The following is a 72089-nucleotide window of genomic DNA, read 5'->3' on the forward strand; positions in this document are numbered from 1 at the left end:
AGAGAGAGAGAGTATGATTTACAAATATTATTCAATTTTTTTTTGAGAAAATGATAATTGAATAATATTTGTAAATCATACTCTCTCTCTCTCTCTCTCTCTCTCTCTCTCTCTCTCTCTCTCTCTCTCTCTCTCTCGTAATGTAACAACCTAAAGTTGTTGGGTAGAAATAGACAATATAAATAATAAGAAGATGGAGAGAGAGAAAGAGTGTGAGCAAGTAAGAGCTTAAGATAAGTGTAAAAAGGGAAAAGAAAAGAAGATAGAGAGAGCATGAGTGATTCATAGGGTAAGATAATGGAGAGTAAATAAGATGACATTTAGAATGTCTTGCTAATTGTCTATGAGGTCTATTGCCTCGCGGAGATAAGAGTCATCAAAGATGTAGTGTCTAGACCTATGGATATGGTCATCAAGCTTCTTGCTTTTGAGACTAATCATGAATCTCCATCAATGATAAATTCATCATAGAGATGGGCATCCAGCTTCTTGCTCTTAAGACCAATCATAAATCCATCAATGAGTGACAAGTCACCCTTGTTTTACAAGGGTGGGATCTCATATGGAGATACTTGGTTCTAGCAATGTAGTCCCATATTGTCTCTCCTTCCTCATGCTTTCGAGCCAACGCCCATTGTGAGTAGGGCAATTCCTCTCCGAAAATCCGTCGGGTATACAGAGTTTTTAGTGGGTGAGCCTGAGGGCAAGTCCCACAGTACTTGGACTCCTCCGCGAGTTCTTGGTCGCTGTCGTGCCCAATTCATGGGTCTTCCGGGGTCATGCCTTAAGGAAGTAGCGAAACTGTCTATGTTGATAGAGACAACGAAGCTAATGACAAAAGTGTTTCTCTGTTCGAGTCTTGGAACGAGCTTGCTCACTTCTAACCCCGGCTCGAAAAACAAAAAACCTCATGCTTGAGGTTATAAATCTATGCAATGGGTCTCCATCTAGCTCCACTGGGTGAGAATCCCACAATGAAGGTATGTCTCAAGACCTAATAGTTGGCCTTTGGGTTTGGAGAACTAAACCACTGGCATGCTTTGCCTGTCAAGGTAAAGTCCAAATGAGTAGACCTTGGTTGGATTATCAATCCTACCCGTGGCTTCACAAACCTTATCAAACTTCTCTAGGTATTGAATGGGATATCTAATTCAATCAAATTTGGCCATCATCCTTGAGATATGGATTGGCTTTGTTTTGGCTAATTTTGAGCCTCTACGTGTTATGTTTATAGCAACAAACCCTCTTTCCATTTCAAATACCATCCTAAACATTTCTTTTGCATATGCATTCGCATGGTGGTGGAACTTAAGGAAAAGGTTAGGTAAAAGCCTCTATTTTAGAGTTTGGATTTTCTTACCCCATGGGGTTGGACTGTGCGGCTTCCAAAGGTACTTGTTCCATGCTGACCTAGCTTTGTGGATGTAGATTAATTACGCCTGCTGAGGATAAGTTATGTGATTAGTCTTGTGGATCTCTTGGGTTTGAGGTAGTCCCAATCACTGGCTCTTTTACCTTCCATGTGTTCTCTTTTCTCATCCAAATGGAGAGGAACTGGGCTCTTGTAGAAAGTGGGACTCCTACTTGCATTCTCTTGGGTATTTTGTGAAATGCTTATCCTAAATGGTATAACAAAGGAGGCATCTCGATTGCCGTAATTGTGGTTGCTTACCCAACTCAAGATCAACATTAATAAATGTTTGAAACATTGTGGTGGCTTGACTCCACTCGACCCCGATCAAATTAAGAGCACAATGTGCACCCAAAAAACTAGCAATTAGTGTAATTGTAACTCCTCCATAAAAATTTCCAATTTTTACAATTGAAGGTTTTGAATTTTTTTTCTTTTTACATTAAAAAGTTTTCTCAATTTTAAGACGTTTTAACACTAGTCTTGTAAAGAAAAGCTTGGCTTTTAGAGGCTTTTATAAAAAAAGCTCTCTTTGTGTATTGTCACAAAGATGTTCCTACTATGGAACATATTAGTTGGAAAAGAAAAAATAAATGCTCCCAAAAAGCCTAAAGACAAAGCCTTTCATGACCATCATTCTACACTTTTTGAGAAAAAGATCAAATTTTATGATTCTAGTTTGAAAATAATAAAACATTCTGTTCTCTGCTATAAACATATGGTGTGAGCATTAAAATGCTCTCTTAATTGTTGGATTGATGATGCCTAGATCCCCTTTGTGGGGGGATTGGACAATATAAGATTGTCAATCTCAAAACTTTTGCTCAAATAAGGGTGTGTATTATGGAAAGAAAATAGGAGCAAAGTGAATATTTATTTTCATAATTGGTTATTTTGCAAAGTCATTTAATGGTCAATTATTCATTTCAAACAATGTTAATTGATATCACATGCATTAGTATTACACTATGTTGGCATTTACACAAGAGAGATGTCAAGTACGGTAGGAAATGTAAAAAGAAGAATCTCAGACTCTACATAAGGCTCAAAATTTTACAAGGAAAATTTTTTACTATTGAATAAACCAACTTTGCATTAGTTGCATCTCTAAATAGGGTTCTAACATAAGGCAGACCGAGTCCTATAAATCCATGTAGTAGAGTCATAGTCACCTAGTGTTCTAGGCAATAATGATTTCAAGATTCTACCCTTTTTGCCCAAATTGTGAATCTTTGCTTATAAGAATCTTACAAAATTCTTAGTGATTTCAAAAAGCTTGAAGGTATTTATAATTAACACTAGTCTCATAGTTGAGCCATAAAAGTTGTTAATTTACGAATTTTGAAGAAATGAAAAAGCAAATCAACTTAAAATTCCATGAAGCTTAACGTTCGGTTAGCATGCATCTTTTTATGGTAAAAGATTTTCTTAATAATGTATATAGTAAACTTTTAATTTTTAATATTATTAAAAATAGCATTAAAGTATTGCAATAACTCTTATCTTCAAGGAAAGTGTGACTGTAGTTGATAGAAGGTACATGCCAATGAACTGAATACATAAAAAATATTGTAAAATGAGACTTAAGTTGATAGAATGTACATGCCAATGAAACTAAATACAGATAGAAGAGTTTTTATAATATTTTTGTGGTGTGCTTAAAGTGTCTTTTTGGCAGAAAAATAGCTTTGTTTCAATGTTTTGTGACATGATTCTTTGGCAACAACTCCACCAAACATGCACCCAATGTGATGATACTATGTAAACCTTTGATGGGCATGTGAGATGTCTAATGTAACAGAAGAACTTTGCCACCTTTTCCACTTCTTTGGGATTCGAGAATGGCCTCGTTTATTTGGCTCAAAGGAAATTTCTGACCAACAAATGGAGTAAGGACTTGTTTCTCAAATAACATAGGCATAGCTTGCAGAAGGCCTTCTGTCTTTATCTTGTCTTTCAAAAACCTTGTCAGATTCCAATAGGTAACATTAACTTTCCGCATCAAGTCATGGGCACTCACGACAACATCGGGTGATGAAATCATCCCATACACATAAACATCACCAAAATCTCGTACACTTGCTGTTACAACCTGCCATGCTCCACAAGAAAAGCTGATAGTTTTCTATTTGTTTTGAAAAAGTTACTACAGTCGCCTTGATATATCTTTGAAAAGCTCTTGGTTTGAAATCAAGAAAGGTACAACCCTATCCTTGACACTCACAAAACACATGTTAACACATTCTCATCCATTTTCTCAAAGGGAGTTGAAACTGACTAAACTACATACAATAATATTCTATCTTACAGCTTGTCTCTCAAGGCAACCCAATAAACAACCATTTCAATGTTTGTAAGATGTGTGCGCTTAACTGCATTCAGCAATACTATCTTACAGTTTCTCTCAAGGGAGCTAAGGAGGGACCATTTTGATGTTTGTTAGATGTGTGTGCATGCACACACACACCCACACACACACACACACAGAAAAGGAGAGAGAGAGAGACCTTGGTTGACACTCCAGCTACTGAATCAATGCCAGCATACGCACCTCTTCCTTGTGTTATCTCCAAGACTTTGGCAGTAACATCTAGCACAACAACAAAAAACCACAAATGCATTGCAGTGACAACAAAACGAGTCCTCCTATTCCAGTCTTAATCAAGCATGAGTTCAAGATCGCAGACTTACACAACACATACAACTTTCTGTATTTCAACAATTCTTTTGGCTGACCTGGGGCTGCACAAGGGCACCACCCCTGCCCAAATCTGCCCCAAACATTTCAACATTTGAAGCCTTGTCTTCCAAATACATGCCCTCATCTCATGTGATTTCTCAAACTCAACACTCATCTCGCCTTGCCACATCAACTGCCCCCTCAAACCATTATGGTGATCCAAAACCTTGCCAGCAAAGATGAACGCCACCTCCCAAACATCAAAACCTCCACAACCTCGTAGGGAGGTCCCCAAGCAAGAATGGAAACCTGAGTAACCTGGCTATTGTGTGTACGGACACCTATACTTCTACATTTCGGGTTTGTACTTAGGGTACTTGTGGTTGTACACATCTTATCACTTCATTCTAGTGTATCCACACTTCCAAGCTCTCTATTGCTCCCTCCTCTATGTGCTTGCTGTTTTCTATGTATTTTTGTTGAACATTAGGGTTTCTCAGAACCCAACCCAAAAGTGACAATGAAGGCAACTGAATCAGTGCAACAGTTTTTTTTTTCTTCCGAGAAAAGATCCTTTCATTAGTTAAATAAAAACGCCCGTAGGGCTACAAAAGATCTCTCCTGCTCATGAGAGAAACAGAGCAGTGAAAACAACAAGGCAGCCCGGGAGACTCTCCCTAGGTGCTGCAAAATACAAGCATCAGTACAAAGGACTGAAGGCTAAATCATACAATAGGGGGGGGGGGGGGGGGGGGGGGGGGGAAGCCAAACAGGTGGCCTGTAATGCCAACGAGGGGATCCCGTATGTAAGGTGTAGAAGGGGCCTCTGCGCCACGTGGTGTGAAAAGCCTGGCGCCGCAAGATCGCCTCATCCGAGTCGCCCCGGATGCGGTCATACTGTCCTCGCAGGGTGTGGATCAACTCCTGCCAAATCCCCCGTACAGTCTCTGCAGGTGGCTCCAGTCTCCCCTCAAAGGCCGTGAAACACCGGGCCCTCCAGGTGAACCAGATGGTGAGGCTGCTGAGGAGCTCCCATCGTAAATCCCTCTCCTGTGTCCAGCTGGCGGACGAGAAATCCGGAAGCAGGCGAGCCTGGCCCCTAATGAATCTGATGGCCTGACTGTCCTGCTCCATCTCATAGCCCATAGCAGGCCCTGACGAAGTCGACCAAGCAGCGGCACCCCACGTAAACATACCCTCTGGAGAGAGGGGGGCCAGAATACGCAGCATCCGCAGCCAAATCTGCTGCGCCTGAGGGCAATCCCAAAGGCAATGTCTCTATGTCTCCATAGGGTGGCCGCATCGGACGCAGGCCGCCGGAAGACCGCTGTAAACAAGCCAGGTGCCAACTGCTGAGCCCCTGTGGGTGACCAGCCACTGGAAAGTCGAGATCCTACGAGCCTGTCGACTAGCCCAGAGCCGAGCCCAAAAATCCTCCAGGAACTCCTGTGAGAGTCCCTGTAGCCGCCAATGCCCCGCTGCAGCTGGAGAGACCAGCCTCCTCGCCGTCAAAATATGCCGCCCCAGCCGAACAGTATACTGGAAAAAGGTGATCTCTGTGGCCTCAAGGGATGCATAAGGATCATGCCACTCGTACTCCCCAGGGTCCCACTGTAGCCGGGCCAAGGGGCGCGCTGCATATGCCCATATGCGCTAATCCGGGAGCACATCAGCAGGGTCGGGGTCAATATGCCACTTCCGAGAAGCGACGGCCACTACCCGTATCCTCTAAAAGGTGCACTCGGCAACCAAAGGCGACTCCATCTCTACTCTCTGAAGTCTGCCCTCATCCTGAATCTCATAGTAGAGGCATCTGCCATCCTCAGTGCAAGCTCTGACAGCAATCAGGATCTCCAACTGTATAAAGGCGCCCATCCACTGTGGGGTCACTGGCTCGAAAGGCGTGAACCACTCCTATGTGAGTGCCTCCTGAATATCATCCCTCATAATCAACCCCCCTCTGAAGTGACTCAGCCTCTCCACCTGGATCTCCTTTGGGAGACTGCAGAAGGCCTGCCAATCTCCAAAACTACGTGCTGGGCCTGCCGCTAAAGGTCCCCAGGCTAGACGAGGCCGAGAACCCAGCATATGACCCTGCTCTGTGCGAACCACTGGGCTCCAGATGAGCGGCTGTCTGGCCTGCTCCTCAACACGAGAAGGGGGTCGCTGAGAGAGCCCCGGTCTCAGCAGCTCCCAAGCTCTCAGGATGCTTAAAGCAAATCTGTCCTCCCATCCTCTACTGAGGCCTGTCCTCCTCATCTCTACGAAGATCCAGCGAATCTCTGGTGCCCAAGTACCCCCTGCTGGGGGAGCCCAAGCCTGCAGCCGCTGCAAGAGAAGCTCTTTCCAAGGTTCAGCGCCTGGAAGCACCCCCCGAACAATAAGCTTCCCCAATAAGGCTCTACTCTGATCGACTGGATCGATAATGCCCAAACCTCCTTGAGCCAGCGGAAGTGTAATAACTGCCCATGCAACCTTTGCCCGGGCTGGCTGACCGTCCCGCCCAGACCAAAGAAAGTTCCTGATCAGCCTCTGTACCTGGCTGATGCAAGAGCTCAAGAAGATCCAGCAAGACGTAATGTACCACATGGTCGCTAACAGCACCTAATTTGCCACCACCACCCTCCCAACCAAGGATAGTCGAGCTGTACTCCAATACAAAAGCTTCTTCCGAATGCTCAGAAGAAGCGGGGCAATCTGCTGCTCAGGTGACAAATCTAGTCCAATCTGGCATCCCAAATACCGCACTGCTGTGCCAGGAGGAATCCATCTAAAACCGGGGTCCGGGCTCCATGCCAGAGACACTATTGATCCAAAAGGCCACTGTCTTGCGCCAATTGATCAATGCTCCCGAAGCTGCACTAAAAACCTGGAGCGACTGCTCTGCCCGAAGAAGATTGGCCTCTTGGCCATGCAAAAATAAGCCCGTGTCGTCTGCAAACTCAGCATCGAGCAGGTCCTCCCCCCGGACTGGGAGCTGGAGTCCTCTCAAACCAACCTCCTCTGCCGTCAAATACATGCTCATAGCCTCCGCAAAGAAGAGAAAAAGAAAAGGGGCGAGGGGACACCCCTGACGGACTGATCTGGTCAGCTCAAAACTCGGCCCCCGTCCTCCTGCAATCAAAACCTGGCTACGAGCTATGGAATACAGAGCCACCACCCCTCTGATCCATCTTGGCTCAAAGCCCAAGCGAAGCATAGTGCCCTCTAAGAAACCCCAATCAACTCTATCGTATGCCTTCTCAAAATCGAGAAGCATCACGACCAAGTCCTCGCCAAGAAATCTAGCTCGGGCCGTCGCCTCCCAGAAAGTAAAGATGTTGTCAAGGATGCTGCACTCCTGACGAATCCTGTCTGGGTAGCATGAATCAACTCCCCCAGGAAGGGCTGGATCCTCAAACTCAAGGCCTTTGCTAAGACCTTGTAGACAGTATTGAGGATCGTAATAGGCCTCCAATGCCGAATATCATCTGATACTCCCTCCCCCTTGGGGATAAGAAAGATCAAGCCCTCTGAAAAGCTCTGTGGCATCACCCCAGTGTCCAGAACATACTGAAAGTCCCTGCGGAGGCCTGGCCCCAAAAGATCCCAATAGCATATAAAAAGGGCCGGCGTCAGTCCGTCCTCCCCTGGGCAACTATGTCGCGGCAGGACCCTCAAGGCCTCGGTAAGCTCAATCTCTGAAAGAGGCGCACCAAGAACTGTACGCATACGATCTGTGACCCTCCTCTGCACATGGGCCCACACAGTCTGTCTGCAAGCATCTCGACCCTCAGTGGCTGGCTCCGCTGAAAGCAGGTCTCTATAGAATGCAGTGGCAATGGCTCTGATCTCCTCGGGCTCAATAGCTACCAATCCATCCGGTCTACCAAGCTGACGGACTCCTGCTCGAGCATGGCGGGGTCCAGTGATCTCAAAAAACTCCCCAGTCACTCTATCACCAAGCTGCATCCACTGAGAGGCCTGGCGACGATAGTAAAACTCATGTCTTTGCTCCTCTGCCTCTCTAACCTCCTGGCGTGCCTGGCTCAGCTGTGACGCCAGCCACTCACATGCAGGCTGCTGCTCCTGAAGGCGCTGTAGCGAAGCAAGGCTGCGTCTCAGCTGATGCTCCCGCTCGCGAATCTCTCCCAGCCGTGTCAAAGCTACAGCGTGCAGAAAAGAGCTAAGCTCGATGAGTCCCTGGGCACACTGGCCTGCTGCATCCTGGTCAGAGCACTGACTATCATGCCAGATCCTCTCAATGTCCTCAGCGAGACTGGGATCTGCAAGTACCCCCTCTGGGATCCTCAACTGCAAGCTGGGTTCCCGTGTCCTTTCCTCCAATGTCAAAATAACTCGCATGATCTGAAAATGAGGTGCCAACGAGAATGCCGACGGAGCCCCCTCGCTCCCCTAACCAGTCGCCCACATAAAAGCGATCAATCCGTGATAGATTAGTCCCTCCCTGCCGGCGATCCGACCGAGAGAAGCTAAGACTGTCCTGAGAGCGGGAGAAGGCCCCATGCTGCCATGCATCAGTGATCCTCAGTGACATGCAAAACCGGTCCCAAGCTGCAAGCTCCGTGCCGTGCACTGTAACATGACTGCCTCCCACCCTATCGGCCGGGTCCTCAAGCATGTTGAAGTCTCCCCCGACACACCAATGTGCGGCCTCTGGCAGTGCATCCGTAACCTGGGTCCAGAACTCTGCTCCGGCACTAGCATGATTAGGCGCATAGACGTTGAGCACGCCCAAGAGCTCATCATGCATCCTCAGAATGACATACTGTGCTCTACCAGGCACAATGATCCCTCGATCCACAATGGCTTGCCGCCATACATCTGCAATGACCATGCATACTCCTCCCTGTCCACCCAAAGGACCAAACCCTGCAGACCAAAAGGTGTCCCATCTACCAGGCATCACCGAACCATATCTCCGGATCCTGCTCTCACCCAAGTGGTACTCCTGCATCATCAAAATATCAATGCTGCCACCAACCAGGCATCTCTGAAGCTCCTGCCTCAAGCAACCACGATAGCGTATAAAATGTGCTCCGCCAAGGCCCTGTACATTCCATGAGATGATCCTCATGGATGACCTGCTGAGGTGGAGGCTGTCTCAGCCGTACGGCGGGCCTTCGCAAGCGGCTTGGATGGAGAGTAGTCCCCATCCGAGCGGCTGCGAATCTACCCACCCAGTGTACTGCAAGAATCACGGATCAGGCGCCAGTGGCTGTGGCCCATGGCGACTGCCTCCCGCTCTGACAGAGCAACTTCGTGTATACATACATATCCAGGGTCGCGTGCAAGGTCTGCCACTATGCGAACGACCAAATGACGAATCCCTGAGGCATCCACACTCCCGGGATCCAAGAAAAAATGAGCCAACTCCCATAGTCGGCCTATCACATCTGTCACCTCCAGATCGCTCACATGATGAGAAAACTGAACTGCCTGAGTCTTCAAAGTGCTAAGAGCGAGCTCTAGAGTCCACTCCCGGTCGCAAGGGCCACATAGAGGGAACGAGAAGGCCACCGCTGAATCAAGTGCCTCCTCCCCGCGGGCCGGAGGTATCACTACATGAACTCGGATGGGTGCTGGCTCATGGGGGCCCTCTGCTCCAAAAAGCCGTGTGAAGGCGTAATCAAAAGCCTCCGAGCGCTGTCTAATGCCGAGGCGACTCAGCCGACTGCGGATAGATGATATCCGTGAAGCCCGAATCGGCATGGTAGGTCTCCTTTGTGGTGCGCGAGCGAGGTCGGTGCTCAGCGCCCTCCGGACTGCAAGTGAGCGCCAGGGGATTGCCAGGGCCTCCCGGGAAGGTGAGGCGGGCGGGGGGGGGGGGGGGGGGGGGGGGAGGAGGGGGGGCGAGGGGGTGGAGAGGGAGCCGCTGCCGAAACCGGAGCGGGGATGGGAGGAGGCGAAGGTGGAAGCGAGTCGGTGGGAGGGGACGGGGGTGTGGGGGGTGAAGGAGGGGGTGTTGGCATCTCCTGGTCCTCAGTCGTCGCCGCAGGGGTCTCCTCCTGGAGAGGAGCAAAACTGTTCCTCACGGGAACCCAATGAGGCTGAGACTGTGGCTACTGCTGCAACGGTCTCTGGGCGTGCTGCTGTGGCTGTCTCCCTTGGCGGCGCCCCTGTCCAGGCTGCCACTCCGAGGTCTCTTTGGCCTGTGCAGGTGTCCCGGAGGCAGCCTGCCGAGCCGCATCTGTGGGCGGTCCATCTGGGGCCTGCTGCTGTGGTGAGGGTCGGGGTCTCCTGCGAGGGCAGGCCTTGGCCAGATGACCGACCTGCCTGCAAATGAAGCACTGGTTCGGGAGCCCCGAGAACTCCACTCTCTGATCAATCCATCCCCCCCCTATCCTAGGTAGCTGAATGACCTTAGGAAGGGAGGAGATGTCAGACACCAACACTCTCACCGAAGGTAGCCCAGCTGCTCTGGCCACCACTGAAGCTGCTGTGGGGCCAGTCTCTAGTACCGAGCCCACCAATGCTCCTAGCCTAGAGAGGAGCGGAAGATACTCCCGACGGAGTCCAGGGAAGCAAACTGTAACATGGAAAAGGCGATCTCCCTGCTTAGCCGCTGCTGGGTCAAAGCCATGCTGCCAAGGTCTGAAAAAAGCCCGAGCACCCCTGATGTCAAGGGGACTCATGGCAAGGACCTTGGCCACGCTCTGGGCGGTCTCGAACTCGATCTGGTAATGTCCACAGCCCAGAAGCTGTACGTCCAGGATCTTGCCCACATCTGCAAGAAGGCGGGCCTGGAGAAGATCCCGGATCTCCCCTCTGCTGGGGCGAGTGCCGACTATACGGCAGATGGTGGAATGTGCCTGCAGGCGTTCCACCTCTGCGGCGAGGCTCGCTTCCTCTTCCGGCGAAAGAGAAAGCCTGATGGGGGTGTCCTCTGGGGCGGGCGAGGGGGCTACGGATGAGTCTCTCTGAGGCGGGGCGGGAGGAACCTCCATCAGAGTCTGAAGCTGTGTCGAAGGCGGAGCGGAGACGGAGAACCTGCACGAACCGAGCTGCACACGAGGGTGGGGGAAGGCGAAAAGTAAAAAGGGGAAAAAAAATCCCTGGGGGCGGAGAAAAACAGAGAGAAGATGAGGGGGGGGGCTGAGGTGGCGAAGACGGATCCCAAGGGGGGGGGGGGGGGGGGGGGAAGCAGCACGAAAAGGGGCGAGAGAGGGGGAACGAGAGCTGGCGAGGGGGGGGGGGGGGGGGGCGAGGCGCTGAAGAGGAGGGGGGGTGGGCGCAATGGCGGGGAGCTACGGGGGGGGGGGGGGGGGGGGGGGCGACGGCGAAAAGCAGTGGAGGGGGGGGCGCTTCAGCGCAGGCAAGCCAAGCGAGGGGGGGGGGGGGCGCAAACTTGAGGGCAGGCGGAGGGAGGAAAACGCGATGGCGGGCAGGGAGATGGGAGTGCAGCCAGAAGCGCGAGCAGGGGGGGGAGCGCGGAGCTTCAGCGAGCCGTTTTTTTGTCTGTTCTACTCCAATGCGGAAGCAGTATTGCGTTAGTGAGAAAACGCTAAGGGAGCGAGAATCAGTGCAACAGTTTGTTGAGCACCTTTTCAGGTTGTATGGAATACCTTTTGATATAGTTAGTGACAAGGACTCAAAGTTCTCTGGGCACTTCTAGCAGCTAGTTTCCCAAAGATTGGAGACTACGCTAAGTATGAGTTCCTCTGATCATCCTCAATCTAATGGGCAAACAGAGAGGGCAATCGGGTTTTGGAGGATATGCTTCGTACATGCGTCTCCAAGAGACCATCAAATTGGGAGAAGTACATCCTGATGGTCGTGTTTGCCTATATATTATAGTGCTAAGCATGATGTTACATGCGGAAGCTCTGGGATGCTTCTTTCAGCCCTAAACACCATCTAGAACATGCTGATGCAAAAACACAAACACAAGGGAGAGAAGAGAGAGAGAGACAGAGAGCAAGAAATTGAGTGCCTCCTGAATGTCATCCCTCATAATCAACCCCCCTCTGAAGTGACCCAGCCTCTCCACCTGGATCTCCTCTGGGAGACTACAGAAGGCCTGCTAGTCTCCAAAACTGCGTGCTGGGCCTGCCGCCAATGGTCCCCAGGCTAGACAAGGCCGAGAACCCAGCATATGACCCTGCTCTGTGCGAACCGTTGGGCTCCAGATGAGCGGTTGTCTGGCCCGCTCCTCATCACAAGAAGGTCTGTGAGAGAGCCCCGGTCTCAGCAACTCCCAAGCTCTCAGGATGCTCAAGGCAAATCTGTCCTCCCATCCTCTACTAAGGCCTGTCCTCCTCATCTCTATGAAGATCCATCGTATCTCTGGTGCCCAAGTGCCCCCTGCTGAGGAAGCTCGAGCCTGCAACCGCTGCAAAAGAAGCTCTTTCCAAGGCTCTGCGCCTGAAAGTAGCCCCCGAACAATAAGCTTCCCCAATAAGGCTCTACTCTGATCAACTGGATCTATAATGCCCAAGCCTCCCTGGGCCAACGGAAGTGTAATAACTGCCCAAGCAACCTTTGTCCTGGCTGGCTGACCATCCCCCCCAGACCAAAGAAAGTTCCTGATCAGCCTATGTACCTGGATGATACAAGAGCTCGAGAAGATCCAGCAAGACGTAATGTACCACATGGTCGCTAAAAGCACCTGATTTGCCACCACCACCCTCCCAGCCAAGGATAGCCGAGCTGTACTCCAATACAAAAGCTTCTTTCGAATGCTCAGAAGAAGCGGGGTAATCTGCTGCTCAGGTGACAAATCTAGTCCAATCTGGCATCCCAAATATCGCACTGCTGTGCCAGGAGGAATCCATCTAAAACCCGGGTCTGGGCTCCATGCCGGAGTGGGAGCGCTACTGATCCAAAAGGCCACTGTCTTGCGCCAATTGATCAATGCTCCCGAAGCTGCACTAAAAACCTGGAGCGACTGCTCTGCCAGCTGAAGATTGGCCTCCTGGCCATGCAAAAATAAACCCGTGTCATCAGCAAACTCAGCATCGAGCAAGTCCTCCCCCGTGAGACTGGGAGCTGGAGTCCTCTCAAACCAACCTCCTCTGCCGTCAGATACATGCTCATAGCCTCCGCAAAGAAGAGAAAAAGAAACGGGGCGAGAGGACACCCCTGACGGACTAATCTGGTCAACTCAAAACTCGGCCCCTTCCTCCTGCAATCAGCACTTGGCTACGAGCTGTGGAATATAGAGCCGCCACCCCTCGAATCCAACCTGGCTCAAAGCCCAGGCGAAGCATAGTGCCCTCTAAGAAACCCCAATCGACTATCGTATGCCTTCTCAAAATCGAGAAGCATCACGACCAAGTCCTCACCAAGAAATCTAGCTCGGGCCGTCGCCTCCCAGAAGGTGAAAATGTTGTCAAGGATACTACGCTCCTTGACGAATCCTATCTGGGTAGCATGAATCAACTCCCCCAGGAAGGGCTGGGTCCTCAAACTCAAGGCCTTTGCCAAGACCTTGTAGACAGTATTGAGGATCGTAATAGGTCTCCAATGCCGAATATCATCTGATACTCCCTCCCCCTTGGGGATAAGAAAGATCAAGCCCTCTGTAAAGCTCTGTGGCATCACCCCAGTGTCCAAAACATACTGAAAGCCCCTGCGGAGGCCTAGCCCCAAAAGGTCCCAATAGCGCATAAAAAAGGCAGGTGCAATCCGTCCTCCCCTGGGCAACCATGGCGCGGAAGGACCCTCAAGGCCTTAGCAAGCTCAACCTCTGAGAGAGGCTCACCCAGAACTGTACGCATACGATCTGTGACCCTCCTCTGCACATGGGCCCACACAGTCTCTGTCTACAAGCATCCCGAGCCTCAGTGGTTGGCTCCGCTGAAAGCAGGTCTCTATAGAACCCAGTGGCTATGGCTCTGATCTCTTCGGGCTCAGTAGCTACCGATCCGTCCGGCCTCCCAAGCTGGCGGACTCCTGCTCGAGCATGTGATGGGGAGAAACCTGAATTAGGGTTTAGAGTTCATTCATGGGAGACATACACAGAGAAGCAAGGGAGAGAGAGAGAGAGAGTTGTGGGGATAAGTCAACTCATGAAAAGCATGAGTGTGTGACTCCCCTATCACACATGTATATTGCACTAGTACACATAGTGCACTTAGTACATTAAAAGTACTAAGTGTACTATGTACTATAACTTATGGGCTTGTACACACTATAAGGGTGGGCATAATGCCTTTACCCCAACAACCTCCCACTTAAAGGCAAAGTGCCCTTAAGTAAAGGAAAAGAAAAAATCAGCATGTACATGATAATATACAAGGCCATATCAAGGCTGAAACTGGCCTCATCCAATGCCCATCAAGTGTCTGCAATGAGCAAACCGCTCCGGAGGCAAACTCTTCGTCAACAGATCAGCCGGGTTGTCATCCGTATGAATCTTAACAAGCTGAATTTGCTTGTTCTCTATCACCTCTCTGATGAAGTGATACTTCACATCCACATGCTTCGTCTTTGCATGAAAGACAGGGTTCTTTGCCAACTGGATGGCACTCTGACTGTCACAATGCAACAATGGAATATCCCCTGTATAGCCCAAATCAACCACTAACCGAGATAGCCATAATGCCTCCTTGCAAGCCTCTGTGGCTGCAATATACTCGGCCTCTGTAGTAGATAAGGCTGTGCACTTCTGCATCCTGGATATCCATGACACAGCACCTCCTGTGAATGTAAAGACATAACCGGTAGTAGACTTCCGGTTATCTGGATGACCGGCATAATCCGAATCCGTGTAACCATGCACTAATGCATCCTGTTTGCCAAAGCAAATGCACAAATCCTGTGTGCCCTTCAGGTATCTCATGACACCTTTCACTGCTTCCCAATGCTTCTTGCCAGGGTTGGCCATATATCTAGAAACCACTCCCACTGCAAATGCAATGTCCGGCCTAGTAGCAACCATGGCATACATGAGACTGCCACAAGCTGAAGCATACGGAATCTTGGCCATATCAGCCCTGTCTCTATCTGACTGTGGGCTGTCCATAGCACTGAGTTTCACATATGGAGGCAAGGGAGTACTAGCTTTCTTCCCCTCGTCCATATTGAACCTCTGCAAGACTTTGCCAATGTATTCCTTCTGAGACAAATACAACACATGCTGATTTCTGTCCCTAAGTATCCGCATACCCAAGATGTGATTTGCATCACCCAAATCCTTCATATCAAAGGTTTGATGCAGCCTCTGCTTCAAGGCATCCATCTCTTTACGAGATTTCCCGGCAATCAACATATCATCAACATACAAAATGAGAATCAAGAGACTGCCATCCAAAGCTTTCTTGGTGTACAAGCAGTGATCTATGTCACTTCTCCTGAATTTCTGAGATTTCATGAATGTATCAAATTTATGATACCATTCTCTTGGTGCCTGTTTGAGCCCATAAAGACTCTTTTTCAGCTTGCATACCAGCTTCTCCTTTCCACTTACTGCATAACCCTCTGGCTGCTGCATATATATCTCCTCATGGAGATCACCGTGAAGAAAAGCAGTCTTCACATCCATCTGAATCAAGTCCAGATCATCATGCGCAACCAAAGCCAACACAGCTCTAAGTGTGGTCATTTTGACCACTGGAGAGAAGATCTCATCAAAGTCCACACCATATTCCTGCTTGAAGCCCTTAGCCACTAACCTGGCTTTGTATCTTGGCTTTGCATCTGATGCAACTTTGAGCCTGTATACCCACTTGCATGGCAAAACCTTCTTGCCTGCAGGCAAAGGCACCAACTTCCAAGTTCCATTTTTATGCAGAGAATCCATCTCTGACTTCATGGCACGCTCCCATAGAGCTTTGTCTGCCCTCTGTAAAGCCTCTTTATAACATGAGGGCTCTCCACAGTCAGTAAGCATCAAATAGTCAACCCCTGGAACAAACCTGTCAGGGGCTCTGGAGGGTCTAGTGGACCTCCGTACCCAATGACCATCATTTGCAGGTTGCTGTCCAGCCTGCATATCACCCATTGGTGGCTCCTGTTCCATGCCATAAGGCTGAAATATCATGCCCGGTATCTCCTCTAACTGTGGTATATCCATAGGGATATCTTCTGCCATGTCTGGCTGTCCATTTGGACCATTTTCAGCACAATTTAAGGGCTGGTTTTCCTGCTGTAATGGCTGATTTACAGCCCTTTGTTGTTGTCCATGATGTCCATCATCATCAAAGATGACTCTGCTAGGCTCCTGTTGCCTTGCAGGCTCCTTATACATGCATGTTTCTTAAAAAATGACATCATTGCTGCGTATGATCTTTCTATTCATGGGATCCCAAAGTCTATACCCCATTTCACCTCTGTCACCATATCCTAGGAATATGCATTTGTGAGACTTAGGATCAAGTTTGGTGCGCATTTCCCTGCGTATGTGCACGTACGCAACGCAACCAAACACTCTCAAGTGCTTGTATGACGGAGGCTTCCCTGTCCATACTTCTTCTGGCACTTTCCCACCAAGCCTCGTGTTAGGTGACCTGTTTATAAGGTGAACGGCTGTCATAACAGCTTCAGCCCAAAAACCATGAGGTAATGCAGCATGTGACAACATAGAACGGACCTTCTCCTGTATGGTCCTGTTCATCCTCTCTGCTGTCCCGTTTTGTGGAGGATCATAAGGAGTAGAGAGCTCCCTCTTGATGCCTTTAGCATCACAAAAGTCCTGAAACTGTTTGGACGTATACTCTCCACCATTGTCGGAACGCAAAGCCTTCAGTGTTTTGCCAGTTTGATTCTCAACATGAGCAACAAACTTCTGAAACACTGAGAATGTATCACTCTTCAAACGAAGAGGATAAACCCACACCTTGCGTGTGGCATCATCTATGAAAGACACAAAATATTTTGCCCCTCCCAAAGAAAGCTGAGGCATCTCACATACATCTGTATGCACAAGCTCTAACTGAGCATCTTTCTGTCCAAGAGCTTTCTTGTGGGGGCACTGTAGTTGCCTACCATATATACAATGCTCACAAAACTGAAAACTTGAAAACTTTAGAGAAGGCAAGTAACCCAAACGAGACAATTGCTCCATTCCCTTGACACTCATGTGTCCCAACCGGCTATGCCACATAGAAATTTCCGGCAGCTCGGTTGCATTTACATTAGCATGGTGACAAACACCTGCATGCATGAAATAAAGAGTGTCCACCTTAGAGCCTCTGGCAACAACCAGTGAGCCCTTACTAATCTTCCACTTTCCACTACCAAATGTGGTAACATAATCAGCATCATCAAGCTGTCCAGTAGAAAGCAGATTCTTCTTGATCTCAGGCACATGCCTGACATCATGGAGCATAAGCTGTGAGCCATCTGAAAACACAAGCCTCACATCACCTCTGCCAAGTATCTTGCATGCATGGTTATCACCCAAATAAACCACTCCTTCATTGCCAGCAGTATACCTGACAAACAAGTCTCTGCAACCTGTGACATGAAAGGAGGCACCTGAATCAATGATCCATGAGTGCATACCATGACCACCTGTAAGAAGTGAATGGGCATCAAGTGAAGAAGTAAATAGGACCTCATCCTCACTGCCACCTGCATGTGACACATTGATTTCTTCGATCTTGACTCCACTTTTGCCCTTTGGCTTTACATCATTGGCTTCATCCTTCTCTTTGTCTTTGCCTTTTCCCTTTTCCTTTTGATCATTTTTCCATTTGTAGCATTGCTTTTTGATGTGTCCCTTCTTGCCACAATAATGGCATTCCAAATCCTTTTTGGAGCGAGACTTGCTCCTTCCCCTTTCTTGGCTTTTCCCCCTTTGCTGGGATCTCCCACGTGCATTCATTGCATTAGACTTGCCAACAGAGTTGTTTTTCCTGTTCATCTCTTCTTGAAGAAGAGCACCCTCAACATCTGCATATGACAGCATAGCATTCGAATTGCTAGTGGCTGTCCTGAATGTGTCCCAACTCTCTGGCAAAGTGCATAACAAAAAAGTGGCTTTGAACTCATCGTCCATTGCCAACTTTTGATTGATGACCTGGCTGACAATACCATTAAACTCATTTAAATGGGCTGTCATAGAAGCCCCTTCCTTCATCTGAAGACCTATGAGTTTCTTCAACCAATACACTTTGCTTGAGGCACTTTGTTGGGCATACAAGTCCTGCAATCTCTGCCACATTCCCCAAGCTGTCTTCTCTTCACGAATGCTGAAAAGTAATGAGTCTGACACAGACAACATGATAGTAGATCTTGCCAGCTCATCCATATCTTCCCACTCCTCAGCAGTAAGAGAAGCGGGCATCACACCCCTTTCTTTGATAGGCTTGTGCTGCTTTTTCTGGAGCAACACATTGTAGCACTGGGTTTGCCAAATATCATAGTTATGCGAGCCTTCAAGCTTCTTGATGTGAAGCAATGAAGAGCTCTCACCTGTGGTTGCCATAGCAAAATGCAACCTGTCAATGCCTGACTCCCTGCAAATGTGCAAACACTGCACCAAAAGATGTGCAAACACTGCACCCAAAGCACACAAAGTGCTCACAAATGTTCTCCCAAGCTTTATCTCCCACTGCGGAAGCAAGAATGCAACTTTTCTCCCACTTTTTGTGATGAAAACACCAAAATCTGGTTGCTGCAGATTTTGGACAGCACCTTAAATGTGCTCTTTTGCCCTTCCAAAGTACTGTACAACAGTACCAAGTGCTTACCAATGATGTACCAAACCTGTCCCGGCAAGTTCAGCAGCTGAATTTGAACCTTTTGATCACTCAAAACAGTGTACAGCCATGCCAAAACATGCACAAAGCTGTGCCAAATCTGTACCAACAGGTACAATAGCAATAAATGCTCTCGTGGCTGTCCAAATGAGTGAAAATCAGACTTTTACAGTCACGAACACTGCATACAACAGTCCCGAACAGAAATTGGGCAAAAGCCCCTTGACTGCAAGCTGATTTTTGAGGATTCAAGGCATAAATGGCTTGCCTGCTGCTTTGCCAAGCTCAACAAGCATACGAACTTGAAAAGCCCCTTGAATTAAGATCAATTTCTGATCATACATGGTACATTGACGCACATGAAGGCATCCAGAGTGTTCACGATGCTTTCCCCTGGCCACATATACATCAAATACATGAAAGCCCCTTGATTTACAGGCACATTGAGTGCTTGTAAGGCATCAACACATTATCCATAGCATCAAATGCGATTGCCTGCATGCAAATCAACCAAATCGGCACAAAAGCCCCTTGATTTGCACTGCAATTTGCTGCAATTTTGACCAAATGTGCGATTTTTCACATCATACAGCATGTATGAGTGCTTAATTGCACAATTACATCAAAAGCCCCAAATTTCGACATCCAATTTCCTGCAAATTGAACCTGATTGTGACCAATTTCCTGCAAATTGATCCTGATTGTGACCAATGTCACCCAATTTTGCCAATTTTGCTCAAAAATTGAGCAATTGGGCACCTGTACCTGCTTAATTGCTTGAATTGATAAGAAATTCGCAAAAAATTGAAGGCAAATACCTCTGAAATTTCTGAATTTCTCTGATTTGCAGGTTGATGATTTGGTGCTATTCTGCAGAAAACTGATGCAGATAAGGGACTCGCTTTTCCTGTGACAAACCCATTTCAATTCTGGCCAGCTCTCAGATTTATCTCTGCGATTAGTGCCCAAAATTAGAGCTCAGCCAGTTGATTAGGTTGCCGCAATCGCAGAGGTTGAACACAATCACTAGTGTCTGGATTTAGCATGGCTATGGCTGTTTTGGCGAGAACGCTTAGCCTGAAGCGAGCCAATGCGAGGGCGAAGACTTTCCGAAGGACGGACGGCAAGTATTGTGCGAGCGCTGATATTACGCCTTCGCATGCGTATCTTTACGCCATCGCTCATTCGCCCAGCGCTACGGCTGCTGCCTTAGCTCGCTTTTGGACCAGCCGACGCTACACGCCTTGTGTCAAGTCGTCCTTCGATTCACTTAGCGCTGGCTGCTGCTGCGCTGACTAACCTGCATAGGCCACCATTCGCCTACGACTGGTCACACAGTCGACCAGTAACCAGCACTGCACATAGGCGACCAGAGACAAATTCTGAAGCAGCACACGCCTGTTCTCTGCAGCGACAAAACCCTAGAAAAAATAACCTGCTCACTTTGCTGCTGTGTTCGTTCACGCTGAACTGCTGTAGGCGCCTGGCTCTGTTGCCTACGTCCAGCAATAGCGGCCACCTATCCGCCTGAAGTCGACGCTTTTGTGTCCAGGTCCCTTGCTGCAAGCCTAAGTAGTCGATTGTGCTGATGACGCTTCTCACCAGCGATGGCCCTCCCTCTAGCGCCAAGCTTGGCCAGACCTCGTGGCTGTTGGGCAGCCCACGCTGGTTGGCTGGGCAGAGAAAGGCGACCAGAATTCAGCACGACCAGTACGACTGCTCCAGGGCTCTGATACCAGTTGATGGGGAGAAACCTGAATTAGGGTTTAGAGTTCATTCATGGGAGACATACACAGAGAAGCAAGGGAGAGAGAGAGAGAGAGTTGTGGGGATAAGTCAACTCATGAAAAGCATGAGTGTGTGACTCCCCTATCACACATGTATATTGCACTAGTACACATAGTGCACTTAGTACATTAAAAGTACTAAGTGTACTATGTACTATAACTTATGGGCTTGTACACACTATAAGGGTGGGCATAATGCCTTTACCCCAACAGCATGGCGGGGCCCAGTAATCTCAAAAAACTCCCCAGTCACTCTATCACCAAGCTGCGTCCACTGAGAGGCCTGGCGACGATAGTAAAACTCATGTCTCTGCTCCTTTGCCTCTCTAACCTCCTGGCGTGCCTGGCTCAGCTGCTGGGACGCCACCCACTCACATGTAGGCTGCAGCTCCTGAAGGCGCTGAAGCGAAGCAAGGCTACGTCTCAGCCGACGTTCCCTCTCACGGGCCTCTCCCAGCCGTGTCAAGGCTGCAGCGTGCAAAAAAGAGCTGAGCTCGATGAGTCCTTGGGATGGGAACACTGGCCTGCTGCATCCTGGTCAGAGCTCTGACTATCATGCCATATCCTCTCAATGTCCTCAGCGAGACTAGGATCTGTAAGTACCCTCTCTGGGATCCTCAACTGCAAGCTGGTCTCCCGTGTCCTCTCCTCTAGAGTCAAAATAACTGGCGCATGGTCTGAAAAAGAGGTGCCAGTGAGAATGCCAATGGAGCCCCCTCGCTCCCCTAACCTGTCGCCCACATAAAAGCGATCAATCCGTGATAGATTAGTCCCTCCCTGCTGGCGATCCGACCGAGAGAAACTAAGACTGTCCTGAGAGCGGGAGAAGGCCTCATGCTACCATGCATCAGTGATCCTCAGTGTCATGCAAAATCGCTCCCAAGCTGCAAGCTCCGTACCGTGCACTGTAACATGACTGCCTCCCACCCTATCGGCCGGGTCCTCAAGCATGTTGAAGTCTCCCCCGACACACCAATGTGCGGCCTCTGGCAATGCATCCGTAAGTTGGGTGCAGAACTCTGCTCTGGCACTAGCATGGTTGGGCGCATAGACATTGAGCACGCCAAAGAGCTCATCATGCGTCCTCAGAATGACATACTGTGCTCTACCAAGCACAATGATCCCGCGATCCACAATGGCCTGCCGCCATACATCCGCAATGACCATACATACTCCTCCCTGCCCAACCAAAGGGCCAAATCCTGCAGACCAAAAGGTGTCCCATCTACCAGGCATCACCGAACCATATCTCCGGATCCTGCTCTCACCCAAATGGTGCTCCTGCATCAACAGAATATCAATACTGCCCCCAACCAGGCATCTTTGAAGCTCCTGCCTCAAGCAACCACGATAATGTATATAATGTGCGCCGCCAAGGCCCTGTACATTCCATGAGATGATCCTCATGGATGACCTGCTGAGGTGGATGCTGTCTCAGCCGTACGGCGGGCCTTCGCAAGCGGCTTGGATGGAGAATAGTCCCCATCCGAGCGGCTACGAATCTGCCCACCCGGTGTACTGCAAGAATCTCGGATCAGGCGCCAGTGGCTGTGTCCCATGGCGACTGCCTCCCGCTCAGACAAAGCACCCTCGTGTATGCATACATATCCAGGGTCGCGTGCTAAGTCTGCCACAATGCGAACGACCAAATGTCGAATCCCTGAGGCATCCAAACTCCCGGGATCCAAGAAAAAATGAGCCAACTCCCATAGTCGGCCTATCACATCTGTCACCTCCAGATCGCTCACATGGTGAGAAAACTCAACTGCCTGAGTCTTCAAAGTGCTAAGAGTGAGCTCCAAGGTCCACTCCCGGTCGCAAGGGCCACAGAGAGGGAATGAGAAGGCCACCGCTAAATCAAGTGCCTCCTCCCCGCGGGCCGGAGGTATCACTACATGAACTCGGATGGGTGCTGGCTCATGGGGGCCCTCTGCTCCAAAAAGCCGTGTGAAGAAGTAATCAAAAGCCTCCGAGCGCTGTCTAGTGTCGAGACGACTCAGCCGACTGCGGATAGAGGATATCCGTGAAGCCCGAATCGGCATGGTAAGTCTCCTCTGCGGTGCTCGAGCAAGGTCGGTGCTCAGAGCCCTCCGGACTGCAGGTGAACGCCAGGGGACTGCCAAGGCCTCCCGAGGAGCTGAGGCGAGCGGGGGGGGGGAGGAGGGGGTGGGGAAGGAGCCGCTGCCGAAACCGGAACGGGGACGGGAGGAGGCGAAGGAGGAAGCGAGGCGGGAGGGTGGGACGGGGGAGGGGGAGGGGGAGGGGGGGTGGGGGCGAAGGAGGGGGTGCTGGCATCTCTTGGTCCTCAGTCGGCGCTGGGGTCTCCTCTTGGAGGGGAGCAAAGCTGTTCCTCACGGGAACCCAGTGATGCTGAGTCTGTGGCTGCTGCTACATCGGTCTCTGGGCATGCTGCTGGGGCTGTCTCCCTCGACGGCGCCCCTGTCCAGGCTGCCACTCCGAGGTCCCTGTGGCCTGAGCACGTGTCCCGGAGGCTGCCTGCCGAGCCCCGCATCTGTGGGCGGGCCATCAGGGCCTGCTGCTGCGGTGCAGGTCGGGGTCTCCTGCGAGGGCAGGCCTTGGCCAGGAGGCCGACCTGTCTGCAAATAAAGCACTGGTTCGGGAGCCCCGAAAACTCCACTCTCTGATCAATCCATCCTCCCCCTATCCTAGGTAGCTGAATGACCTTCGGAAGGGAGGAGATGTCAGGAACCAAGACTCTGACCGAAGGTAGCCCAGCTGCTCTAGCCACCACTGAGGCTGCAGTGGGGCCAGTCTCGAGCACCGAGCCCACCAGTGCTCCTAGCCTCGAAAGGAGCGGAAGGTACTCGCGGCGGAGTCCAGGGAAGCAAACAGTAACATGGAAAAGGCGCTCTCCCTGCTCGGCCGCTGCGGGGTCAAAGCCATGCTGCCAAGGTCTGAAGAATGCCCGAGCATCCCTGATGTCAAGGGGACTCATGGCAAGGACTTGGGCCACGCTCTGGGCAGTCTCGAACTCGATCTGGTAGTGTCCACGGCCCAAAAGCTAAACGTCTAGGATCTTGCCCACGTCTGCAAGAAGGCGGGCCTAAAGAAGATCTCGGATCTCCCCTCTGCTGGGGCGAGTGCCGACTATACGGCAGATGGTGGAATGTGCCTGGAGATGTTCCACCTCTGCGGCGAGGCTCGCTTCCTGTTCTGGCAAAAGAGAAAGCCTGATGGGGGTATCCTCAGGGGCGGTCGAGGGGGCTGCAGAAGAGTCCCTCTGAGGTGGGGCGGGAGGAGCCTCCATCAGTCTGAAGCTGTGGCGAAGGCGGAGCGAATGCGATACCTGCAAGAACCGAGCTGCACACGAAGGGCGGAGAGGGAAGGCGGAAGGATAAAAAAAAAGAGGAAGAACCCCCAGGGGGCGGAAAAACCAACAAGAAGGGGAGGGGGGGGGTTAAGGCGGCGAAGAAAAAAAACCCCCTAGGGGGGGGGGGGGGGGGAGCAGCACGAAAGGAGAGGCGGGGGGAGAGAGAGGGCTGGCGGAGGGGGGGGGGGGGACGGGCGCTGAAGAGGTGAGGGGGGCGCGATGGCGAGCTGAAGGGGGGCGGGCGCTTCAGCGCGAGAGAGGGCAAGAAGGCGAGATGAAGGGGGGGCGCGCGATGGCGAGATGAAGGGGGGGGGCGCATAAGCGAGGGCAGGCGGGGGGGGGGGGGGGGGGGGGGGGGCGCGCGAGGGAGGGAAGGCGAGGGGCGAGCCGGCAGCGCGAGCAGGGGTGAAGGCGGGAGCTTCAGCGAGCGGGAGTAATGGGTGCACATAAGTTCACCACCCAACAGTAGGATCAGTCTTAATATTTCCATTTTAGTTTTTGTTTGTTCCTTTTTCTTACAAGTAACTCGGTAGGGACCTCAATGAACCTTTTATCCGGACCTCATGCCTTCTCATTGGATCTTACGGGCATCTCGACAAGTATCTCACTGAGGTTTCCCCTCCGGCTTTCATGCCTCTTTATCCGGGACTTATAGGCAGTAGGGATCGTTAGCTGGGCTTCCTCCAGTCCTCATGCCTTCTTACTGGGTCTTACAGGCGACTCGAGAGTATCCTCACGGCAAGACTCTTCCTCTGGCCCTCATGCCTCGTTTTTTCAATATTAACATCGGTCGGGACCTCGCTGGGCTTTCTCCAGTCCTCATGCCTTCTCATTGGGTCTTCCAAACAACTCGCTAGTATCCCAGCTAAGCGTCTCCTCGACCCTTGGTCGGAACCTTGCTGGTTTTCCTCCGGACCTCATGCCTTCTCACGGACTTACAGGCGTCTCGGTAGTATCCTAGCTAAGCGTCTCCTCGACCCTCTCATGCTTCATTCTTTCAATATTATTATCATTTTTCCATTGACACCATATTTCAAGACAATACTCCAAGAATTGGCCAGTTACTTACCATTTAAGTTTATCAGGTCGTCCACCTCGAGTTTCCCACAAAGGTGAAGCATGTATTCCATGTACTCCATGCAGTAGGCATAGATAAGATGGATCATCAAAGCCAACATGTCGTATGCCATTTTTAGTGTTTAATTTAATCAAGCCCCAAGCCTCCGTCATACAAGCACTTGAGAGTGTTTGGTTGCGTTGCGTACGTGCACATACGCAGGGAAATGCGCACCAAACTTGATCCTAAGTCTCACAAATGCATATTCCTAGGATATGGTGACAGAGGTGAAATGGGATATAGACTTTGGGATCCCATGAATAGAAAGATCATACGCAGCAATGATGTCATTTTTGATGAAACATGCATGTATAAGGAGCCTGCAAGGCAACAGGAGCCTGGCAGAGTCATCTTTGATGATGATGGACATCATGGACAACAACAAAGGGCTGTAAATCAGCCATTACAGCAGGAAAACCAGCCCTTAAATGGTGCTGAAAATGGTCCAAATGGACAGCCAGAGATGGCAGAAGATATCCCTATGGATATACCACAGTTAGAGGAGATACAGGGCATGATATTTCAGCCTTATGGCATGGAACAGGAGCCACCAATGGGTGATATGCAGGCTGGACAGCAACTTGCAAATGATGGTCATTGGGTACGGAGGTCCACAAGACCCTCCAGAGCTCCTGACAGGTTTGTTCCAGGGGTTGACTACTTGATGCTCACTGACTGTGGGGAGCCCTCATGTTATAAAGAGGCTTTACAGAGGGCAGACAAGGCTCTATGGGAGCGTGCCATGAAGTCAGAGATGGATTCTCTGCATAAAAATGGAACTTGGAAGTTGGTGCATTTGCCTGCAGGCAAGAAGGTTTTGCCATGCAAGTGGGTATACAGGCTCAAAGTTGCATCAGATGCAAAGCCAAGATACAAAGCCAGATTAGTGGCTAAGGGCTTCAAGCAGGAATATGGTGTGGACTTTGATGAGATCTTCTCTCCAGTGGTCAAAATGACCACACTTAGAGCTGTGTTGGCTTTGGTTGCGCATGATGATCTGGACTTGATTCAGATGGATGTGAAGACTGCTTTTCTTCACGGTGATCTCCATGAGGAGATATATATGCAGCAGCCAGAGGGTTATGCAGTGAGTGGAAAGGAGAAGCTTGTATGCAAGCTGAAAAAGAGTCTTTATGGGCTCAAACAGGCACCAAGGGAATGGTATCATAAATTTGATACATTCATGAAATCTCAAAAATTCAGGAGAAGTGACATAGATCACTGCTTGTACACCAAGAAAGCTTTGGATGGCAGTCTATTGATCCTCATCTTGTATGTTGATGATATGTTGATTGCCGGGAAATCTCGTAAAGAGATGGATGCCTTGAAGAAGAGGCTGCATGAAACCTTTGATATGAAGGATTTGGGTGATGCAAATCACATCTTGGGTATGCGGATACTTCGGGACAGAAATCAGCATGTGTTGTATTTGTCTCAGAAGGAATACATTGGCAAAATCTTGCAGAGGTTCAATATGGACGAGGGGAAGAAGACTAGTACTCCTTTGCCTCCATATGTGAAACTCAGTGCTATGGACAGCCCACAGTCAGATAGAGACAGGGCTAATATGGCCAAGATTCCGTATGCTTCAGCTTGTGGCAGTCTCATGTATGCCATGGTTGCTACTAGGCCGGACATTGCATTTGCAGTGGGAGTAGTTTCTAGATACATGGCCAACCCTGGCAAGAAGCATTGGGAAGCAGTGAAAGGTGTCATGAGATACCTGAAGGGCACACAGGATATGTGCATTTGCTTTGGCAAACAGGATGCATTAGTGCATGGTTACACGGATTCGGATTATGCCGGTCATCCAGATAACCGGAAGTCTACTACCGGTTATGTGTTTACATTCACAGGAGGTGCTGTGTCATGGATATCCAGGATGCAGAAGTGCACAGCCTTATCTACTACAGAGGCCGAGTATATTGCAGCCACAGAGGCTTGCAAGGAGGCATTATGGCTATCTCGGTTAGTGGTTGATTTGGGTTATACAGGGGATATTCCATTGTTGCATTGTGACAGTCAGAGTGCCATCCAGTTGGCAAAGAACCCTGTTTTTTCATGCAAAGACGAAGCATGTGGATGTGAAGTATCACTTCATCAGAGAGGTGATAGAGAACAAGCAAATTCAGCTTGTTAAGATTCATACGGATGACAACCCGGCTGATCTGTTGACAAAGAGTTTGCCTCCGGAGCGGTTTGCTCATTGCAGACAATTGATGGGCATTGGATGAGGCCAGTTTCAGCCTTGATATGGCCTTGTATATTATCATGTACATGCTGATTTTTTTTTTTCCTTCATTAAGGGCACTTTGCTTTAAGTGGGAGGTTGTTGGGGTAAAGGCATAATGCCCACCCTTATAGTGTGTACAAGCCCATAAGTTATAGTACATAGTACACTTAGTACTTTTAATGTACTAAGTGCACTATGTGTACTAGTGCAATATACATGTGTGATAGGGGAGTCACACACTCATGCCTCACGAGTTGACTTATCCCCACAACTCTCTCTCTCTCTCTCTCTCTCTCCCTTGTTCTCTCTGTGTATGTCTCCCACATGAATTAACCTAACCCTAATTCCTGTTTCTCCCACACAAATGTTGTAAGTTCTAGAGCCTTGAGCAATCCTTCACATTTCACAATTATCATTCCACATGTTAAAGTTTGCCCCTAGTCCTACTTAGATTTACCTCAACCCTAGGTTTTACCACAAGATGTGATCTGGATCATTGTTTTCCTTGGTAACCAACTTGGGTTCAAGTAGTATGAAGCATGAGTGCAGGATGGACACATAATGTACATACATATGCAAATACTGACCTTCCATTGTGCCATTTATAACCTCGTCAGCACCTAATCCATAGAGTTCTTCCCTCAATTCTTCCCTCCGTACAACATTTATTGTTTTAATGCCCCAATGCTTTGCCAGCTGAATCACTAACCTATAAAAGAAATGCAATCTTTAGCAAAGGGTATGCATAGACAAATTCTAAAATCTATCTCATTCACTCATTTTGATGGGCCCAAACAAGCAAAGAAGAAAAAAACATGAAAAAGAGGTTTACAGATAACATTACAATTGACAAGCTTGCTGGAGAAAAGAAGCAAGCTGCAAAGCAAAGAGAAAGGTACCTTGATACAACCAACAATTCACAGTGCACACCCATGTAGATTTGAAAATAACAATTTAAATATTCTTCCTAAATCACTTAATATGCATGTATGTTTTCATCATGTTCAAGTTTTACTTTTGATGATATAATGGAGTTAATTTCACGGATGTGGAAAGAATAAATCCATTTTACATGGAGAGAGTGTGCATATGAACTAGGGCAATACATGGGCGTGCTAGGTTAAGGTGGGCCCCCGTTTTGGGTCAGAACATGGATACTGCACACTTCCACCTATATGTACAAATAAAGCGCATGTGGTCATAACTCATGCATAGCAAGATCTTGTTTAAAGAAAACGAATCGATGCCTTGGAGTGTGGGCCGAATCGGCGGAATAATAAGATGGCATGACTTGAGGCCACTAGGGTAAGTATAGATGAAAGGTCTCCCAAGATGGCTATAAAAGACATCAGTTGATGCTACATGCTTCTTTTTTATGTTGTAAGAGTGGATTTGGAATGTACGCTGAAAGAGATTTCATTTGACTGCAACTCGATGTTAACTTAGGATTGCAAGGTCCAAGCTAAGCTATGGTGGAACAAAGATATCCATGGTGTGTGTGTGTATGTGTGTGTGTGTGTGTGTGTGTGTGTGTGTGTGTGTAGAGAGAGAGAGAGAGAGATGTGACCAAGCTCAAGAGAGAGAGTACTACATTACTCAATGATAGATTGATTGATATGATAGAATTGATGTTCACTCACCAAGTACAATGCTTTTGTAGGCTTGCAGCCTTATCTTTTGACCCATACAACTAACACGCTAATAAGTGCATGCCACATGGCACACTTACTTATCCACTCATAAGAGTGTGTTCACACAGTACTAGCACAATAATCCTTTTAGGGGATGTTCACACACACGAGTTGTTCACAAAACACACATACAGACACACAAGCAGGGGTTCACACACACAAGGTAGACACACACTAGGCTCTAAATCCCAACACTCAAGCAGGTTTCCAACGGTGTTGTAGCCCAATGGTGAAGGCACTCAACTCTAGAACAGGTCCCTTCGAGCCCCCGCTTGCGCTCCCTTGAGGCACCTTTCATTCCGCCTTCGGGTAGGATCTTCGTAGTCGACAAATAGGTTCATGTACCGGTTGACAGAAGGATCTTCTACTGGGGAAAAAAACTCAAGCAAGTTTCTAGGATTTAGGAAATCTCAACAATAGGGTAAAGGAGCCAATAAGGAGGCGTGTTCCAAAACCCTCTTATTTGTAATGGACATAATACTAGTTTCCGAATGCATGCTTATGGCTCAATCCCACCCTTAATGCCTAAACTGTTTGTTTATCTGCTTAGAAAATTACTTCTAATATGTCGTGTGCATGCACATGGACATGCTTATTCCTCGGCTAATCCCTAAAGGGCAGCACAATAAACAATGCATTTAGGACTTGAGCAGGGCACAAGAGGACACCATATTGGATTCCCTTTGATCAGGATCTCGCCAACAGGGTTCTAAGGGGACTAGTGGGCTGGCCGGCTACATTTGTGGAATTAATGTCCACAGATGCTGATGCTGGCAACCCAAGATTCATAGAGCTATTAAGTTCCTTAGGGGATTGAGTCATAGACTAGGTATGAGATAGGTGTTTTCCGCCTTTTCAAGGGCAGCCAATGGCTAGCCAGATTGTACACCTTTTTGTACTATATAGAATATACTGAAACTCAGCTCTCTCTGTCTTCTCTCTATCTCTTGCTTGCGTTTTTGCATCTATATGTTCCTGGAAAGGTGTTTATGGCTGAAAGAAGACTCAAAGCTTCCGCATGTGACATTGGTATCAGAGCTTCAGGCTCGCTCTGAGATATTGTTGATGCCGATGTCCACAAATGCTGGCCGACAGTCGGCCAGCAGATGGAGGTGTTCTTGGCCCTATAAAAGGGCTCAGCCCAAGATTCATAGAGCTATTCAGTTCCTTAGGGGATTGAGTCATAGACTAGGGATTAGGTGTTTTCCACATTTTCAAGGGCAGCCAATGGCTAGCCAAATTGTACACCTTTTTGTACTATATAGAATATACTGAAACTCAGCTCTCTCTCTCTCTCTTCTCTCTATCTCTTGCTTGTGTTTTTGCATCTATATGTTCCTAAAAAGGTGTTTATGGCTGAAAGAAGACTCTCAGAGCTTCCGCATGTGACATTGGTATCAGAGCTTCAGGCTCGTTCTGAGATATTGTTGATGCCAATGTCCACAAATGCTGGCCGACAATCAGCCAGTAGATGGAGGTGTTCTTGGCCCTATAAAAGGGCTCAGCCCAAGATTCATAGAGCTATTCAGTTCCTTAGGGGATTGAGTCATAGACTAGGGATTAGATAGGTGTTTTCCACCTTTTCAAGGGCAGCCAATGGCTAGCCAGATTGTACACCTTTTTGTACTATATAGAATATACTGAAACTCACCTATCTCTCTCTTCTCTCTATCTCTTGCTTGCGTTTTTGCATCTATATGTTCCTGGAAAGGTGTTTTACGGGGCTGAAAGAAGACTCTCAAAGCTTCCGCATGTGACATTGGTATCAGAGCTTCAGGCTCATTCTGTAACCGCTCCCTTCAGGAGGCCTACAAATCAGAAGACAAAATACACATTTTTAGATCACTTAACTAATTCCAACAATGGACATTATTAACAACATTAAAACTGTAAATGACCAAGAACACTTGACACCAACACTGGGGCCGAAAAGGGCCGATCCCCCCCCTCAAAACATTTGTATTTCTTGGAGTATTTATATGTACAAGTGTCACGGGCCAACAGGCCAGATTTCTCCTCACATGGAGTGAATACAACTCAAACAATTGGATACTTGTCGATGAAGTCTAGATAGTCGAAGAAGTCCCAAGTCGCAGGCACACTCCCACCTTCACTAGGTGCACACCTGCCTTTCACTGGTCTTCCGGGACCGTGCACCAACAAGCACACCCGTACTAGCACAGGCAAAGGGGTACACCGCGTAGGGAACATTGCCTGGTTCTCCCAGATAAGCTTTGCTCCCGGACTCCCTAGTGTTTGTAACCTTCACTGGCTCTCAGAATTCTGAGGACGCGGTTAGCACTACCACTCAGGGAAAAACAACCCAAACTAGGAAAGTTTCCTGAGTATGGTTAGCATAAACATGCTTTGTTCCTGCTCTGCACAAAACTTCAAGAAATCTTTGAACTTAATTTAGAAAATTTTAGTTTTTCACAAAGAAGAAATACAAGGCACCTCGTATAGCTTGTAGCAGAAGTCAATGGAGATGCATTCCTTTTACCATGCAATCAGGTCCACTTGGTACTGGTACAGTAGGTATAGGTTTGGTACATCAAGTACATGCCCTGGCACAACAAGTATAGGCCTAGTACAACAGCAGCAAGTCGAGTACAACAAGTACAATAGCAACAGGCGTGTACAATTCAGGTACAACAGTCGAGTGCTGTACAACAGGCAGGTACAGCAGCTACACGTGTGTACAGGGCAGGTACAACAGTCGGGTACTGTTTGCAGGCAAGTACAGCAGGTGTACAGCAATTGCAAGCGTGTACAAGGCAGGTATAGCACACGTTCAATAGATACAGCAGTCGGGTGCTGTTTGCAGGCAGGTACAGCAGGCGGGTGCAATCCAACTCCCCAAAAATCAACTCCTGTAGTTGCCTACCTTTCATCAACCACTTCCCTCCATATCTTCCACGTGTGGGGAAAGAGAAGTTGCCCATGCAATAGTTGTTTTAAATATTATTAAACTTTTAATCAAAGGTTAGCTCATGGACACCCCATTAGAAAATAAATGTCCAACCCTTTTTTTTTTAATGTGTGTGAACACATTTACTTATAAACGTTAAAGTTAACTAATGTTTATGAATTTTACACTTTAGAAGGGCCAAAATGGTAATACTTACCACTTGTTCACACGCCACACCAATGTGTCAGCAAGTAGCACTCCCACAGTACACTAGGGGCGTCCCCGTCCAGTGTACTGGCACGGCAAAACACGCAAAAACACGCAAACAAATCATGCAAAAACAAGTTTATGCATGCAGTAATAAATGCATGTGCACATGTAATGGACAAAATCTCCCTTTCATGAAACTTGTACAAAAAGTTCTTGTTGGGCACAAAACTGGCGCGACAGAAATATGAATGTAGGTCTTGGTCTTCCTATGGAGTGGCAATCCCATAGGTAAGACGCCATCCTGGCCATACACGGGTGGCACCAACAGGCTCCCATCCATACAGCACGAAGCAGGTCACACACGGGTGGCACAAAACTAGTTCCCATCCATGTGGCGCAGTACTGGTCACACATGGGTGGGCACGAATCTGGCTCCCATCCATGTGACACCAAAAGACTGGCCCTTTTACATAGGACACTGGCATGGCCCCATGTGAACATGGCACAAATCTTGCCGCTCTATGGAGTAACAATCCCAGAAGAGTGGCTCCAGACATGGCGATGGACCAAATGGTGCCATCCCCCCGGGCTTCTAAACAGTTGTCCTCAAACTGAAAAGCCTCAAGATATGCCTGCAAAAGCTGAGAGTAGCCAACAAAATAATCCTCATCTATCCACTTTGCATCAATTGGCAAATAATTTTTAAATTTCACAAGGTATCTCCTGAAAAGCTTCCCATGTGGTAACTTTCTCTCCTTGTGAAATACAATCTGCTCTAGCTGGAGGATCTCCTCAAGCTCATCAATCTCGGGCGGATCTTCAGTGATGACAGGCTCTTCTGGATCTGGCCCCACATACTTCCGCAAAAGACTCACATGAAAAGCATTGTGAATCTTCCAATGACTGGGTAAAGCAAGCCTGTAGAACACTTCATTGATCTTGTCAACCACTTTGAAGGGTCCCTAATATCGAGTAGAAAGTTTTGGATATGTTCCCTCTCGTCCTGGCCTCTTCTGAAGCCTAGCTTTCTCAAATTTCAACAATACCCAATCACCTTCCTTGACTTGCATGTCCCTTCTATGCTTGTCAGCAGCCCTCTTATACTTGTCTTATGACCTTGCAATGGCTATCTGCACCTGAGCTAAGGCTACATCCAAGTCACGCACATACTCATCGGCTGCAAAAATCTCATCCTTTGTACGAAGGATGGGTGGCAAGACCACTCTGCCATAAATAATCTCAAACGAGGCCTTTCCTGTGGAGGCATGTACTGTGTTATTGTAGGCAAACTCTACAAGTGGAAGATACTTCTCCCAGGCACTCTTTTGATCTGCCACATAACACTTCAACAAATCCAACACAGCAGAATTTGCAGCCTCACTTTGACCATCTGTTTGGGGGTGATACGCAGATGAGAACTCAAGCTTAGTGCCCATGTTATCAAATAGAGCTCTCTAAAAGAGGCTCGTAGTCCTGGGATCTCTATCCCCAATGATGGACTTCAGCATACCATGATGCTTGAATATGTGAGCAAGAAAAAGCTTCACCATATGATCGACTTTTATGGTTTTCTTGACAGGCAAGATGTGAGCTTGCTTGCTAAACTTGTCCACAATGGTCCATATAGCATCCTTCTCTTGCAGGGTTCTAGGTAAGTCCATAATGAAGTCCATAGTCATGGCTGCGAGAGAATGGCCAAAGACTGAAGCAAACTTGGAGGTTTTTGCCTGTCAAATTTTACCTTTTGGCAAGTGATACATGCTCGTACATATGCTTCAATATCCCTTCACATGTTAGGCCAAAAGAAATATCTCTCAATCATGCGTGTAGTAGACATAATACCTCTATGACCAACATAAGGTGGAGTATGGCATTCATCCAATGCATGTCCTTCACCACACAAGCATAAGATAACCCTCTTTGATCACATAAGAGGCATGCGAACGACCTGCCATCAAATCAGTCTATATATGGGAAAAATCAACATCCGAATGATACAAATCACGCATGGCAGATAAGTCTCCATGGGAGGCCACTGAAACTGTAGCTATATAAGGCTTCCTAGACAAAGCATCTACCACCAAATTCTTCTTTCCAGAGCGTGTACAATCTGAAAATGAAACATGGAAAGAAAGTTTGCCATCCTCATTTGCTTCTCCAAGAGCTTAGTTTGAGATAAAAAGTACCTCAAGCTTTAATGATCTGTCTTGACTACAAATTTAGTCCCAAGAAGATAATGCTGTCAGAATACGCAGCGGAGATGATGACCAGATCTGGGAACACAAGAGCAAAACGCAGTGCAGAAAATCACAGCACAAGAGAGAGAGAGATAGAGGCGTGTAACTCTACTCTATATACACAAGAAAATCCCGGGTATGATACAAAATGGAATGGGGGGCTGGGGGCCTATTTATATGGCCCCATATACCAGTCGGCCTGTGCTACAGGCAGCCGACTGGTCCTGAATCTCCACGACCAGCATATGCAACCAGTCGGTTAGTTGTGAGGCAGCCGACTGGACATCCACGACCTGCAACAGTAGTCGGCCAGCTCCAGAATGGAAACACACACATGCTGATGCAGTCGGCCAGCAAACTGGATCCTCCTGCCAACTCAGGACTGCCTCCCAAGCCACAGAAAAATGGGAAAAAATAGGGGAAAAATGCAGGGAGTGAGGAAAAATGATAAAACACCTCATAAGGGCGGGCACACCCACAACAAAGGCCCTGGTGTATAAAAATAGACAGGAGATGACTTCTAACACCCCCTCTCAGCTCCTGGCTTGGAAACCAACCACAGGGAGCTGGGGTGCCGCCTGAGCAACTCCTGAGATAGCGACTTCGTGAAGAGGTCTACCGTACTGTCCTCCGTCGAACAGAACTCTAGCAAGATGTCATCAGCAACGATCTGTTCACGAACAAAGTGCCTGTGGATAACCATGGGTTCCTCCGGTGGAAGCCCAAACCTGCAATGCAACCTCTGCATCCTCACCACCTCACAAGAAGCATCACAAGCAGCGCGGTACTCTGCCTCTGTCCGCGACAAGGCAAAAGATGACTGCCTCTTACTGCTCCGTAAAACTGCTTCTGGGCCTGAAGTAGATCTCCTCGTGTCCAGGTCTCCTCCCCAAACTGAGTCACTCCAACCATGGAGTCGGACTCCATCAATCAATCCCCCTCCTGTGTACAAGAGTCCATGACCCTTCGCATGCCACAGAAACCACAGGAAACGCAATCCTGCCTCCCAAAGAGTCATCCGCAACCATGAGCTCAACTACCTCATCAGGAAGCTCCCGTCCAATCTAGTGTCCATCAACCAGATCAATGAACCATTCTACTGCTGAGTCAAAGAGGCATCACACTGCTCACAAGGATCAACACCTGTTACGGTGCAAAAACAAGTCCTGGAAACCTGCTGAAGACCACGCAAGGCCTTCTGAAACCTGTCAACCACCCCCTCTGAATCCGGAACCACAAAGCCTGGAGTATGCACCTCCTTCTTCAAGTAATCAACTGCAACCTGCCTGGCTTTCAAAAAGGTCCCCGTGGAAGGAACATCCGCATCTACTGGAGGTTCTTTGTCTCGAATACTACGAGACATCAGAGCATAAGTTACCTGTTCAGTTTCCTCTGACTGACGAACACAAGAACTACCAACATCAGTACTGGAGAGTTCTTGCCAACTGCTGCCATCTACTGGCAAGCTATCCACCATCTGGTCCCGGAAAGCCTGTACCTGCAGCGTATCCACACTCAAGTGGCCATTACCAGACTGCCGCTCATCACAAACCTGAGGACCTGGGAGAGAGCTGAAAGCTTGTAAACTCCATTCTCCACTCCGCCTTCCCAAACCACCTGGCCTGTTGCTTTGTCCCGGAGAGCAACAAAATGCTCATCAAACTCCACCCGTACGACAGTCTTGCAAACCTGATGCACTGACAACAGATGAAAACCAAGTGACGGAACATACAAACCAGTCAGAATACGCAGCAGAGATGACTCTGCTCTATATACACAAGAAAATCCCGGGTATGATACAAAATGGAATGGGGGGCTGGGGGCCTATTTATATGGCCCCATATACCAGTCGGCCTGTGCTACAGGCAGCCGACTGGTCCTGAATCTCCACCACGACCAGCATATGCAGCCAGTCGGCCAGTTGTGAGGCAGCCGACTGGACATCCACGACCTGCAACAACAGCAGTCGGCCAGCTCCAGAATGGGAACACACACATGCTGATGCAGTCGGCCAACAACTGGATCCTCTTGCCAACTCAAGACTGCCTCCCAAGCCACAGAAAAATGGAAAAAAATAGGGGAAAAATGCGGGGAGTGAGGAAAAATGATAAAACACCTCATAAGGGCGGACACACCCACAACACAGACCCTGGTGTATAAAAATAGACAGGAGATGACTTCTAACAAATGCTTCCATATTTTCAAGGCATGAATTACAACCAAGAGCTCTTTTTCATAAATGTCCATATGGATCTCGGCATCATGCAATCGGCGGCTTTCATAAGCAACTGCATGACCTTCTTGATTTAGGACAGCCCCTATACAATTCCCACATGCATCACATTCCACCATGAATGGCTTCTGTAAATCGGGAACAATCAACAAGGGCCCACAAATGATAGCATTTTTGAGTTGCAAGAAGGCATCTTGCTCATTCGAAGTCCAATTGAAGGTGGCTTTCTTCTTTGTAAGATCACGCAATGGCGAGGCAATCTTGGCAAAATGCCTGATGAATCGCCTATAATACGAACATAATCCAAGAAAGCTACGTACTTGATGTACATTTTGCAACCCTGGCCAATTTCGAATGGTTTCAATTTTAGGAGGATCCATTCTTACACCCTCTTTGGTTACGATGTGTCCCAAATAGTGTATCTCTGAGAGGAAGAACTCACTTTTCTTAGCATTTATGAAGAGTTTATGCTTTTGCAACTCTTCACAAACACTGTAGCCAAATGAGTCTTATGCTCCTCCTCATTCTTGGAGAAAACCAAGATGTCATCAAAGAATACACCTGTGAATTTACGATGGGATCGAAATATCCTGTCCATCATGTGGTTGAACGTTGCCGAGGCATTGGTAAGGCCAAAAGGCATTACCAAGAATTTATACAATCCAAAAGCTGTCCTGAATGCAGTCTTATGGACATCCTAGGGTACCACACGAATCTGGTGGTAACCACTCTTCAAATCTATACTGCTGCCTTCAATATACCAGCATAAGCTATAGAATTCCCTCTTGCATTTTGATCACCCAATTGAGAAGATAGCCACTAATCATCCACTTTTATTAACTTATCGTCCATTAATCATACTTTTAATACCTATCTAATCACACAGTAATCAACCTTTAATACGCACGGATTGTCTATGCATCAGATCACCGACCCAGCCTCTGTGATTCAATATATTAGCCAATTCAACTAAGTTATTATTAGCCCTAGCTAATTACCAACTTTCATGTTACTAGGCTACTAGCCCTTTTAAGGAATTAAACAGCCTTAACTAAAGGCATTTACTTCAATTATTTATTAGAGCATCAGAAATTATATTTTCGGAGATACCAATCTCTCTCATCCTAACTAATTACTGGTTAAAGCTCTCTATTCTATGTAACTTCTCTGATATCCTAATATAAATAGCTTTTTCCTTGGAAAAAGAAATTATATTTTCACCAATCTAATAGATTCTCTTGGTTAGATCACAAATTGTTTATTTGCTTATTATTGCAGGAAGGGGATTGATGGATGGAGTCAAACTCCACGGATGCAATGACTCAGTTTGGGGAGGAGAGCCAGACACAAGGACCTTGACATCAGGCTACAGTTTTTCCCTTGGCTCAGGAGCGGTTTCATGGAGCAGTAAGAGGCAGCCAACTATTGCCTTGTCATCGACAGAGGCAGAGTACCGGACTACTTGTGGTGCTGCTTGCGAGGTGGTGAGGTTGCAGAGGTTACTTGGCAGGATTGGGTTTCCACTGGTGGAACCTTGGGTTTCCACTGGTGGAACCCAAGGTCATCCAAAGGCATTTTGTTCGTGAAAAGACTGTTGCTGATGACATCTTGCTAGAGTTCTGTTCGACGGAGGACAGTGTGGCAGACCTCTTCACGAAGTCTCTATCTCAAGCTATGCTCCAGCGGCACTCCAGCTCACTAGGGTTGGTTCCACATCCAGGAGCTGAGAGGGTGTTAGCAGTCATCTCCTGTCTGTATATTTACACCAAGGCCTCTGTTGTGGGTGTGCCCGCCCGATTTAGGTGTTTTCTCATTTTTCCCCACTCTCCATATTTTTCCCTATTTTTTTCAGGTGTGGGAGGCTATCCTGTGGCTATTGGCTGATCCAGATGATGGCCAACTGTCCCTGTTGCTCCCCAACCTTCCTTGTGTGCTGGCCAACTGAGATATGCTAGCTGACTGGAAGTGGGAGCAGGTCATGGGTCTTTTGCTGCTCTCGGCTGTCTTTGCTACTGGCCAACTGGCTGATAGGGGTCATATAAAATGGCCCCTTGCCCCCACACATCTTGTATTCAGTTTTCAAGATTTTCTCTTGTGTATATAGCAAGTTATACACTTCTCTCTCTCCCTCTCTATTGCTGTGTTTTTCTGCAGTGCACTTGCTCTAGTTTTTCAGATCTTGTCTTCATCTCCATTGCATATTCTGACAATCTTTGCTTTGTCAGAGTTTTCAGACTCATGGGTGCACACTTGGATTCAGATCCTCGAGGTGTCTGTGGAAGACAATTAGTCCTTTCTAGGTGGAAGAGGGGTCTATGAGTTTGTGCCAGTTTAGCCTTGTTTTGCTGGTGTACATATGTTTTCTTTCAGGTTCTCACGGTGTTCACCTTGAGAGGGGAATGTGGTTACTTGGCAACGTGTGCCACTCCTATTCCCTAGGCAGTTGGCCTTCTGGATTACATGGTACAGGCACAGGAGTTTTCATCCCTAGGATAAGCATTGATTTGGGAGCTTGGTGTACAGGTTGATATCCGCATTCATGCAGAGGCAGGCTAGGTCATTTGGTGACGAGAGCTGTTGTCGAGGTTCACAGGTAAATGCTCAGTTTGCAGGATGGGAACAGGATGCATGGCAAGTCTACAAGTTCATTGGATACAGACAAGTACCAATCGAGCAGCAATTTGAAGCACATGATTGACATCAGATTCTGCTTTGGGATGATGAGTTGTGGATGACTGGTTCCACATGGACACGTGACTGGTTGGTTAGGAGCTTGCCAGCTGGGGTTGTCAGGTTTTGGCAAGAGAGCTTTCTTGAGGTCAGTGCCATAGTTAACACCAAAGAGCTCAGAGGGGTGTTGCCATGTGACTGGGTGACTCATAGAGGGGTGTGAGTAGTAGTCCCATCACACGACGGCAAGTTGTGGATGCAGGTGTTAAAGGTCAGGTGCCGGCATGATTGTCAGCTACAGTGCTAGAGTTATGTTTCTTCCACTTGGAGTGTTAGCAAGATAGAGAGGCATTCTTGGACCGAGGGATACATGGAGATCCAAAAACCTAGTATCTGGAGATTGGTGCTCAACAAGCTCGGAGTTGGAGGCTTGAGTACCAAGGCTGATGTAGACATTGTGGGGCCTCTAGAATGTCTACAAGGAGTGCCAGCAGGTCTAGGAGACAATTTGGCGATGTTCTGTAAGGAAGCATATTTTTTTTCTTGGAGGTAGAGTCAAACGACATCCTTTCTTGGGCTGAAGAGGGAGCACATTGTGTGGACAAGTGTGACACAGATTGGGTTGGAGATATGGACATCTGGTGGTTCATTTTTTGGATTTTGCTTGACTTCTAGATTGGGAGCACTTTCTTGGAGTAAGTGGCAGAGGCGGGAGCAGATTGACTTCTCGACTTGCTTTGAAGGTTTCCTTTTCCAGCTCCTTGGACCGGTTTCTCTCCCAGGATCAAACAAGGGGTGTTAGCATTATTCATCTCCTGGTAGTGTGCCCAAGTTATGTATCAGGGGTGCCCAGATTTATCCCGGGCAGCACCATATTTTTTCCTCATGTTCAGGCCCTTGGTTGTAGGGTTGGCCACCCATTTTTCACATGTTTATTTTAGCTAGTCGTGAGTCTTTTCTGGAGCAAGTCGGCCAGCTTATTTTGGGGCTATATAAGGCTTGCCTCCTTCTCATTTGTACTCACCTTGACAAGGGCTTCCAGGCCCGAGTCCTCCCTTACAGGAGTAGTTGTTCATCATGCCCTCACCTACGGGGACCACCCCTTGCACAGGGTTGTTTGTATCATTGCTTCTTCATCATTATGATGATTCATTTCTTTTTCTCTGGGCCTATGTCTCACGCTTTCCGCTGCGCACTCTGACACCATCTACACTGATAGTCAGTCAGAGTGCTTTGGCAGTTGCTCGGAATCCCGTATTTCATACTCACACAAAGCATATCAAGGTACATTACCATTATGTCATGGGGAGGCTCCATGATGGAGAGATTGACTTGACTTACGTGCCTACACACGCCAATGTGGCATATGGATTTGCCAAGTCTCTTTCTAGACAAAAGTTTGAAGCTTTTCACAAAGCTTTAAACTTACAGCCTCTACCACGGTAGGTTGCTACACACTGTCTACGTTCACATCTTTCACTCCAGGGGGTTTTGTTAGCCGTTTGGCCTCCGGGAAGTTAAGGTGTGAACACTTCCGACTCACGACGAGCAGTTTTCACCTTGTGCTGGCAAGGATTTTTTCCCCGTGTGAACACACTTTTGTGTGTTGCACTTCACCTTTCATTTATCATTAATGTGAGTACGTTTTCCAGCTTCACGAGGTTACTGAGGATACCTTCAAATCGCCTTGATTAATGCAAATTAAAACATGGATTAGATGCTAATTATTCCTAATCACTTAATGCCACAAATACACAAATAGACCAGCGAGTTTACCTTATCTGCTGTGTACATATTGCAAAACATAAATATGTACGATGTTGAACTTGGATATAGACTCAAATCATGACTCCTATCATGCTAATGTTAAACTTAAGCTGCATGCATGAACATTAGGCTACTTGCTGCCCCAAGGATCTTGGCTAAGATCTGCACATTGAAACTGTTCCTCCTGATCCAACTCTTATTTCTTCTGCTCTCGGGTGAGACTCTGCAGACCTCACACCAAATATCTGAATGATGACCATGAACCACCTTTTTATAGGTTTCTAGGGCTGGTCGGCCATCCCTTTTTTGTCCTAAAATTAATAGCTTGAAGGTCATTAATCGTGTTCATATTGTGCTCAAAAGGGGTGCATGACTTGGATACTTGGGGGTGCCTATTGGGCTTTCAAACCTGCCCAAAAATATTCCAAAACTGCCCCTAAAGCTGCCTTTGAACCTGGGCAGTAATGTGGAGAATCATGTCCATGTGGCACTAACAACCCTGATGCACATGACACAATTACAACAATCATGTTCTCAAGAGACAAAAAAAGACACTTAGAAGAAAGGTAAAGAATGAGGAGTTAAACATGGGCGAAAGACCAGTTTTTTATTAACTTGGAAGTACAAATCTTTTCTCCACAAAACTGTATTTTGACCACTTCTATACTTGTCAAATTTTCATAAACCATAACCTTTAACATATCCATAAAAAGCATTTGGAGAGTTTCACCTGCCAATGGCAGAAGCACCAGCTGTCTGCAAGAGATACTCTCCTTTGGGGATTGCAAGATCGCATAGTAGGCCATAAACAGTCCACGGACTGATTACAAAAAGGCTTGCTGCTTCATTTGATATACTCTCAGGAAGAAAAATCAAGTCTGTCTCTGCTACTTCTATAAAATCTTGCCAGGCCCCTTGCCCTTTTCCGACTAGGTAATTCCAATATATGACTGGCACGACTCTTTCACCCACTTGAAAGGCTGTCACACCTTCACCAACCTGAGAGAAACACGCCAATCCAAACAGCAAATAAGCACCGCTCTTGAAAAAACACAACCTGGATCAGATTGTTTGACAGACAAGCTAAAAAGTTGCATGGGCAGAGAAGGCTTAACTCATCCCTCAACAATACACGATCATACTTATTCAGAAAGCCAGAAACCTTTAGTAGTAAAAATGGGGGTTAAAAATGGCCCTTTGTGGGCTGCTATCTTGGGTATCTGGCCCTGACTAATTTGGCCAGAACCTATTCAAACTTTTCACCCCTTCTCCACAATTTGAGGCTGACTGGAATTAATCCATTTAGTTGCCTAAGCTTGTTCCATTGATTCCCAGCTCAACACTCTCACAGGCCAACTCTTTCCAAGTTCTAAAAATCCCTGCATCCCTGTGTATAAATATTGTCTCACCACCTCATGTCCGATATCGCTTTATTGATAGGACTTATGATGGCCTGTTTTCTCTATTACCCTGACCCCAATTCTCCCCAATAGACATAGCTGCTGTCCAGGGCTGGTCCCTTTGAATTGACCTTAAAAACGTCAAGAAGAGAGTCAATCCCAACGCTGTGTGTGCCTCCTGTTAGCATTATTCATCTCCTGGTAGTATGCCCAAGTTGTGTATCAGGGGTGCCCAGATTTATCCCGGGCAGCACCTTATTTTTTCCTCATGTTTAGGCCCTTGGTTGTAGGGTTGGCCACCCATTATCACATGTTGAGGGAGCGTTTTGGCCTTGTCTAGGCGGCTGAATGAGGTACATGGCAGTTCCTACTGGCTGCGTTTTGCAGAGTTGGGGCAGCAAGCAAGGGAGACACCCTGGCTGCGTTTTCTGCAGATATGGGGCAGCAAGCAGGGGAGACACCATGGCTGCGTTTTCTGTAGATATGGGGCAGCAAGCAGGGCAGACAGCCTGGCTGTGTTTTCTGCAGATATGGGGCAGCAAGCAGGGGAGACACCATGGCTGCGTTTTCTGTAGATATGGGGCAGCAAGCAGGGCAAACAGCCTGGCTGCGTTTTCTGCAGATATGGGGCAGCAAGCAGGGGAGACACCCTGGCTGTGTTTTCTGCAGATCTGGGGCAGCCAGAGGAGGTGCTGAAGTTGCTGTGTCTTCCTCTTCCCTTTCTTCTTCTTGGTACACGTGCTGCTGGTTGTTTACAGCAGCATTTTTTGCATTGTCTCATCTGCGTTCTTGGAGGCAGTGGAGGCAGGTGTTCTTTTTCAGGAATGGTGCCTTCCCACATGGCCTTGAGCCCATGCTCGGCCAATCTTTGCTTTGTCAGAGTTTTCAAACTCATGGGTGCACACTTGGATTCTCATCCTCGAGGTGTGTGTGGAAGACAGTTAGTCCTTTCTCGACAAAGGAGGGGGTCTGTGAGTTTGTGCCAGTTCAGCATAGTTTTGCTGGTGTACAGGTGTTTCCTTTAGGTTCTCAGGGTGTGCACCTTGAGAGGGGGATGTGGTTACTTGGCAATGAGCCACTCCTATTCCCTAGGCAGATGGCCTTTTGGATTACAGGGTACAGGCACAGGAGTCTTCATCCCTAGGATAAGCATTGATTTGGGAGCTTGGTGTACAGGGTGATATCGGCATTCATGCAAAGGCAGGCTAGGTCACTTGGTGACGAAAGCTATTATCGAGGTTCACAGGTACTTGCTCAGTTGCAGGATGGGTACAGGATGCATGGCAGGTGTACAGGTTCATTGGGTGCAGGTAGGTACCAGTGAAGCACCAGTTTGGAGCAGATGATTGACATCAAATTGTGCTTTGGGATGATGAGTTGTGGATGGTTGGTTCCACATGGACACGTGACTAGTTGGTTGGGAGCTTGCCAGCTGGGGGTGTCAAGTTTTGGCAGGAGAGCTTTCTTGAGCTCAGTGCCATAGTTAAAACACCAAAGAGCTCAGGGGGTGTTGCCATGTGATTGGGTGACTCATAGGGGTGTGTGAGTAGTAGTCCCATCACGCGACGGCGAGTTATGGATACAAGTTTTAAAGGTCAGGTGCCAGCAGGATTGTCAGCTACAGTGTTGGAGGTATGTTTCTTCCACTTGGAGTGTTAGCAGGACAGAGAGGCATTCTTGGACCGAGGGATACATGGAGATCCGGAAACCTTGTATTTGGAGATTGGTGCTCAACAAGCTCAGAGTTGGAGGCTTGAGTACCGGGGCTGATGTAGACATTGTGGGCCTCTAGGGTGTCTAGAGGGGGTGCCAATAGGGAGACAATTGGGCGGTGTTCTCTAAGGAGCAGATTTTTTTTCTTGGAGGTAGAGTCGGACGACATCCTTTCTTGGGCTGAAGAGGGAGCACATTGTGTGACAGGTGTGATATAGATTGGGTTGGAGATATGGACATTTGGTGGTTCATTCTTTGGATTTTAATGGCCTTCTGGATCGGGGGCAGTTTCTTGGAGAAAGTGGCAGAGGCGGGAGCAGATCGACTTTTCGACTTGCTTTGGAGGTTTCCTTTTCCAGCTCCTTGGACCCGTTTCACTCCCAAGATCTGAGAGGGGGTGTTAGCATTATTTATCTCCTGGTAGTGTGCCCAAGTTGTGTATCAGTGGTGCCCAGATTTATCCCGAGCAGCACCTTATTTTTTCCTCATGTTTAGGCCCTTGGTTGTAGGGTTGGCCACCCATTATCACATGTTTATTTTTGTTTAGTCGTGAGACTTTTCTGAAGCAAGTTGGCCAGCTTATCTTGGGGCTATTTAAGGCTTGCCTCCTCCTCATTTGTACTCACTCTGATAGGGGCTTCGAGGCCCGGGTCCTCCCTTAGGGGAGTAGTTCATCATGCCCACGCATACGGGGACCACCCCTTGCACAGGGCTGATTGTATCATTGCTTCTTCATCATTATGCAGATTTGTTTTCCTTCTCTCTGTGCCTATGCCTCACGCTTTCCGCTGCGCACTTTTGACACCTCCGCTAGTGCGTCTTCATCTTCATGTCTTCTATTTCTAATTTTTTTGATTTCCAATCTACCATGGTCCTACATATTTCTGATGCATCTTCATCTTCACGTCTTCTATTACTGAATTTTCTGATTTCCAATCTGTCATGGTGCTGTCCTAAATATTTCCAATACGACTTGAGTGCTGTGAAAGTTGGGACGTAACTGATTGCCTCTTTCCATTTTAAAAAGGACAAATTTGACCAGACCTGACCCAAGTTCCTTAACTGGGTCAGGGGTATGCATTGTGTGGGGATGTACTGCAATCTACAATCTACATTCATCTTTCTAACTTGTATAGTTCTCTGGAATTAACACTACATCATGTAAAATCACATCAAATGAATGGACATCAAACACTTATCTACATCATGTGCATGGACATCAAACACTTATCCACATCATATGCATACACATCAAACACTTGTCCACATGCTGTGCATGGACATCAAACACTTACCCACATCATCTGGATGGACACTGTTCAGAAAGTACCTCGTGCACAGTGCCAAAGCCCTCAGAACCTGGGATGGCCCCTGTGTCTCTGAATGGAGAGAGCCTGGACTCCTTTATGAAGGTAATGTCGATTGGGTTGATCACGCTGATGAGCATACGGACGATGACGTGGCCTGGGGAGGCCTTGGGGATGGGCTTCAGCACCAGCTCCACTGCATTTTCGGGTTGCTGCTGCTGTGGTGATGACGAGAAAACATGCTGCTGAACTACCCTCCCCGCCTCCATATAAAGACCCCGCTTGCTCTTGCAATGTCGCGGTAGATCAATTTGTTTGAAGACAAGCACATACAAGTTTTTTTTTTTAAAATTGTTTTCCTCGATAATATTAAATTGTTTTGTAGGTGCATATTTCACTCTTTGCATATTTATTTCACTCTTTGCATATTAATTAATTTTTTTTTAGGTGCATATCTGCAGGGAAGGTTACTAACATTAGTTTCTCTAAGGTTACCAAGGTTAGCAACCTTAGTTTTTCTAAGGTATTGAGTGTTCGTGCTTATCCTCATTTTTTGTAAGGTTTTGCGTGTTTTGAGACAGCAAATGGAAGTGAGTCTTATTTGAAGAGTAATATTGGAAGAACTGTTACTTGGAATAATGTTGGCATATTCGATGAGAATACAAAAGCCAAGAGAGGAAAGAAAGCTGCGGTGTACTTTACATAAAGTGAAATAGTTTAATTACACACACATACACAGAGTCTCTCCCTATGTCTAGGAGCATGTCTTCTATTTTCTAACTCTCTCTCTCTCACACAAACACACAGAGTCTCTCCCTATGTCTAGGAGCATGTCTTCTATTCTCTCTCTCTCTCTCTCTCTCTCTCTCTCTCTCTCTCTCTCTCTCTCTCTCTCTCTCTCTCTCTCTCTCTCTCTCTCTCTCTCAGAGGACAAAACGAGGCCATGTTACAAGGTGGCACTTACAACAAGGGGGCGGGCACTAATGTGATCTAAGAAGTGGGCATTGATGTGATCGAAGATGGAGCTAGAAGACGTTTAAGAGGGGAGGGTAGTGTTGGCAATACAATGCATGGGATGGAGGAGGGTCGCATTAGACAAGAGGAAGGGGATCTTAGGGCCACACATCAACCCATCACCGTCATTAGCATTGTACTTCGAGGTAGTTGAAAGTTTTGATGCACATGGCCTAGAGATAGATTGTCACCCCCTTTTCACTATAGTCTACACTGTCCATTCTTGGACCTCTCATGGGTAGGAGATCATCAACTAGATTATCTGATTAGATCAACTAGAGCTTCACATACATTGGACATGGGTGTCTCCTTCCCTAGAGTTTGGCATGAAATCCAAGGTTTACATTAAATCACTTCCTTGGGATGGATTCATTGAGATTCTAAGATATGTATGTCACATGCCATGCGTATCGTGATTGGCTATCTTAGAGTGTCCTCTTAGAGTTGAGAATAGCACAGCTGACGATACCTCACCAGGAGGATTAGATATACAAACTATGCAAGGACAAGTGGAAGATGAGGCACACTACATGCTTATCTACCCCACCAACTATGGGATATGAGGGAGATTCCATTGCCTCTTCCAAGAGGGTTTTCGTCCAATCATATGGGTGATGTATACCCAATCTGTGTCAGTTTCATAAATGAAATCCAAAGCAACAATGAGTTTATCAATTTCCTCCTTTACAATTGTTGAATATTCTGGATTCATTTGGTATGGACTCTACTTTACCGGCCTTGTCCTTCCATGATAGGGATGGTATTTTACAGCACTTATGGTGGCACTCCCTTCATGTCCTTATAACTCTAAGCAAAGGAGTCCTTAAACTCTCTTAATAGACTTATCAATGCTTCTTCTTCTTACGGAGTGAGGTCCACGGCAATGAAAATAGGTTTGGGGACCTCGCCTATCTCTACAATATTCATCACTTCTTTCACCTCTACAAGTTCATCATACCACGATCCAGCTTAATCACCTTTTGACCATCATGCTTGTAGGTGAACTTCCTTCCTCTCATCAACATCAAAGGATTTGAAATGGCTAGGTACCTTCTGTAGATTGGGCTCTTCATCATTCTCCTCTCTTCTTGCCAAAACTCTTTTTCACTTCTCGTTCCGCTTTAGCCAAAGCTTTGTTTTGCTTTCTTCTTGTTGCTAACCTTGAGAGTTTAGGAGAATCCCGGCTAACCTTTGGCTCTTGCGAAGTTAGTAACATTACCTGATTCTTAGAAAATTCCATGAACTTCAATAGCTTTGACGTATCAACCATTATGCATCCGTGGATCTTCTTCTTAGAATCTCGCTCTGGCGATTTTCTCGATAGCATTTCTTCTTCAGCCATTTCCAAAATTTCAACCTTGTGACTGAAATTGAGGCTTCTTTCTCTTCACCAGATCAGTTCTCTGCTCGTTTGAAGAGCTCTCCTCAACCTGGTTCATTACTGAGGGTCCCAACATTCGTATTGTTGTAACTTGCATCTCACGGTTCCATGAACTTTGTCCCAGCATTCTTCACCATGACATCTATCATGGCCAATATATGCATCCAATGCTCGCTAAAATCATCATTCGTCGAAAGTGAAGCATACAAGATGTTATCTTCTTGTGATGGTTCTTGTGGTTCATGGGTTGCACATAGTTACAATGTAGTTCGATCTATAGTTACAATGAAGTAGTTCGATCTATAGTTTTTGAATCATTCTCGAACAACCCCCCATCCATGGGATGCATCTTTTAGGTTCGCACGTCTACTTTCAGGATTTGTGAATCCTTTCGTAGATAGATGTGCTATGTGGCCCAATCGTGTACCAATTTGGCACTTCTCATAAAAGGCCTTCCAAGAATCACATCGTATAAATTTGCACGTGCGGTTTAATTCGTCACTGCAATATGTATGGCAGTAGTAGCAGAAAGAGAAGACTTTGATCTTCAAATTCTGCAGGACTCCCATGGGTTGTGACATGGTACCGTCACAGCAATCTTAACAACGAGGTTTGTGTGCTCTAAAGCTGGCTTTCCCCATTTCTCCCAACATTGTTTCATGACGATACTCTCTTTGACTCCCCCATCTAGGATTACAAGATCTTGATAACCCTTGTGTACCACTAGAAGTGTTACATTTGTGTCATCACTCTCATAATGCTTTCCCATTTGGTTCACTAGAATATGAACAAGTTTAGTTAGATTATCTCCCCCTTCCTCCATATCTCCATTCTTCCCAAGTGGCAAAGGTACCCCTTTGTTGGTTTGAGGATCAGTCTGCATTCGGCTCTCTATCCAATCTTTTTAATCAATCCATAGTCTAGAATTTCCTCTTAGCCAGTTTCCAATTGGCATTTTGATTTCTATAGAAAGAAAGGCAGATAGGTTGCCCACATCCTTGGGTGCTTGATCCCGTCTAGCCTCTTCAATGTATGAGCCTAAAACATGATTTACTAAATCATAAAGAGGGTAATCTCCTCCTTCATCAAACATCCGTGAGAAAAGGTCATTTCTTCCTTCCTCTTCTAAGTCAATTTCATCCCTATTGTGTTTTGAAACAGTCTTTAGCACATTTAGCCATTTGGGTTCCTTCGTGAGATTTTGCCTAGGATAGATCATCTTTCAACTTCCCGACTAGCTTGTAGCCGTTCATCAATCATATTCTGGCTTTCCTGGACTAAAGCTTGTGCAACCTCTAACTTTTTGATCTCCTTTTGGGCATTTGGGTATTCGCCCACTCCCCTCAGTATCTCGGGCTTTTTATGCTACTTCCTCATCTTTTTCTTTTCAACTCTTGTTCCTGGTTTTGACTCAATGGATGCGGTTTCAGCCGTACCTTCATCCAAACCATCCTGAATGACTACTGTAGAGTCTCCTTGTCCCACCTTCTTCGCTCGTCTTCTATTTCCCATTTTTCGCATAGAAGACTTGGCCACTAATCCTCCTTGGACTTCCGAGGTCTTTAGTTCTTGTGCATGCTTTATGACATTAAGTGGTGTTGCCACCACCGTAGATCGCATCATCCCAATCATTCAAAGTCCTATGGTTGGGTTTACAGTTGTCCTTGTAAGGACAATTCTTAATCAGGTGGTCAATTCACTTTACACAACTCAACCGAGGGTGTGTGTTGACTTGAGTAATTTGCAGGTTTGATGCATTAACCTTATGTGGACACTAAGCCACTGAGGTTCTTGATAATGGTAGCACTGCAATGGGGCTCTCCTTGATACTAGGGTATTAATCTCTCTGCCCTTCCATAATGTTGTAGCTTGGAATCCTAGCACTGGTGTATTTTGTTGCAGGGAAATACTCCAGGGTGACCTCCCAATTATCATCTACCTCCTCCAAAGTTGTCAAGGCTCCCATGCATACTCTCCTTTCTTTGGCACCTTCTCAATAATCATTTGATTGGCTTGCATTATGCGAGGTGAAGGTGTGATACTAGGGTATTAATCTCTCTGCCCTTCCATCATGTTGTAGCTTGGAATCCTGGCACTGGTGTATTTTGCTGCAGGGAAATACTCCAGGGTGACCTCCCAATTATCATCTACCTCCTCCAAAGTTGTCAAGGCTCCCATGCATACTCTCCTTTCTCTGGCACCTCCTGGTTGTGGTGGTATATAAGTGCTTCACGTACTCTATACATTCTGTCATCTGATTTTGCACATTTGAAAGATTTACCCTTGGTTCAAGTAAAGCTAACTCTTGTATAAAGGTTCCCATGTCACATACATCGTGCACAATACATCAATGAGCGAGGCCTTAACTGTGTCGAAATATGGAACACCACATTAACTCTCGTCAAGGGTATAAGTGTTGGTTCATGGGTGTCTCCTTTACCTCTTTCAGCTCTATCTTTTCTAGGAGTGCAGTGCTTAGCTCATCTAGAGCCATATCTTTTATACGTCTCTCTGAGGTGATTGCACTTGTTGGCCCCGATGCATGTGTTGGAGCCTTGCAAAAGAACCATCTCTTTGGTTGAAGCTACCAAATCTAAGTGGATTAGGTACAAGATTCTCCTTTTTGCCATCAAATGGAATCACCCATCATCCTTTTGCCTTTGACATCCATTCTAGAGTGGAAAACCTCTTGCATCTTCCTAGTGGAACTTGTTGAAGTACTTTTTTAGGAATGAAGGTCAAGCTTGGTGAACGATAGGGTTCAAGAGGCTTGTTTCCTTTCCATTGAGCATCCCTTTGACTCTCTACATGTCCTTGTGAAGGCATCTCCATGTACCAATGTTTTCTTGCCCATACTTTGAGAATCGTGTTGAAGACTTCCAATGCTCTTATTCATGTTTCCTAAACCACTTCTCACCTCTGTATTAATTTCTTTGAAACCTTTATACGTTTCTCCAACCATTTTCTCCATCTCCATAAGGGTGAAACTTCCATTATATTTCAAATAAAAATTACAAGACTATAGCATATTATGACAAACACCCACGAGATGTTGAACACAAGCAACAATACATGAAAGCATGTGTGTACACAATGTTGTTTACTCCCATGGGCCAGTATCATTGCTACTTTTTACAAAGACACCATAGAGAGATGAAACTTCCATTATATTCCAAAGCAAAATTACAATATTGTAGCGTATTATGACAAACACCTACGAGATGTTGAACACAAGCAACAATACATGAAAGCATGTGGGACCTCAACTATCATCTTGGTGTTCTTTGACTACCCTAAATTTGCAATGAAGGTGGCAACTTCTCCTCGAAGAGGAGCCTCTTTTTTCTCTTCAATGATACCAAAGGAAATCCACATCCCAATGGATGTTGCCACTTTCTCTAACATGTTCTTGTCTGCAAGGTCTACCACCGTCTCTGTTGTGAGCTTCTTGTAGAGCTCTTGCACACATTAGACATTGTTATCCGTGCTTCCATAAGGCATTTGATCTTGGTTCTTTTCTTTGAGGTGCATGAAAGATGCAAGAGCTTTACTTAAGATGCTTGCAAACATCGTATTGTTAGAGGGATTGGTAGATGAACCCATGATAATAGAGTTTATGCCCAGCCTATGACAATATAAAGAAAAAAGGTGTGGGCGGGGTGGGATGTATCCCTCGAATAAGAGTAGTGGAACATGGCAATCTCTATTCTATTTATAAGGTCTCATAAATTTAATATAAAATTAACTTTTGAAAGCACATGATTTACAGCTTACAAAGATAACAACACAGTCTCCCTTTCACTTAAACTTTCTCTCTTTCACTCACACTCTCTCTCTCCCTCTCCATCTCTATCCATCTTGCTCCATCTCTCTATTGTTAATTCAATTATTTAAATGGTTACAATAAAACCAAAAAATAATTTCATAGATATAATTTAAGTGTACAAAAGTGCATCATAATAATGTGTAAATCAATACATTTTTGTCATTTACAAGAGATGAGATACATCAAAAAGGGTGTCATGGTTGTTGATGGAAGAAGGAAGGTGGTTGCATATAGGGAGCTTTATGAAATGGTGTAGGTGCAGGTGGGAATAGCAGCCTTGCAAGTTAGGGACATTGTGCCCATGATGAGGGCATTGTAAAAGAAACAACTGGGGACATATGTGGCATAACAGGTCAAAATGGGGGCTCCCTTGGAACTCCAGGTGGCCATGACGAGGAACTTGACCTTGTTGGGCTCATGGGCTAATGGGGTGGGTGGAGGAGGGTGGTGATAAATGTGTGGAGACAATGTCCCCATGTCCCTCTGTTGCTCCCATCGAGCATAGTCACTAATGTTACACCCTTGAAATACTGCTGCCCTAAATATTTTGGGAATGTGCAAAAGTGGCTGTATACAAGAACTAAAGCACACCTCATCCCACTCCACATTGATGCAATGCTAATGTAGTCCCTTGCATGCTCTAGCAAGGGTCCCAATTCTAGTAAAGTAATCTAGGACTACATCTCCTCAATCGGTGAATGTCTAGAGTAACCATCTGCCATGCACGCTTCGTTCATTAACATATATAAATGAATAAACAATAATAAAAAAAGAATGTGAATATATAATGATTACACTACTTGAACGAATTGTAATGAAGTGAGTGCTCTACTTACCTTGCGAAGGCCTCGCTACACCTAACATGTATGGTTGGGTTCCCTCTCGCAGTTTAGGCTCTACGAAGATTCGTCATCCATCTCAAACCTAAAAGATTAGCAGCTACCTCGCCTCCCTACCTATCATACTTTGGTCGATTGTGGATATACTCTGATGGGGGTGCATAAAGATGGCGATGACCAAAATAGTAACCTACGTGCACACACATGTAAGTACATTAGGGAAATCATGGTTGTTCACTTAAAAAAAACACTCTTTTTCTCACCTCTTCTCGTCCATCTTCTGACATGAGATACATGTATTGTGGGATGCGCAAGAACAAAATCTTGTGCAATGTAAAGTTTCAAGTTCTACCTCTCGCATAGCAATCCCCAAGCGCTCTACACGTAGAGTACAAACCATAGTACTGTCAGCATGTAGAAATTTTGCAGCAACAAGTACAAAGGCCGACTCCACAAGTACCTCCCTAAATACATTTCATCGGGGAACCACATCATCGGTCTTGGAGAGAGCAAGATTTGTCAAAAAATATGCCCACACCAAGCGCAAGCCTCCAAGGCTATCATACGTGTCCATGGTTTCCAACCTCGCCACAACGATCACATAAATCGTCACAATAGTGCAAGATTCCTATAACAAATTATTCTTGGAACAACATAACATATAAGTGGATTGCAAACTATATAGCTATGAGACGAATGGAGAGAGTGACTGGCATAGGTAAGAGGTCATACCTATTTTTTTGCTTTCCTAAAAGTGCAAGACAGAGGTGATCAATGTTGGAGTTGAGACCTAAGTGGAGAGGGTCCACCACTTGTGAATTGAACTCTTCATTTTGACACGACTAATCACATGTTATTCCCAATGTTAAAATAACGAGCTTATGCTAAAACACAAAGATGTTAAGTTCACTTACTGAATCCCAATAGGTCTATGTCATCTTCCTTTGGACTCTCCGACCCATGCTCTTCACTCTGACCACTCAAGCTCATCACCTCGTGCATGGGACTCATGCTCATCATCCTCAGGGGCACTCTCCTCAGCATTCTCATCATCGTCAACCCCTTCCCACTATGGCTGTGCTTTTTGGGCATTGTTGTCATGGTCATGGATGATGGAGGTGCACATCCAGCCGGCTTCTTACCCTTTTCCTTAGGTCGCTTCTCGATGGTTGATTTCTTGCACTTTTCCTTTGGTTGCTGCTCAATTAGTGAGAGGCTTCTTGCCCTTTTCCTTTGGTTGCTGCTCAATCAGTGAGAGGCTTCTTGCCCTTCTTCGCTCATTCATCCAACCCATATAACAACTATAAACTCCCTAAAAAAGAACTTCATAGTTCATACAAACATGCTATCCTACATAATACTCTAAAACAGCTCAGCCTCGCTAAGAGGAAACTCTCCCTTGGGGTGGTCTATCCACCATGGGCATGATATCCATGTCTCCTTGCCCCATAGCTCATCGATCCAATCCTCAGGGTACAAACTTATCTCCTCTCTCTTGGACTACACCCATGCGTCTAAAGGGTGATCGGGAATACATATCTAATTACACACACAACTTATCCACCACCTAATACAGAAACACTCTTTCAATACCACAAACTGATAATAATATGAGACACACAGTATCGATTATGCTACTACATACCCATACAAGAGGTGCCGTGCCATGCACAGCAAGTGTGGTTGGCTGGTCAGGATCCAAGGTGGCACGCATTTGCCTTTCCACCTTATGAACACCTTTTCAAAGTGCGTCTTCCTAAAAGCTTTGAGGGCATCTGTGATACCCACCCTAGAGTCGAGTGTGGCTCTCTCGTGCATGCCAAGCTAGGGCGGGTGAGCTCTCCTCCAACTTTGCATAGAGTTGTAGTGTGGACTCGGTCAATTGGAACCAATACACATGACAATGTATCCACATGAAGAATGCTATGTCGTAAGGAGGAATTTGGGCATCTCTCATTTGCAAACTCACCACCCGCCAATATGTCAACAAGCCTACATTTCCTACATTGTGAACCAGCTTTATATATCTAGCTACATATCAAAAAAACTTTAATGCATCAAGAGAAAATGAGTAATCTTACTTTGCATTTGGAATATGTGCTCGAGCAATCTCTGCTAGCTTGGGAGTAGTGAATCTGCTCGCCTTTTCACCACAGCCCTGGTAAGAGATCACCTTCTTGGAAAAAACTTTGCCACACAATAGGGGTTGGCAATTTATGCCAAGTCATGTCCCCTCTTTGTAAATAGTGCCTCTGTCTTCTTCAAGGCGTTTTTATAATTCTTATCAAACATTTCTACATTTTGATTGTATTCTCTAGCCTTGGTAAGAGATCACCTTCTTGAAAAACTCTTTGCCGCCGATAGGGGTTGGCAATTTATGCTAAGTCATGTCCCCTCTTTGTAAATAGTGCCTCCGTCTTCTTCAAGGCATCTTTATAATTCTTTGAACATTTTTGCATTCTAATTGTATTCTCTACTCCCTCGCTTAGGCAAGCCATTGACCTTTACTTGGTATGTGGCATCGAACTTAGACTACAGTGCGTTTGTGTTTTAGAAACATCTTTGGATATCAAAATATGGCTTTATTGTAGTTTGAGTATGAGGCACGCATATAACTTGAACACCAATTGAGAGAGAAGTGCCATGGGAAGCTTCAGCCACTTTGATCTGTTAGGCCCCTGATGCCTAAGAGCTTTCTTGGACCACCATGTATGATCCCCGTCACTAAACTTTGACAATGACGACTATGGCTCATGTTCTCCTTCCATTAAATACTCTCTTAAGGGTTGAGATAAAGTTTGTGTAGGTAGAGGGGCACTAAAAGTCATTTGATACCCTTAAAGATGCCTTCACTAAAGCTCCAATTATGAAACCTCCTGATGCTATCAAACCATTTCAAACCATTTCAAACCATTTCACCTTTACTCTTCTTGTTCATGACACATCATCTCAGTTTGCTTAGCTAAAAAATATGATAAGCGAGATCACCCCATAGCTTACTATAGACAAAAATTAAAGAATGTAGAAACTAGAAGCACTTGGGTGGAGAGAGCATGTTTAGCACTTGGGTGGAAAGAATGCAAAAACTAGAAGCACTTGAGTGGAGAGAGCATGTTTAGCCATTGTAGAGGCAGCTAGAAAGTTTCGACCTTATCTTACTATGCAGCATACTATCATCTATGTTCCAAAAGATTCCCTTAAGCTTTTATTGAATAAGTTAGAGCCCCTGAGAGAATTGTGAAGCGGGTAGTGGAGTTACAAGCCATTGATTATGAGTTGAAAACCAAATCCCTAGCTCTTCAAAAACCAATGGATTGCTTAGCTGACCTCCCAGATGTTGAAAAAGAAGCACCTATTGACCTAGTGGTTGACTTGTTTTGTATTGAGAAATCTCAAGAGTGTTATGAAAAAATAACCTCTTATCTATCTACCTTGGAGTTTACAGATGGGTTGAATAAAGTAGAAAGGAAAAGTTTAGCTACACATGTACAAAAGTCTTCTGTTATTGATGGCTAGCTTTATAGAAAGGGTATGGAAGGAGTATTTACACGATGTGTTGTACAAGGGGAGATCTCACAGATATTAAAAGAATGTCATGATACAACTTGTGGGGGACATTTTGCTGGGAAACTCACTGCAATGAAGATTCTAAGGAGAGGTTATTGGTGACCTACTATCTTTAAGGATTCCCATGAGTGGCATAAGAGATGTTACGTGTCAACGAGCTACACATCTAGAAAATCGTTTTAGACCTAATATCCATATTATGGCCTCTTTACCTTTTGAAAATTGGGGGATTGATTATGTGAGACTCATAGCACCTACATCTAGGAGGCAAAAGAACTACATCATAGTAGCCACTGATTACTTCACTAAATGGTTTGATGTTAGAAAAGATGATGCACAAACCACATCTAATTTCTTGACTGAGCAAATCATTTGGCATTTTGGAGCTCCATCTAAACGTGTATCTAATAGGGAGACACATTTTCTCAATGAAGTTATTGAAGGTCTCACTAATTACTTAAATATTCATCATGATAAGACCACACCATACAAACCTTCTACCAATGAGCAAGTTGAAAGCGCCAATAAGGCGTTAATCACTATCTTAAGAAAAACAAGTGCATCACACAAGCGGGATTGGGAGGATGATAAATTATGTGCTGTTGTTTGGGCTTATAAAACTATATATAAGGAGGCTACTGAATTTACCCCTTTTTCATTGGTTTATGGGGACAAGAATGTGTACTTCCCATTGAGCATGAATTGTTGAGCTTAAGGTTTCTTCATAAGCATAACCTTCCTTTAGAAGAGTCTTTGCAAGAGAGATTGAACACTTTGAATCATTTAGATGAGTGGAGGATGAGAGCTTACTTACATCAAGAGGTTTCCAAGAAGAGACAAACAAAACAAGCTAGAAAAGCCAAATCATATGAGTTTGAGAAGAACCAATTAGTGTTGTTTTATGATGCCCGCCAACATGAGTTGTTCCTAAGAAATCTTAGTCATGTATGGTCATGTACTTATTCTATAGTTGAAGTGAAACCAAATAATAAGGTCCAATTAGCAAAAATGGATGGGACACAGTTCCCCTCTAAAATCAACATTAATAAAATCAAGCCATATTGGATTTGATTCTTCTTCTCACTATACATTTGAATACCTTTTCTCCTTTTTGTTACATAGATGAGGATGTAGTAGATAGGTGGACTATGTGGTTTGATGGAGCTAGCAGAGGATCTACAAAGTTTGGATCATGTGGCATTGTTATACATCATCCTGATGGGTGCATTAGTCTTCTAGGGGTTAGTTTGGGGGAATTAGTAAATTTGGGACATATGTGGTTCATGTTAAAGGGGATTCACAATTAGTTATCCACCAACTTTTGGGCATTTCTAAAAGACTCCATCCTCTTATACATTACTACTGCCAACAAGCTTATGATCTTCTTTCGTATTTCATGTCACCAGTCTAATCGAAAATATGGGTTCACACTAGCAGACTAGTTTCCCTGTAGGACGCCATTGTTGGAGTTTTTTTGACCCTCAGGCATTTTAAAAAAGTGCCCATCCACTTCATTTTGATCCATCAACGATGAGTGAGTATAATTACTTACTCATTTTGAGTTCTCAAAGCCAACATCAACTCTCCTTCAGTGCTCCGATCAACAGTGTGACAAAGTGGCATTTCACAGTGCAATGTCTCCATTTAATCATAGAGTACTCTATAATGGTTGAAGAAAAATAGAGAATACGTGTTCAGGATATAATCATATATTCAATTTAATCAAGAATTCAATTAATACCAGAAATAGTTTATGTGTTTTGATCATATGGAGCCATGTCTTCATTTCCATCCCAAATAAAGAATTTCTTCCCTCGAAGATCCTCCCACTCTGTTGGTAGATTTTACTTGAACTCCGCATTAAATTCTCTCCACATTTTTCAAGCATATCATTTTCTAACACAAATTGTTGATCATGGGCTAGCCTTTTTGAAAGACACCATAAGTCTACAGAGAGGTATTTGTGGAGGATCCCGACCTCTATTGACAATGAAGCTTTCAATCACCTCCTCCAAAATCCGCCTTGGCATGCCATTACCAAAGGTAGGTGGATGATCAATTGGTTTGCAACCACTGTGGCTGCTTTTGAGACAGCGGTTACATTATCTTCTTGATCATGCTCTTCTTGATGAGAGGTAGCATTGCGATATGGAAGAACTTCATCATCCTCTTCTTAGTCTATCTCTACTTCATCTTCGCTTGTGCCATCAAGATCCTCATGTTGTGAGCTTTGGTGGTCGATGAGGTGCGGGAGTGAGAGAGAGGTGTTGTGGGTGGTTTTTTTTAGTTGGTTTTTTTTAATAGAAAAAAGAAAACTGAGATGGGGAAGTCAATTTTTTGGGAAAAATAAAATAGAATAAATATTAAGGGAGGGTTTTTTTTTTGGGAAAGAAAAAAAATACAAAGGGAGGATTTTTTTTTGCTTGATCGGGGAGAAGGGGAGGTTGGGTTGCTCGGTGAAGGAGAGTTGAGGGGAGAAGAGAGAGGGAAGGGGAGAAGAGAGAGGGAAAGGGAGAAGAAAGAGGAAAAGGGTGGGTGACGAGTGTGATTGGTCTGTGAGGAGGTTGGGTGAGAGAGAGATTTTTTTTTTGGTCTCTTGTAAAAGAAGAAAGGAAAAAAAACCTAAGAGGGGGATATTTTTATTTTTTATTTTTTATGGGAGACGCAGACCCGATACCTAGCACTTCACAAACACTAGAGTGAGTTAAGGCAGGTGTTTCGCTTGAACCACCACCCTTGGCCGGCCACATCTTCCAAAGTGCATTGATTGAGGGATCTGAAGTCTACACAAGTCCTGATCTTGTTGGTCTTCTTTTTTGGAATCACCACTATAGGTGATAACCACTCGGAGTGCTTAATGGGGACGATGATACCTGCCTCTTCCATCTTGTCCAGCTCTTTCTTCCGCACTTCAGAATATTTTAGATTCATGCGGTAGATGCCCTTCCTGACCAGCCAACTGCCTTCTTTTAGTGGAATTTTGTGAGTCCAAATGGCTGGGTCTATCCCTAGAAGATCCTTGTAAGTCCATGCAAACACCTCTTGGTGTTCTTTGAAAAAGTCGGTGATTCTCTGAAGAGTGGAAGGGTCCTCCCAAATCCAAGCTGCCACTAAGATGGGGTGTGGCTCCTCTGTTGTGCCCAGGTTCATTTCTCTCCTCCTCGTGGCAAGTGGTTGGTGGAAGAGGAGCGGTGCCGAGTGCTACTTGATGGAGAGCTACGGGGTCATAGGGTGTTGTCTAGAGGGAAATCACCAATGCGTTCCTCTGTCCAACCAGCAGGTATCTCTTCTATTGGCAAGGTCCTTGTAAGTCCATGCAAACACCTCTTGGTGTTCTTTGAAAAAGTCGGTGATTCTCTGAAGAGTGGAAGGGTCCTCCCAAATCCAAGCTGCCATTAAGATGGGGTGTGGCTCCTCTGTTGAGCTCTCTCACCTCCTCGTGGTAAGTGGTTGGTGGAAGAGGAGCGGTGCCAAGTGCTGCTTGATGGAGAGCTACGGGGTCATAGGCTAGGGTGTTGTCTAGAGGGAAATCACCAATCCGTTCCTCTGTCCAGCCAGCGGGTATCTCTTCTACTGGCAAGGCTTCTTCCCGAGCCTTGAGGTGCTCTGCTCGCCTCTCCTTGCGGGTGCGTCTAGGAGGGGTTATAGGTGCGTCTGATGACTCCTCTTGAGAGACCTTCTTGCAAGGTTGTCGAGAAAACTCAGGTTCCCCTAGACCTATGACCTCTATCTCTTCCTGTTGAGACACTTGTTGAGACATTGTTGCTGCAGAGGAGGAGGCCAGAGTGAGCAAAGATTCTATCCAATCCCATACTCCTGCTTCTTTCGAGAACTCTTCTTCTTGGGACAGCTCTTGAATAGGGTCAGGGTCCCAACTCAACTATGTCCACCATGTTGCACTGGAACCCCTCATAGGAGGTTGACCAATTCCATAGAGGTTCTGCCACCTCTCCCTCTGAACCGCGAATGGATCCCATGCCTCATCCAATGGTAAGCCTTGCCATTCCTACTATTCTTCCTTGTCATTGGGTCCTTCCTCCCGAATGGGAATCATGTCATGTAGGGCAGTACCCCGAGCACTCTCATCGGGGCCTTTTTCCAAGGTCAAGGTCACTGTCCCCTCTGGGTTAGGGATATGCAAGTTGTCTCGAACCCCAATCATGGATCACTTGAGCTGCTCTCAACCAAGGCCTTCCAATGAGTAAGCTGTAGGCCCCTCGAGTTGGTGGGAGGTCTAACACCACAAAAGTCATTTCACATACTAATCCTTCAAAATTGATCGAAACTTGCCTGAGCCATGGGCATCACTTCTCTCTGGTCTACCACTTGGATGGCGAAGGGAGCTAGCTCAGTAATTCGGAGACCCAAGACTTTCCTAGTAGCTTCGGGGGCATGATGTTAACACCAGAACCACCATCCACAATGGCTCCTGTAATTTGAGTTCCTCCCACGGAGACTGTCACCCTTGGGCTTCGGTGATCGGCCACTCCTGGGACAGTGAGGCATACCCTTGCTTGCTGCCTCCTGGGCTATCGCACCCACTGCTACTAGATGTGGCTTCACCCCTAGTTACCTTTGAATCCATCCAATGCAAGCCTCTAGCAGTTGCTCTCCTATTTCCTGGCTCAAACCACATAACTAAGGAAGGGTAGTTTCCACTTTTCCTCCCAACTTAAATTACTAACCTTGGGTTGGGTAGACTCCTCATCTGCCTTTGAAGGTGTGGTGGTTGGGGGAATGACCTAGGCGCCGCTTCCTTCTCCATGGGTGGTGTTTGAATGAATTCCTCCACGGCCTCCTTATAAGCTTGGTCCACAATGGATGGGTAGATTGCACCATCAGGGAGAGGAGTTGGTGTCTTTGGGGCTCCTTGGGACCGAGTGACGACTGCCACTATTGGAGTGCCAGCAGTGGGAGGTGGCACCACTGCAACTATTGGAGTGTCAACCTTGGGAGATGGCACCACAGCTTCCACCATGTTAACCAATGGGGTCCTAGGACAATCCCGGGTGTAGTGGTCTCGGCTCTCCGGGCAATGGAGGCATGGGGGCGAGCCCTCTAGTACAGTGCATTGAGCTTGCATGTGGCTGCTCCCCCCACAACGGTAGCATATAAGAGGTCGGGTGGGGCGATTGGGGTACATTTGGTTAGGCCAATCCCCATACGTGTTGTTAATAGCCGGAGGTACTGGAGGGGCTGCCGCATAGACCGCTGGAGGTGGGTTTTGATAGACTTGACGTGTTTGTGGGATAAGCACTGGTGGGAGGTACTGCTGATAGGTTGGGAGAGTGCTTGCTTGATATGGAATTTGCATAGGCAGGGAGTTGTATGTTAGGGTTGCTCCGGGATGAGGGGTATTGGTGTATGCTACCGTGGCTACTTGAGCTCCCTGTTGAGATGAAGTGGTCTGGGGCAGTGGAGGGGTTTGTACAAAAGTAGCCATGGGGGGGGAAGGGTATGTGGGGTAGCTAAGTAGGAGGGACCAACGGGGGACAAGGTTAATATAAGCTTGGGATTGGGGGGCTGATTGATGGTTCAAGAAGGGTGTTGGGTTTGGTTGGTGGTTAGGAGCCTGGGAAGAAGTTGAAGCACTACTGTTGGTGGGGGTCACCATGTAGTCTTCGGAAAAGGGATTAAGCAGGGAGGCACCTTGCTTAAGTTGTTGTTGCATAAGGTGAAGTCCCTTGTGAGGTAGTAACACTCCTTGTCCTCATGGCCCACCTTTGAGCAAAATGAGTAATATTTCTTGGAGGGACAATAATTTGGAAGATGGCCTTGCGAGCTACATACCGGGCACCATGGACTCGTCTTGGGATCTTTGACCTTGAGCTGCTCAATCTCCTTTCGGAGCACTGCCATAGCCACGTCCTCTTGTTGTGACCTTTTGAAATCTTCAAGCTCCTTCTTGAGCTTGGCTAGCTCGTCCATGGAAGCGGATGTAGAAGCTACCATCGGGGCTAGAGGAACGATTGGAGGATCCGAAGACATGCCGGGGATAATTGGGGGCCAAGAGGTACTACGCTCCGCCATGAGGCGAGCATTCTCCAGTTGTGCAGCTTTGTCTTGCAGGGTGCCTTGGGGTGGAAACGTCTCTCTCATCTTCATCGTCGCCATTTGAGTAGGAGTGCTTGAAGCACCCACTGTTGTAGCATGTAGTTTCTAGGATCTTGGGGTAGCCGAGCGACCAAAACTTTAGCTCTTGTGACGAGTTGGGCCACTTACTCCCCCGCCTTCATGGAGAGTTGGTTGAGCTCTTGAGTGATGAGGTCAAAGTAGTTCCCTCGCCAAAAGGTAGCCAAGAACTGTAGCCTGAGGGTGGCCCAATCCAGGAAGTGATTGATGGGAAATTGAATGTACCACCCCGGTACACTTTCTTCCAGCATGGTCGAGAACAAGACCAAGCGTGCATCATCTCGGTTGAGACCTCTTGAGTCACACATAGTGAGGAACTACCGCACATGGTCTTCCGCATCTTCAGTGATGGTACCGTTGAAGGTTGGTAGCTTAACTTGAATGCGGTTAAGGATAGAAGCCAATGGCTCTGGCGCTGGAGCTGCCATAGGGTAAGAACAGGAAGATGCTGAGGTAAGAGTAAGGGAACGAGGAAGAACCCTACGACTAGTTTGAAGAGGAGAATGAAGGGGTGAATCACCTCCGGAAGCTCGTCTTAGGGGGCATGCACAACACTCCTCTCACCACCACGATCAAAAATCACCAAAAAGAAAAAAAATAACTATTTTTTTGAGACTATCCTTGACCTCTAGGAGAGTCCCATCGTGATCACCAAATTTTGTCTAAGCTGTGGATGACTCCATCGGTCCTTGCTAGGGAACTCGAAGACAACTGCCACAAACACTATGGTTGGGGGAGAAGGGAGCGTGGATCCTCTCAGGGAAGTATACCCACCAATGAGTCGACCTCACTGGCTAGACATGCAAGACCTAGGCTCTACACTGTCTACGTGCTCTCCGACCACCACCTAGCACTGCAGTATCCCTACAAGCCTGTCACTCACACCACACGCACCACTCACACCTCACTCACCTCGATCACACAAAGAGATAGACAAAACACCACATAGAGCACAACACTACAATCACAATACCAAAAAGAAGTGATATAAGGGAGACAGGCTCCGCTCCGATAGAAGGATTGTGCTAGAACTCAAGGTGATACATGAGAGAGTGTCCTTTCCTCTGAGAGTATGTCCCCGACTGTTTGTATGCTATCGTGAGAGAGTGCTCCCCTTAACTCCTCCTTGGGTGTCCTCCTCCTCGGGTGGTGCTCAAGAGGATCTCGAAGAGGATCTCTCCCTGCCTTGGGAAAGGGAGAGGGGAAAGGAATATGGTGCTTAGGATCTCGAAGAGGATCTCTCCCAGCCTTGGGAAAGGGAGAGGGGTGTTGCCTCCATGAGTGCCATCGGAGTTGGCCATGCATGCATGAGATGTCGAAGGGGACTAGCGGTCAGAGGGGTCGAAGAGCACTGGCAGTCAGAGGGCAGCACACCAGCGGCAACGGTGGTTAGAGTCATCGAAGGGCACCAGCGGTGATGGCAATCGGAGCGATCGGTGGAGTGTGGAGGAACTGGCTTCCCATCCACACTCCTCATATAAAAGGGGGTCATTTCAAGCAATGAATCATATCACTTGCACTTATCTCAAGTTTCTCTATGTGTCCAAGTTAATCTATCTTGGAGTCTATTTAACTTGAGTGTAATTTAATTAGCACACACTCATCATCATGAGTTCACTTAGGTATCATCCACCTTAGATTAATTATGTTAATTATGTTGTGATTAGTGTAAGATTAGCATCTCATTAGGAAGCTGATTGTCATTAAGGAGAGCTTGATCCAAGATTCTCAACATGCTATCTGCTTTTGTTGGTTCAATAGTAGTTTATTGATCCACTGAGCCTTCTCTTGTAGCGCCTTTGGGCTAACATCTATTTTTGTAGTAGTTCAAGCTTGATCTCCAGCTCCTTTTTCTCATTCAGCTCTGCTCTGTTAGCTTTTGTACTTTATTTTGCAACTCCCTCACCTACTAGCATGTCTATGCATTTCCTCCAATGTTGGTGACTTTGAAGTGGTGGTGGTTGCTGTGAGTTGTGCTTTGTTACGGGGCTGTGTAGACGCTCTGCCTCCAGTTCCGTCTTTGTTGTGGAGTGGGATTGGTGGGAGAAGAAAATGTTAGTGAGTTGTGCTTTGTTACGGGGCTGTGTAGACGCTCTACCTCTAGTTCTTTCTTTGTCGTGGAGTGGGATTGGTGGGAGAAGAAAATGTTAGAAATGTAAGCCTAAACTTGTCTCTCTAAGCCTAAGTCTAAAGCCTAAACTTGTCTCTCTAAGCCTAAGTCTAAAGCCTAAGGTATGGAATATATGTAAAGCATGGTATGTATTACCCATACATGAGGTGTATGATCCATAGAAGGTCAAAAAGTATCCCTAAAGAGGTGGATACGTGGAGAAATCATAGGAGGCAGATCATTTGTCAAAAACATCATTGCTTATGTCATTTGTAACCTCCCCAACTCCTATATAAGCCATTGTACTCATTTCATAAATAATGCAAGAAGATTGTTATCGTCTCTCTCTCTCTCTCTCATCATGAATGGTAGCAATGTCTTTCCACCATAATCTAGCAGTGGTATCAGAGCATCTAGGTCGTTAGGGTCTTCATTAGTCAAAGTTAATTTAGTTTATCAAGCCACCATTACTATCTTTGATAAATCCTATTAGTTTAATTAGGCAAGAAGATTGTTATCGTCTCTCTCTCTCTCTCTCTCTCTCTCTCTCTCTCTCTCTCTCTCTCTCTCTCATGAATGGTAGCAATGTCTTTCCACCATAATCTAGTAGTGGTATCAGAGCATCTAGGTCATTAGGGTCTTCATTGGTCAAAGTTAATTTAGTTTATCAAGCCATCATTACTATCTTTGATAAATCCTATTAGTTTAATTAGGCATTATAGATGATTTTGAATTGTCGAGCTATCCCAAATCTGTAGAAGAGGCAAAAGAAGAAGCCAAGATTATATTAATCCATCAACACAAGTGCTTAATCTTCTTCATTCTTGGTGTTGAAAATATCTCAACAAGAAACCAACACAAACGCGTGAAATCATCCGTCCGTGGGCACGCTTGTTTTATCTCAACTGCCTATGGGCTCAAGCTCTGTACGGCACAATGATCCAAGAAGTCCAGAAGGAGTAGGAGAAGGATAAAAAGTCATGGCATCATCATCATCAACAAGGAATCTCTCCATAGCTTCAATATTTGCTACGTAGAACAGGCCCGTGTGGTGGGTTTGCTTTTCGGACGGGGCGCTCCAGGTTACCTCAATCATTTTTGGTAGTGACGTGCTATGGTCAAATCCCACGTGGCGCGCTTAGAGATTTAATTATTTTATACCAAGGGGGGATTGTTGTTAGGCTAAGCCAAGTATATTGGGTAGTGTTATTGGCAACCAAAAAATTATTGTCCACAAGTTTTATGGAGGGTGTTAGAAATGTAAGCCTAAACTTGTCTCTCTAAGCCTAAGTCTAAAGCCTAAGGTATGTAATATGTGTAAAGCATGGTATGTATCACCCATACATGAGGTGTATGATCCATATAAGGTCAAAAAGTATCCCTAAAGAGGTGGATACGTGGAGAAATCATAGGAGGTAGATCATTTGACAAAAACATCATTTGCTTATGCCATTTGTAACCTCCCCAACTCCTATATAAGCCATTGTACTCATTTCACAAATAATGCAAGAAGATTGTTAGCGTCTCTCTCTCTCTCTCTCTCTCTCTCTCTCTCTCATCATGAATGGTAGCAATGTCTTTCCACCATAATCTAACAGAAAATGGCATGTGGGAGTAGGTAGTACCATGTATTCTTTTAGCAGCAATAAATTGTCCTTCTAGCATGCTTTTTGAGTGGCTGTGTCAATTTCTCTTCCCACTGTTCCATCACTTCCATCAGCGTTTAGACTACTGGGAGTTCTTCAGCGCCTCCATGGCCTCTTATATGCGTGGCTTGTTGCCCTTCGCGTAATCCTTGTGGTTTTTTTCCACCACCAACTCCACATTACGGATCATCTAGGTTTTATGGTCCATCATGCGAGCAGCTTTATTGACACCTACGTGACTGACTCTGACTGAAATTAATTCAGCTATCCGAAACAGATCCGGCTGACACAACTGAATCCGATTTCCTCTCTTTTGTGTCCTTTGACACTCTTAACCTCTTAAAACACTTAAACCACACAAGGATCAAACCCTTTAGACCCTTAGATGACTGCAGAGTTGACTCACAGAGTTGACTTCGGAATACTATTCATCTCATAAACTCGTCTGACTGTTGCTGCTGACTACCTGCTGTCTGCTGCTAATTACTCTAAATGTCAAACCAGACTCACAAACACTTCCCTCAAATGAGAAAAGCTAAAATAGGCCCTCTACACCCTCTTCATCTGATACTCAGCTAGCCTTAATCGACTCTGTATCCTTTCTCATCTAATTTTGATTGAGTCAGCACTAACTTAGTAGCAGCTTACCAAACTTCAGATTGATACACATTGGAGCTTCATCTCCATGAACTCTATCAAATCAACACATTAGCCATATCTAAAACATCAAAACAAAAGACTTTGTGTCCATTCACAACTCATACAACCCAAAACTCTCTAACTATATCAAATAGATTTGAACACATATATGTCTCAATAGCCCTGAGACATGGGCACAAACACAAGAAGAAAACATCAAAAAACTCAAGAATCCCCCTTAGGTAAACCACAACACCAATTCTACACTGAACCATCTTCACACCCACATATAAATCAACACTCAGCTGACACTCAGTAGCCAGCTCTACTGAGTGAGCAGGGTACTGAATTGAATCCAGTTACATAGAGATCCTAAGGGACACACCTCCTAGCTGATCCTTTGGTCTTCAGTTCTCCCTCTAATCCAACCAATTCCTCTCACATTGCGTTGTTCTCTTCTCTGCAATCTTGAAAAATCTATAGGTACTCCAGCCTGCAACCTTCAGCAAACTAAACAAAACTATCCTGTACGAGACACACTCCACTAAAATAGTCTCTCTAGCCACCCCGTCTTGGAGAGTCTCTCTTGGCGAGACATACCCACCACTTCTCTCTCTGAGACTTTGTCAATAACTTCCCAAATTATCACTCTTCAACCCTATCACGCTGCCTTGATTTCTTCTGGAACACTGTGCCGCTTGTCTCCTATGTTCTTCCACGTTCTTTCCTTTTTGATTTCATGCAACTTTGATACTTACATTTGATTTCCTTTTCGATTTTAAGATTCTAACATGTGAGTTTTGCCTTTGATACTTTTAATTTAAATAGTGTATAAGAAATTATCAAGATTTTGTTGTTCATAGCATACATTTGAATGAAAAGCCTCTTTTAGATGAATTTTGAGATGTGAAGAATGTTTTATTTTGATTTAATTTGAGTCCCATTTTAAGCATCAAAATGTGGAATTTGAATTCTATTCAACCCCATATTCCCTTGAATATGATGTCATCCTTGGATACATGACTCATGGTATTTAATTTTGACAAACCCATGTAAACAGTCACCTTGGACACTTGTAGACATTGTGAAATTGATCTTACAGGAGGAAGAGACCTTGGAGGAGATAGAACTCCCATGCAAATAGTCACCTTGGACACTCCTATAGAGGCATTGTGAAATTTCTCTTACAGGAGGAAGAGACTTAGAGGAGATATAACTCCCAACATATCTTACTCACAATATCCCAAGAGTTCTAGTTGGATTTAAACTTTACAAGAAAATTAACACAATCCAAGTATAGCTTTATCCACAAATGAGAACACAATCTCATGGCCCTTAAGTTCTGGGATTTGTTAGGTCAACCAACACTTAAAGCTTATCTAGAGAAAATTCCATTCACAAAAGACATGAACATGCCATGTTTGGGATACTTTGAACAAACAATGTATATAGAATCTAACCCCCTTACAAGTTTTTATGGTTTAGTATGTGTTAGAACCATATTTGATCTTGGGGCATAAATGGACTATTGTTTCCCAAGCACCACTGTGCTTTGAGCAATAGGTTCATCATGATGGGCAACAACGACAAGTTGACGATACCATATTACAAGGAAGAGGATCCAACCCTAAGGAATTTCTATGATGCTAAATGCAAAAACCTACAAGCTTCTTCCTTGGAAGCCTCTCTAGTCAAGACCTACCATCTATGTGTCAATGACCAACTCAGACAAAGTATCTACCCCTTCAACTCCATCCTCACCAACAAATTCCAATGCCAAAGCCTCGCAATCAATAGCTATTCCTGAAGAAGTCCCCCAAGCGTAACCATCTATCTCTAAGAAGGAACTCAAAGGAAAAGCCTCAACCTCGACGACCCCTCATCGACCAACCTCACCAAAGGAGAAGGCTGCATGCTCAAAAGTCTCAACATTAGCAGACACCACTCCACAAGAGACTCAAGCCTCATCATCAACAATTCCCATGAGTCTCAACCTACAACCTCAGTGGCACCAACCAATGTGAAGGAGGGTCGCAAACCTTTCGCTTCAACAAAAAAGAAAACTCCACCACGACAACCAAAATCAAGGTATCTCAATGGTATCAAAATGTGGGTGGAAATGCAGCTACTTGTAGCTCATGGTGGCTACTACGAAGGTGGCAATCCAATTTGGGTGCCTCAACAATCAAAGCCTCTTCCTCAACACAAAACTCAAAGGCCAAAAAAGAATAAAAGTACTCCACAACATCATCCACAAAAGCCTATGCGAGTTCCTCAAAGAACTCCAACAACTCAACAAGTGTGGTACCAAAAAGGTTACTGCAGGCTCAAGGGTACTACCAAGGTAATACCAAAGCTTACATTCCCAAGCACATCAAGAAGTCACCTAAGCCTGCACAAAGAAAGAAACCTTAGCACCAAAAGCATCAGCCACCACCACTTCTTAATGTTCATCAAAGATGGGTACCTGTGCACATGCTTCAAAAACAAGGATATTATGATGAAAATCCCATCATATGGTTACTAAGATCGAACACAGTGAAGAAAGCCTCACCGTCAACTTCAATTCTGAGAAATTTCCCTAAAGTTTGAAAAGAATGGAGGCCCAAGCACCACCAAGCAAGCTACTCAATTCCTCTCGTGCATACAACACATACACAAGAGCTTGCTTGTTCAGTTCAACACCAATGGCAAACCAACCAACCAGAAGCTATACCTACCGCCTCGAGCGACAACACTTACGCCACAAATTCAAGAATCAATTCCCATGTCTACAAATGAAGACTTATGAGCTCATCAAGGACAAACTCATAATGCTCTTTTTACCCCTCTGGATGAGAGGCATGAGTGCAGAAGCTACGCGGCAGTAGACATAAGAACCTATTCTCTCAAAAAGGAGAGTAGCCACAAGAACCTATTGCTCACAAGGTGGTTTTTAAAAAAAAAATTTAAAAAACAAAAGAAAAAGATAAAAACACAAGGGAGCTAAACAAATGGACAACCTAAAAATGGTAGAATATCACAAGAAACTCCCAATGATCTTCAATAGCCAATACATTTTTGTTAAGATTATAGCTTACTATTCTTTTGTGGCTATGTTAATGTAGTAGCTGCTCCATGAGTACATATCCATACTTATGCACTAGAGGACATTTGCACCAAAGCCTCATCATCGACAACTTTCCAGGTACATCTCTGGATGGGGGGCCATGGTGGGTGAAATCCTGGTCAATGGTACAACCCATCGTCTGGAATTTTCCTTCAAATTGCAAACCTCTCCAAACGAAAACTAGAGTCACCGTAATTCTTTCATGCCTCGCCAACAAGTGGTTACTTCTTCAACAAAGAAGTAGCTCAATAAGAGTCTATTTGACTCATTTCATGTGCTTCATGTATATCTACTTCATAGAACACTTCAATATACATAAAAACATAATAAATCACATGGGAAGAAGCATGTAGGAATAGGTCTACTCAACAACATTTGACAAAAATCCTGCCACAAAAAGGGACATCATCAAAGGCCAAATTCTTCAAGTGATGAATGTCGTAGATAAGAAACTGAGAATTGTTATCGCATTTACTTCTTGCACAGACAATAAGCGATTTTACGGGACTAGTTACCTTCATTCACATCATACTTATCTTACAAATGGATAAAAGATTAAGTTAACAGTATGACAGATTGAAGACAAGTATGGAAAAATTACACAGAACATTGCAACAGATTTCATTGATTGAAGAATTGCATTGATTCGTACATACAGTTACATCCATATATAGGAATAGTATCTGTGATCCAAATAGATACATCTACTAATGACATCCCTTGGAATCCCTACTGACTATTGCGATAACAGTTTATCCAGTGCAGTTACAAGAATGCGGTTGCAATGTGTGCGGTAAATGTCACAACACTTGGCACGCACGGTGGATTGTGCGAACCCACAGTGTCCACGGATCCCTTGCAAATGCCGTATCCATCCAACCGTATCTGCATCCCTCTTAAGCTTCATCATTTGAATCCAAATTTCCCACTTGTTCTCCTGCAAAACCGGAAACAGCTGCATCCTCCGCAGCAACTGCAGCATGCTATCCCGTAGACTGTGGAACTCTGGCTCTATGTAATTCATTAATTTCCCGCACCAGATCCGTGTATCTTTCTGTCACTATACTGGCCGTGTTGCAGGACACTGCATGCGAGAAATCCACTGTTGCACATATTCATTCCGGTCGGCCCTTCGTTCTTCAGGTGTAGGTTCCCTGAGAATGACCCTTTCAGCAGGAGGGGCTTGAAGCTGAGCAAAAGGTACATGTCGCTCATAATGCCGACTAAGATAGGAATCAACTTCAATCCAATACGGTGGTTGAGGGGGTAATGCTAGAGCAAATGAATGTCCCATCTACTCTAGACAGAAACATAGGCGCTGAATTTGTTCCTTCCACCTATTCACCAATGAAGAAGCTCTGCGCCTCTTAGCAGTTTGCTCTGCCAAAGCACGGACTACGTCGTCACATTCCTGAACAAGCTTGGCAATATCATCTGACCAAGCACAACAGCCAGAAGAACAGCTTGGGAAGTAGAACCTTCTTCCATAGGAGCCTTACCCCTATCATTCTGTGCAATGGGCACAGAAACAGTACTGACGTTGGAAACTTGAGATGGCTGTTGTTGGGAAACACTGGCCTTTCACATAGCAATTTGTTCTTCCCACTGATGAGCTACTTCAAAACTGAGCGTTAAAGCTAAGGACTCTAAATCTTCCATATTGATTTTTAGGACATCCCCTGTATGCTGCTATAAGTAATTAGCTAAGGCCTCTTTAGTGCGGTATCTGGCTAGTTCATCATTAACAGCTCTACAAAAAACTTCATGATTGTCTCTTGTTGCCTCCTCACTGCTTTCAGCCACTTGCAACCGCTGCTCCAGAGCAGAAATTTTGTTGTGAGAAGACTTGGGATCCTATTAGCTTCATGCAACAAGTTATCATTTTGAGATTGAAGCCGCGCCACCTGTGCTTCAAGAGCAGTTATGCGAGTAGCTTGGGCACTAGCTTGAGGAACATTGCGGTAGAAGTTTGCGGTATGCTGAAGTAACCGCACAACACTTTCCAAGTGCGCTGGTTGGACCTCATACTGCAGGATTTCCCAGGGAAAAGGAAGAACTGTGGTAACTACCGCATCAGTCAAGACTGCGGCCCCCACCCCGAGAAAACTGAAACCGCAGGCGTTGTGAAGATCTGTTCAATTCCCACATGCGTCAGTACTGGAAGGGTAGTACTCGGCACAACTACCGATGCCGTGCTTACAAGTGACCACTACTGAATTTGTTGGTGCCACCAGAGCAGAAACCCCCTATGGTGACATTGCAACCGGAGGGCGCACAGGAGTACCCACAAGCACAGCCGCAGTGTGACGACAGAAACAGTGCCATCACCCCGTTCAGCATCACTGGCCACTTCTGCATGCGCGCGCGCTTTTGGCCTCTAGAACTGCTACTGGCAACCAGTACTCCATCAGAAAACGATGACTGTTACTGAAGCACTGGTAGAGAATGGAGCCGAAAAAATAACAGGCAGGCCCCGAAGAGAAACC

The 72089-nt window shown here is 46.1% G+C and overlaps 1 protein-coding gene across 4 annotated transcripts; it reads right to left on the reverse strand.

Moving 5' to 3' along the window:
- Positions 1–2964: 2964 nt before the first annotated feature.
- On the reverse strand, positions 2965–45660 carry LOC147612070 (uncharacterized). Of its 4 annotated transcripts, none has more exons than XM_086783914.1 (5): positions 45364–45660; positions 41651–41919; positions 27792–27913; positions 3919–4001; positions 2965–3503 (listed from the first exon to the last, which is right to left on the reverse strand). In XM_086783914.1, exons 1-5 carry the CDS (start codon positions 45607–45609, stop codon positions 3201–3203), a joined length of 1023 nt encoding a protein of 340 aa, XP_086640040.1. In that variant the 5' UTR covers positions 45610–45660; the 3' UTR covers positions 2965–3200. The 4 variants fall into 4 exon arrangements, with proteins under 4 accessions (XP_086640040.1, XP_086640041.1, XP_086640042.1 ...); XM_086783915.1 differs by having other exon boundaries at positions 3326–3618; XM_086783916.1 differs by having other exon boundaries at positions 3326–3503; positions 3963–4001; positions 45364–45659.
- Between the last annotated feature and the right edge of the window lie 26429 nt (positions 45661–72089).

The sequence above is a fragment of the Cibotium barometz genome, chromosome 46, assembly GCF_041138505.1.
Source record: "Cibotium barometz isolate CiBa-2024 chromosome 46, ASM4113850v1, whole genome shotgun sequence".
Classification (NCBI taxonomy): Eukaryota; Viridiplantae; Streptophyta; class Polypodiopsida; order Cyatheales; family Cibotiaceae; genus Cibotium; species Cibotium barometz.

Bases quoted from the DNA above. Each gene is read 5' to 3' on its own strand.
- LOC147612070 (XM_086783914.1), bottom strand. From the start codon at position 45,609: ATGGAGGCGGGGAGGGTAGTTCAGCAGCATGTTTTCTCGTCATCACCA. The intron at 41,920-45,363 runs GTACTTTCTGAA...TGTTTCTCTCAG, and splicing joins GCTTTGGCACTGTGCACGAG to GTTGGTGAAGGTGTGACAGC. The intron at 27,914-41,650 runs GTGAAACTCTCC...TTTCTTTTATAG, and splicing joins GGTGCTTCTGCCATTGGCAG to GTTAGTGATTCAGCTGGCAA.